This window comes from Lycium barbarum, chromosome 9 (genome assembly GCF_019175385.1).
Source record: "Lycium barbarum isolate Lr01 chromosome 9, ASM1917538v2, whole genome shotgun sequence".
Lineage (NCBI taxonomy): Eukaryota > Viridiplantae > Streptophyta > Magnoliopsida > Solanales > Solanaceae > Lycium > Lycium barbarum.
Window position 1 is genome coordinate 7,997,440 of NC_083345.1, and position 72,089 is coordinate 8,069,528.

A 72,089-nucleotide genomic window follows, 5' to 3' on the forward strand; every position below is an offset into this window, starting at 1 on the left:
TGCGTGAAGCCTACTTTAGTTTTTTTTTTTTTAAAGGGTTAGTTTGGTTCCAAAAGTTATTTTTTGGGTTAAAAAAGTTTCGGACTCAGGGAGTAATGACCAATTTGATAACAAAATTCTAAAGGGAAATAAAGAAAAAGGAGAAACCAAATTTGTCCACATCTAAATGCAAAGCTCTCCGTTGTTCCAACGAGTCTACTGCGGTGATGAAGTCGAGAAACGGTGAAACTTCTTTGGAACAAACGACATTAACATCGGCAGCTACTATACATATCAAACTGTAATCCAAAGTAGTTTTTTTGGAAAAAAAAAAAAAAATTGCCACGTATAGAATGGATCTAGGTCATTTGGTGGTATATTGACTTGTGAGACTTCCCAACCTCGGTTAGGTCTCCGTTTGCCTGCATTTTGCTTGTGGTAAAGGACATGGAAAAAAAGTTCCTTCATCGCACGTTCAAGTAATTACAACATCTAGTGTCTTCTGAAAGAACAGTGACGCAGTAATTAAATTAGGCACTAACCATGAAACCTAAAAGACCCCGAAAAGAAGAAAACAAAGAAAAAAAAAAAACTAACCAACACAAAAAATCAAGTTCCGAAATTATAGACTAAAATTCATGAAGAATTCATAAAGCGACTAGCAAGAGCTACTGATAAATAAGCTAAACTTTCTGAGAATTATATTAACATACTCTCAATAACCTTTAGGTGCATATTCTCTGCAAAAACTTTCTTCTGCCAGAGGTTGTCTTCAATATGATCAAACTTGTACGTTCGTGAAGGAAATGATGGTTAATTTGGCTTCCTCGTAGTAGGCCTTGCATATTGTATTCCTTTGTGGCCTTATAATAAATGGCATACATATACATATTACTCCTAATAGAGATTAATGATAATGAAGGATGTTTTTAATGAGAGTAACTGCAAAAAATGCTGGCTAATAGCTAAATTGCTGAATCGAGAAAGGGAAGATGAAAAGTTATTACGGAAATTAATGAGCCACTTTTGAATTTTTAATATATCACATAAATGAAAAAAATTAGAAAAATAGAAAAGAAAACTGAAAGAGGCTTTTTAACATATTTTAAATAAAAATGATCTAGAGAAAAAAGATAAATATACCATACTCCCTCCAGATAAAAAAGAGTGTTCACTTAGCCATTTGCACAGCCGCTAAGAAAATACTAACTTTTAGAAAAAAATAGGTAACTTGACTAAATTGCCCCTCATTAAATAAGTATTGAGATTTGATCACATACCACTTAATAAGGGCAAATCTGAAAAAAACAAAATTTATATTTTCTTGATTTGATAAGTAAATACTCTTTTTAATCCAGAGGGAGTACTATATAAGCTTTCTTTAGAATTTTAAACGTCATCAACCTTCGAGTTAATAGGAACAGACAATGTATCTATTTCCCTAAGGATTTATTTAACGGAAAAGGGCCAAAATTACCCCTGAACTTTGGAAAATAATTCATTCATACCCTTCGTTATACTTTGGGAAATAATTTTGGCCCAAAGTTGAGGGGTAATTTTGGCCCTTTTCCGTTTATTTAACCGTCTTGCATTCTGTACACCTTCCCAAAGCATCAAAGGCCTTATTAATAGCTGACCATATTAAATGGGTTCCACGTTTTTTTCTGTTTTTTTTTTCTTATCTACATTAGAATGCACGTATCTTTACATTTCTGTACAAAACGTGTTATTACAATAGTGTTTGAATGGAGCAAAATGCATGGTCATTCAATATTTGATGTACATTTTGTTAATTCAACTTTTGTTAACTTTTTGTTTCCCACTTTTAGAATAGTATATAGTATAGATTCTGTTGGTTGGACCAAAGGTGATGCACTTTAGCAAACTTAAGCGACTAAAGATGCTCAAGGTTATATTTAAAGGACTAAATAGACCTACTCATATGGGACAATTTTGGCCAAAAGCTCCATGTTCCAACATATATATCTCGAGTAGAAGGGTGCAAAATACAAACTGCATGCACACGAGTACAATTTATTTCAGATTTTTTTATGTACATGCATGCATAGATCGAAATCATCGAAGAGCTTTCATATGATACATGCATTCATCGTAGCTCAAACGTGTCGGCGGAGAGCATTAAGGAGAGATTGACCCAAGGCCATGGATGGACAGCAGTTGTTAATGCAGCAAACTTCATATTGTGGCTGACCATTGCAGAAGGGGCAGCTGTTGGAGCAGTACTCAGAGCACGACTCGGCATTCCCAGTGTAGCAACAAACTCCCATGATGAGTACTAGTAGTAGCACAACAACTAATGCATTGCTATTTTTCTTCATCATGGCTCCTTAATTTCTCTCTTTATATATGGTCTTTATAATTGTTTGTTGGAGGAGGTTATACTTGTTCTTCATATTTATAGACCAAAAAAACTGTATGTTTGCTTGATCATTAGGTCCAATAATAGAGTTTCCTGTTCATGTTTATGAATAGCTTAATTAAGGACAAATACTTGAATTAACGGAAAAAGGTCAAAAATACCCCTAAATTATGGTTGGTACATGTTTGGTCCACGTTCCCAGACAAGGAGTAGGTACCACATACTTAGGAGTTAGGAGTCCAAGCCAAAATAGGGGCGTTATCGAGGGGCCTGGCTGTCCCTCAGTCAGCATATATGTATCACCTCACACAATATTTCGCCGAACTTGGGTATGCTTATAGTATCAAAACTATTTAACGAGTTCCACATAAATCATTTAAACTTCCTAAAAAATATCTAATTAAGCGTAGAAGTAAAAATATGAATTTTTGAATACTGAAAAATGCCATTAAAAATAGGAAGAACGGTACCAAACAAAAGTTTTAAGATAGTGTAATTTTTGTCCTTGGGTAATAGCTTTTGTAGCAACCATCAATAATTCATTTCTCGAACGACTATGACAAATAATTCATTTCTCGAACGACTATGACAAATGTAAGTAAGCAAGAAAGACCGGCATGAGAATCCATCAACCATTTACTACAATAGTACAAGTAGAATAAAAATATAGAGGCATGGAATAAACGTGTTAGTAATTCACTGACCTTGTTGGTTGGTCCATGTTCGGTCCACGTTCCCATACAAGGAGTAGGTACCACATACACAGGAGTCCAAGCCAAAATAGGGGCGTTATCGAGGGGCCTGGCTGTCCCTATCAGTCAGTAAATGTTGGTCCAAGTTATGTCGTCTCAATAAATGAAGGAAAATTAAATGTCATAATTATTTCTAAAAGCTATTTATAAATTATAATTATCTTTTATAATAATTATATTTCGTAGCTACTATACATGAGGCGAGCTGTAGTTGGAGTGGTCATTGAGCATGTGCTTTGTCCTTGCGCGCCCAGGTTCGAATCCCGTTGGCCACATTCTTTTTTTGAGAAATTGCAATTTCGGTTGTATTTTCGTGTATTTCTTTGTATTTATATTTCAGATAGCAACCTTACAGCTGTACTTAAAAACACGGAAATACAGCCGAAATTGTAAAGGTAGCTAAGGTTTGTAAATTGCAAATTTGTAGTTATATATTGTTAAGAGCTTATAAAAGGTAGTTGTTTATGTAAGTTGCCCTTTAATATAACTATACGTGGATATGCATCAATTAAAGACGATCATTTTTCTGATCTAATAAAGTGTTATTTTTATGGGCTACATATAAATCTTTTGTTATAAGGTATGGATTTTATATGCGTAGAAACTAGTTAACTTTTCAGTTATAATTAGTGGGTTCATAACTGAAGAGTTGCACCTCTTTTGAAAGGTTACATTTAAAAAGTTATGTCTCTTCCGAAGAGGTGCCTCGCTGTTATAGATTAGTTGTGGTCTCTAAGTCTGTTACTAATTCTTTTCATTTTTGGCCCATTGAGAGAAGTGTCACAAAGAAAGTAACAAGACTTAGAAGATCATGACTTATTTTTATAATGGATAAAAGGTAAGTGTCCTTACTGTCCTTCTAAGAATTCATATTACTGTCTAATGATTTACTAGCGATCATGTGTTGTTAATTGAGTTTTCCAACATCCTATACTGGAGGGGAGCCAAATACGCATAAAATATATAGGGGTTCCAAAGTATCATGCCTTAAAATCTTGTCACATACATATATGAATCAGAAGAATACTGAATATTACTGTATGGCTAGTGAAGAAAGAAGGTAACCAAATTACTGATTGCAGATTGTGATTTCAGTTTTTCTTTGTGTCTTCAAATTTAGGGGAGCTCTTCCAGATTCCAAGCGTACTACCTCATAACAAAACGTCTCGTTACCCTCATAAGTTACCTTTTTAACTCAAATGTTTTCTTGAAGTCCTTATCAGAGCAATAGTAACCATAGTTAATATCATTGGTTAACAAAATGAAATCTGCTACATTTAATTATTTAACGTGTAACACGTCTGGAGTAGAATTGGAGGAAATGGAGAGATCTCTTACTGCATAGTTGCCAAATCCCTGCACTGTAACTTCATGCTAATTAAAAAAGGGTCAAAGAATCAAATTTACCCTCTAAGTATGATTTATAATTTAAATTTATCATCCGTCAAAGTTTGGGATCAAATTTGTCCTCCCCGTTAAGATATTTGATATGTTTGCCTTTTTATGGATGGACGTCCACATCACAAAAAAAAAAATAGCCACGTTGGATTCACATCAGATTTACGTAGGTAACTCGTACCCAACTCAATAAACCCATAACCTGACCCGTATTCCCATCCCATAAATATTTTTTCAACCCTAGATCATTTTTTTTTCTGCAATATACTGAAGGTAGAAATTGAATCATCTGAATCACAATACAAAAAAACAAAAATTAAAATAAAACATATAATACTAAAAATAAAATAAACATTATAAGGGTTGGGTATAGAGAGAGTAGTAATGAGAAGTAATAATTCCATCATTGAATTTCCAGTCAAATTGCTCACAAACCTGGAAAGGCAAATTGTCAAAAAATCAAATCATAACAAAATGGAAAAATTAGAGATTTGTAGTTGATAGAAAAATAATGAGAAGAAATCGTAACAGTTCCCTAAGATGTTTGTTTGGATTGAATGTTGTCAGAGAACCCATCGTCGGTAACGGAGATGGCAAAGTTCGTTAAGTGTGTGAGCAGTGAACTGTTGCACCGGTGAACTTGAAACAGTTTTGAATCGGAACTTCAAAGACTATTCGAGCAAAGGAGATGAATTTAAAAAAGAACAGGCCGCACAATGATAGGTGTTCTTTATATTTATCTAACAAAAGTACTTAGAGTCTGTTTGGATGGGCTTATGCCTATCCAAAAAAATAAGTTGGGGTAGTCTAATTTTTTTTTTTTTTTGGCTTATAAGTTGTTTTCAACTTATAAGCTGCTTTAGATAAGCTAAGTCAAATGGGTCCAAATATTTTTTTAAGCTTATTTTAAGTACAAAATGACTTTAAGCTGGCCAGACAAACACTCAAAAAAGCTGAAAACAACTTATAAGCAACTTATGAGCCAATCCAAACGGGCTCTTAGTATTTAGTACTTTGGGCTTTTGATGTTTATTCATGTTATGAAATCGAAGAAATGAGAGAGATCGAGAATGAACAGAACGCATTGCATTGTTTCTTTCACTGAATATAAAAGACTAATCACTATTTATAGAGAACTAAAGAAAATAAAATAAAATGAAATATGCAATTTTTCTTATAGATACTAAACTAAAAGAAAATAAATATTTTATATTTAATGTAGATCCTTAACTTAGAAAGAACATAAATATTTTAGTATATTCGTAAATGAAAAAAAAGTAAATATTACCATTAATGTAAATCATAACAGAGAAGGAAAGTAAATTTTAACAATTCAAGTTTCATTTTTTATGCATTTTCCGTTATTTGATTTGTTTAACCTCAACTTTTGCTTCTTATCTAGAAAGGGTTTGTAGTTATCGGTTAATTTTTGTGTGGTTATGTGTTGTATGTTGTGTTCTTGAGCCTTTTTCTGATTTTATATTATATATCATACGCATGTTTAAACACTTTCTTTTTTATGATTTTAAAGAGTTTGAATATATTGATATGGGATAAATGTGCAATGTACGAAAAATAATTCTTCTAAATATAAGAGGATCAAGTTCTTTAATATAGTGATTTAGTAACCTCATAAAAGTACAGACTACCATCAAGATTTGATGGACATTACTAAACTCGGATTTTTTTTGTTTGTATAAAACACCATGGCCCCTCTATCCCCTCACTTTCAATACTTATCTTTTCTCATATGGCTCTCTCGTTCATCAACATCTTCTTCTTATTGTTATTGATCACTCCTTTTGACCTTTCATTAGCAAAAAAATGTATATTTTCCACTAAGTATCAGGTACATGTTATCAACAAACTTCCTTCTAATTTTCCAAAACTGCAAATTCACTGCGCGTCGAAGAATAGAGAAATTGGGAACCAATTTCTTCCCGTAGATGGGGACTTAAGTTGGTCGTTTTGCGGGAAATTTTTGAATAATATTTTGTACTTCTGTCACTTTTGGTGGGGTTCAAAGGATACATCTATTCATGTGTTTGACAAACCAAACTATTGCATCAAAGATGGACAAAATTGAAATCTTTTGAATTATTGTAAATGGGAGGTGAGATCAGATGGTTTTTATTTGGAACAATATAATGCTGATAATGGAACATATTATATGGATCGCTATTTTGAGTGGTCTAATTAGGGAATATGATGTTTTGCTTGTGTTCTTGTTTATGTAAAGTGAGAAGGAAAAATAAGATTGAATTTTAGTGTTGCTTTCGTTCTTATTTATTCTTGTGTTTTTATTTTGGAAAAAAATTCAGATTTGCCCCTGTACTTTGCAAACAAATTATCTTTGCCCTCAATTAGAGGTTTGATTCATCCGTATTCCCTCCATTATAATTTTGATTCGAAATTTGTCCTTAATTATTAACCGACCAACATTATATATATAGCTAGGGAAAATGTCTAAATTAATTCTTATGGCTGGAAATTGCTCTTAATCACACGGACCAACATTTATCCTTATATAGAACAATGGAATACCACTCAAAAGTGGCAGATAGATGTTACAAATTCATTTCTTTATCAGATATAATGCAACTCATTTTTCATGGTGGAAATCAATTTTATGGCTTCACTTTTGGTACTTGACTCGATACATATAGGGATTATTAATTTTTTTGGATCCTTGTCATCGATTAGGATTAAAGATCCCCTCCATTGATGTTTGGTCCAGTTTTATTTAATGGTATTACCGATTTATTACATGTATCAATTTTATTATTTCATGGTTGAGATTTCTTTTGTAGTAGTTATCTAAAAATGATAAAAATAGTATTTAATACAAATTTAAATATGCAAACACTAACAGCGGCCGTCTATATCAACGAGCCTCACACCCAAATGCAACCCCCATGATTCATAGTACAGTCCAACAAATTTATTCTGACAAATTACAAATGTTTTGTTTTCTTTTGAAGTCGATATTTCTGATGTTTTCGAAAAGTAATATGACAAGTATAATTTGTTTCAGATCGACATAAAACTTAAATAATGAGATTCATATGAAGTTAAATGAATTTTAAAATAGGGATATATCTTATGATTACGAGTGTTCAAACCAAATCGTAAAAATAATACCAAATCGAAAACTGTAATCAAATCGATAAGAAAAAATTGGCTAGGATTGATTTGGTATCGAGTAATAAAAAATTGAACCAAACCAATATATAAATATATCATTTTTGTTATTTTTTTAAGATTTTATGTAGAGTTTTCCTTAAAAGCATGTCAAGAAATAATTCTCGTTGGATGTAATATTTAATAGAATTATACGATACATTCATTTCTATATATATTTTGAAGGTCAAACTCATCGGGACACTTGACAAGATATTTCACTTAGACACCTCAACTAATAGTCTGTTTGGCCAAACTTATAAAATCAACTTATTTTTAAAAGTACTTTTAAAAAAAAATAGTTTTCAAAAAAGCACTTTTAGCGAAAAGCAGTTTGTGTCTGGCCAATTAATTAAAAAAACACTTTTAAGCAGCAATTAGTGTTTAGCCAAACTTTTAAAAGGTGCTTCTATTTGTATTTTTCTCAAAATTATTTTTCAAAAAAGTGCTTTTGGGCAAAAACTGTTTTTTTAGCTTTTAAAAACTGTTTCTGCTACTCTCCAGAAGCACTTATTTTCTCTCAAAAGCTTGGCCAAACACCTCACTTTTTTTCAAATAAGCACTTATTAAAACAATAAATATTTTTAGGGAAAAAATAAATTTGATCAAACAGGCTATAATCCTTATATCTATTGAGCACTCAGATTACATGAAATTTGTTCCAATTAGACTCTTTTTACTGAGATGACATGATGAGTGTAATATACTCAAAATCAGGGCGTGAGAGGTTCACTTAAGCAATTTTTATTTTATTTTTCTCTTCTTCTTCCCCATTTTTCCATCCACTATCTCCCACCATTTCTGCAAACTTAAACTCCTTCCATGATGGTCAAATTTGGTCTCTTCAGTTGCAAATTGAAAGAAGATGGGTCATTCCAATCAAAGTTTCCTCTTCCATATCCCGATTTCTCTTCATCCCTTTAAGCCATTCCCACTAATTCAATTGAAAACAATATATCATCACCTTCGTTGCTTTACAGTATTCATCCATATGGACTACTGATTAGATTTCACAACGAGACTATTTTTGGATTTCCAAGAGTCAATCGCCTTAATATAGTTTCTTATTTATTGCTATTGTTTTTGCTTCTTCTCTTTGAGGATTGAATATCGGAGCAGCAAATTGAAGAAGAGATTTGGTATTTTTGTTTGTGAAATTCATAGAAGAGACTGGAGAAAAAAGGAATTATTACTAGGCTTCCACAGTTCCGGTCCAGTCTAATAGCCCATAGAAGATGGATAACAAATCAATGTCGCTTCAACGGCAGGTGAAAATTCTTGTCAATCGCAGGTGTCTCCCGATGGGTTTGACCTATTTTGAATAATACTTAATTTAACATGTATCATCACTCTTATATCAATCGTTGTTGACATGCGTCAATTTATTTATTCTTTCATGTTTATATTTCAAGATATATTAAACTTTTATATTTTCGTCGAGTTCGAGGCTAACCAAATAACTATTGTGTTCAATGTTATCTAGACTTATATTGATTTATCAAATCTTTATGAATCACTCCAAAAAATAAGATCCACATAGTATTCATGTGACCAAGAAAAACCGGAAAACCCGACAAAATCGAAACAACCAAACATATATACTCACAATCACTTTTATGTTTCAGTATCTTGACCTTAATAATTCAGATTAACTAAAAAATAAAATTGACATAAATCATATGGTAAATTATTTCTTGAAGCTTTTGTGATCAATCTCGAAAAAATTTGCCTGCAAAATGTATATAACATCTATACGTTAATAGATAAATGTGTATTAGCGCCAAGGTTTCTCCTGTGTTGATTTTGATGATAACAAATCAATATAAATTTTATTAACGGAGCATTTACTTAATTGTTGAAAATTCTTTTTTTATGCAGGTTTAGATGATGAAGGATTTTGTGAAGATCCAAACAAAAATAATGAAGGAAGATATTTCCAAGCTTAATGGAAGGAATAACTTTTGAAAGCTATGGAAGGAAGCTTGCCAAAATCTGGAAGGAAGATCTGCTACTTCAAGGGAAGAATATTACTCTGATTTTATGGAAAAAAATTCTACAAAAGGAAAACATCAAGATCAATATGTTATTTAGGAAAGGTCCAAATTTCATGGAGTATCAAGATATGCTAGAAGTTTCAAGTGTACAAAAGAGTTCACATTTTGAGTGATTAAAGTTTAAATTCAGATAGATATGATTATATTGGAATTAATAAAAATCTAGACCAAGGTCAAACGGAGAGGATCTTGATATTCTCTTGCACTTAAATAAGATCTCATATTTGTACAATCCAGAGAGAAAGAGTTCAGAGAAACTATTCGAGAGAATATTAGTTACTCTGGAAAGAAGATATCCTATGAAAGGAAAGATCTCTAGAGATGTTCAAATTTGAATATATTTGCTTCAAGTTTGGAAGGAAGGTGATGAATTTACTATAATTTTAAGGAAAGATTATTCCGAAGATTCCCTGAGTTACTATAAGCTTTGTTATGGGAATAAATTATATTTCTAAGACCTATTATGAAAAGGAAAGAATCTCAAATTATTACTGTATGATTGAGGATTCCCCAAGTGTTCCATAATTTATGGAAGTAAATGAAGAAGCATATTTGGAAAAGAAAATATGGAGTGTCTAGATGTTATGTAAATATATTCAAAACTGAAGTACACTTTATATTGGAAACGGTTAGACACTCCATTAATCTCACTTTAGAAAAGATGTGTCTCTTTGTTTGTCTAAAAAACTGAAGAAGATAAAGAGTTGCAATTAATTATATAACATATATCAAATTCATCTACAGAATAACAAATTATATTTGAATGGTCTTCTTGTTTCAATCTATTCATTCAAAGTATTGCTCTTTATCATAAATTAATTGTGGTGCTAATGGACAAATTGTCGTTATTCATGTCTATGTTCATAAAGGAATCATGACATTTATTTAGAGGCGTATAATATATTGGTATTCATCTCTCACGTAGATTTTATTCTTTACAAGAAATTGATTGATGAGTGCATAGTGGAGAATTTGTCAATGTTAATTGTGAGTATACCACAATAGTACTTGTTAATATTTGATTCTTGCCTTTCCATGCTTGATTTAAGGGGCCGTCCATGTATTTGGCTTTCAAATTAACTTGAATTCAATAAGAGGATCTCTTTGTGTTGATAGGACATCATATCATTCAACGCATTAAAAATTAAGTGGAAAGACTCAAAAAGTTGTTTGTAAAATTTGCTTTTAAGTCTTTTTCTTTACCTTTCTAACACATGATTGGCAAGTGAACTAAGATTTTTGAATGTGGAGACATCCAAAAAGAAAATAAATGAAAGGTTCTATTTAATTTCTATCAATTTTCCCTCTTCAAGACGTTGAATGGCAAGTTGTTCTATCAACACAAAGAACTCACAAGTAATTTGCTAGAACGATCACAAATTATGAACTATACTGCATTTATACTACCGCTTCAAGAAGCTCTTGTGTAATTTTATGGATGTTTCAATCGGTAATGGCCTAAAAAATTTGAACTTCCTTGTTTTATTTGAAAATTTAACAAAAGGAATTTTCAAAATCCTCTTTCATCACTTTACAAGAAAATAAGCTCAAGGTTTATGTATGACCTACAATACAATAATTTATATAGTCAAGCACCAAAAAATAAATTAATTAATAAATAAAAAAGAAAAATGAAAAATGTGAGTACAAACACGAAAAATGTAAGATTAATATATAAATTTAACTTTTCTATACAAAAATGACGACCCGAAATTAAGTTTCCAAGAAGAAAGGATTGCCTGTGGGTATATACATAACTGCTTCAGTAGCTCTTTTCCGCAATAACAAATTGACTAAAAATCTCTTCAGTCTTCCATTCTCATCAAAACTTTCATTCATTATTGCCTTGTATCTCGAAAAGCTATTTGTACTTGTTAAAAATTATAAATAAAAAATAATAATTCTCATTTTTTATTTAGCTTAATTTGTTATTTTCCTCTTCGAGTAATTAAATTTACTAAGTTAGACGAACATTCATTTGTGTAGGATTTTCATTATATAAGAGATTTAAGTCTTTAATTTTGAAAAACAAGAATAACAATAATGTATTTGTATAGAATTTACATAATATGGGGGTGGATTTGCAGTTGTTTCATATTGCAGGGGCATCTTAGTGTAATTTACTCTTTTTTTTTATTTTAAAACTATTGAAATCTTCCACTTGTAGCTTGTTTCATTTATCTATCAGATGCTGCATTCAGTACCAAGAAAAGCAGTAGGTGGGCGGTATGTACGCTTCCGGCGTTAATAAGAGATTTCAGCTTTCATAATAATCGAGTCGCCTAAGTTAGACTTACTAACATGAAATTGGATTACTCGTACCCAAAGCAACAGCGGACCAAGAAATGCTAAATTTATTCATTTCGACTATAGTTTTACAAACTTCGGGAAGCGAGAATGAGATGGTTTGGGCATGTGAAGAGGAGAGACACGGATGCCCCAGTGCGGAAGTGTGAGAGGTTGGCTATGGATGGTTTCAAAAGAGGTAGGAGTAGGCCGAAGAAGTATTGGGGAGAGGTGATTAGACATGATATGACGCAGTTATAGCTCACCGAGGACATGACCATAGATAGGAGGGTATGGAGGACTCAGATTAGGGTGGAGGACTAGTAGATAGTCTCGTTTATCCTTTCATATTAGTAATCGCATTATCGCGCTATAGTTTCTTGTGCTTTGATTTCCGCTATTATTTGTTATTTCCTGTACTTTGATTATCTTATTTTATGTGTGGTAGCTACTATCCCTTTGCAAACTACTTCATCATGACTTAATTGCTTTCGTTATTTTCATTTCAATATCACTTTGAATTTCTTGGTCTTATCTGACATTTTTTTTATGCTTTCTATTGAGCCGAGGGTCTTTCGGAAACAACTGTCCTACCTTGATAGGAGTAAGATCAATCAAAGGCTGCAAACTGGAGGGATTCCTTGAACATTTCTAGGATAGTTTCTGGTTATACTGAACCTGAAGAAATACCAGCAGTTTGCAGGTAAGTACTCTGCACCAGTCCTATGCTAGTTGAAATTTGTTAGGTAAAGATCAGAACTATTGAATTTAGTAAGATCAATTGTAGTTTTTTATGTTCTAGCTTTGCTCAAGTAGGATCTAAAATAAGTGACACTGAAATTCACGGAAAGGGTAAAATTATTTGGCATGCTAGATTAGAGTATCTTGAATCTTTAAAAAAAATTGTAACTTAGTAATCTCTGATATTTTCTTGATGTCCAGGAAACCATCCAATGAGTACTTAAATTATGTCATAATAAAACTAGGAGAAACTCTTGTTGACTTACTATCAGAAGCGCTCGGGCTAAAACCAGATCATTTAAAAGCCATGGAATGTGACAAAAGGACAAGGGTTGGTATGCCACTACTACCCAGCATGCCCACAGCCAGAGCTAACTCTTGGTGCCGATAAGCATACAGATCCATCTTTCTTCACCATCCTGCTTCAAGATCAAAATGGCGGCCTTTATGTCGTGCATAATAACCAATTTTTTGATGTTGAACCAATTGAACATGGTTTGGTTGTTAATATTGGTGACCTTCTACAGGTTTGCAACAAAATACACAACTATTTGTTCTGATTTATCTTCATGTAGTTACAAATCGTTACTCATCTGTGTCTGATTTTGTAACAGAACCTATCAAATGGCAAGTTTGTAAGTGTAAATCATAGAGTTGTAGCGAATAAAGTAGGACCAAGGATGTCAGCGGCATGCTTCTTTACTGGTGTTTCTGAACCTCCAAAGATGCTTGGTCCAATCAAAGAGCTCATATCAGAAGAAAACCCCCCACTATATAAGGAATTTCTTGTGAGCGATTACATCACTAAGTTTTTCTCCAAGCCACTTGATAAGTCTGGTCTTGATCTTTTCAGACTGCGAAGAGTGACCAGGCGCCAAATCGCGCAGCAGTGAACATCAGTATAATGTTTATGCAGAACAATGTCCAAGTTTATGGTTTGCTATACAATAATGCTTTAACAACGACTACTGTATTATCTAAGTACTTTTGGTAGATAAATATAAGAACACCTATCATATTGCAGCCTATTCTTTTTAACATTCATCTCCTTTGCTCTACTTCTACACTTAGTCATGAAGTTCAGAGGCACTCGCTTACATTTTCTGCTCTTTGTACCCAATGGTCCGCATCATCTATATGATGCAAGTATTGTTTCTTTCTTCAATCTGTTTTGTAAGATCCCTGAAGATGCCATCAGGGCAAGTGTTCTGCATTACCAACTAGCTACTGCCAATTGTCCAAGACATGAACATTTTTTTAACCTCATTATGCTGAAATATTTTGAAGAGAGAACCGTATAATTTCACTGTGTGATCGTAAGAAAGAGTTAATAGATAGGCCATGTCCCCACCTTTAAAGCCCGATATAACTTGTTCACAGAGAAGTAAAATGTTCACCATATGATGGTTTTTGGTCGAAGAAAATCATGCTAAATTCACAAGACTTCTAATAGTTATCGACTAGGGTCACATGATCATAAACAACTAGCTAGGAGCAGGAGGAGACAATGTGCTGAGGCAATGTTTTCTAGCACTAGTTCTCATTTCAACCTTGAACATTGCTTGACATTAAGCAATGATTACGATAAATGATAGGCATGGCTTGTGGTTCTTTTGGATGCAGGGGGTATCTGCCTACATGTTCTGCTGATTTACACAAGAAATTTCAGCATCCATTTATATATCTTGATTACTAATTAGCTCTCCTAATATCTTCAAATGTATAGTCTTGGTGACCGCCTGTAATGAGCCATGTGATGGATTCCCCTACAAATGCCAAAATAAGGCCTGTGATTTCAAACTACATCAAATTTGTGCTTCAATTCAAAGTGCAGTGATAACGTCCAAATCCACTCCTTAAAGAGAAAGTGTACACGATCGTCGCAATATAATTTACCCAACTATGAGTCGGGGTCGAATCCACAGGGAACAATATAAAGACCCGATTTAAACAAGTAAGGAATTATCACCAACTAAGCTAAGCCAAACACTTTTTCAATACTTGATTTTTGATTTAAAAACTAACAAACAAAACTAACCTAGAAAACAAGTAAAATGATCAATGGCCACAAGCATGGATACAAAGGAGATTACTCTCAAGTAACGATTCAATGTATTTCACGATTTTATAACTATGAGTGAGTTTATGCTAATTAGATAATGATCTCTAGAATCTCATCAAAAGTCTTTCGATCAAATCAATGAATTTCACTCTAAGCTTTCTCAAGCCTTAGAGTGTGATATTAAGCACAATAAATATAATCTCAAGTAACTTTCTTAGCTTTAGCTCAAGTTATTAGATAGGTTTTAAAGCCCCAAATTCTTGTTAATTAATCTTTTTCAACCTCAATCTGCCTCTCTCGAGATCAAATCGAAGTAAATGTGGGGGGGGGGGGGGGGGTGTCTTAGGGTTAGCAAATCCCTTAAGAAACATTAAGAACAAGATTAATTAAAACAACAAAGACCCACTTTAATAGAAATAAAAATCATTCAATACATAAGCATAACAAAAGATTTCATCCAACTTTGCAAATGAATATTTTCATAAACAAGATTAAAGTGATGAAATATAATTTTACACACTTAGATATATAATACAAAGCAAGGAATTGAAGAAATGAGTAAAGTATTAAGAAATTTCTTATCAAGATCTTTAAATCTTCAATCCCCAAGTGTGGATGCAAAACCCTAGCTCTCCAAGCTTGTAAATATGGCCAAAGATGAAAATAATATGCCCCAAGTCTCTATTTTGTAGCTCCCCAACTTTTTCAAGTCAAAATATGACAAAATAAACCCCCAAAGTTTCAATTTTGCAAATATGGCCCCTTTTTGCAGTTTTAGCCACTTTTTCACTTTCTTCAATTTGGTCTCTTTTTGACTTGTTTTTTTACTTGGTTTCTTCCAAAGCTCTTCTCAATCATATAAACCTATAAAATGGAAGTAAACAATATTAAATGCACTATTTTTTCAATCAAAATATAGCAACAATCTAAGATTAAAGCAGAAATAAGTTGGTAAAATACCAACTTATCATGCAGTTATTCTTAACAAAGTGTTTTCTTGAACTGCCTTACAACTTAAAGCTTATATTTAACTCTGCTCTAGTTTTTTTTTTATATATATATATATATATATATAATGTTGTGCGAAAAGGGAGCTTTGCAGCAACTCAAGTCTCCCTGTAACCTAAAGGTCACGGCCTCACAGGTGCGAGTCGGGTAATCAACTAATGATGTTTGTGGTCAGGGTAGACTGCCTACATCAAAACATCCTTGGGATGCGACCCTTCCCTAAACTTTGTGTCACACGCTATTGCTTTGTGCACCGAGCAACCTTTTTTCTTCTTCTTTTTTAATAAAGAAGCTTTGCTTAGTTGTATTTCTTGAGCATTTGTTTTTCTAAATCTTGGACAAACGCATGAAATGAAATAAGTGATGTGCAGTCTAATTTATCTAGCCGCATCAAAAGAAAAAGAGAAATCACAATTATATTCAGTGGACTAATTTAGGAGCAAGAGGAAAAAAACTAAAAGGGAAAATTTTCAATCCGATGTTTGTACCGGACTAATAAATGCAAGATATACAGGTTGTTTTATACAACTTTTATCCCCTTAACAATTGTAGTTGAGTAGATAAAAATTAAGAAAATTTCAAACATTAGAATAGAGCATTTTAAAATTTAGAAAAGTTTCATGACCAAAAAAAAAGCAAAAAAAAATAAAAAAAATGAATTTATAGCATACAACAACAACCGTGTCTCAGGCTCACACAACTTAGGATCGGCGATGTTAAATCATATAATTTTTTTTAATATTACTCAAAAAGTTTTCAAATTTTTTATATCATATCTTAGAGTTACATTAATTACACTTGGAGCAAGATTTTATGCAAATAATTTTTTTTTTCCAGGGAAGATAGAATATTTAAATTTATTAAGTTAGACAATGATTCCTTTGTTTAGGATTTCATTATTCATGGAACTAGTATACGTACCCGTGCGATCCGCGGATCATTTTAAAGAAAAAAGAGCGGAGAGAGATAGTAGAAACCAGGGGCGAATCCACACCATTGCGTGTGGGTTCGCGGGAACCTACAACTTTTATCCGAACCTTGTATTTATAATGTGAAACCCTTCAAATATATAAGGAATTTGAGCTGAGAACCCAGTAACAACAGATACTGCTAGCTGGGAACCCATAAGCTTCAAATTCTGGATCCACCTCTGGTAGAAACAGATGTATATATGCACCATGTGTGACATATTGCAGATTTTATATTCTCATCTTTTTGGATTGGTCTTATTACATATATTTTTTTATGGTATATGTAGCTGTTACTGCTTCATTACTGACCATTTCTTCAAATAGTATAGAGATCATATGTCTCTCTAATGAGGTAAAACAAATGTTAATGGCTGCAGAAATTGTTTGATTATTATGGACCATCTAAAGCTATTATTGATGGAGCAAATGTTGTCCTTTACGGGCAAAAATAAAATAAAAATACAGTAAGTATCGGTTGCCTTGTTAATGAAATATGATATCTTCATGACAGCCTTGTATCTTTATAAATTCAGCTTTTTTGCTTTCTCTCATTGATAATTTGCATTCAGGTCAATGCTGTTGTGGACCTTTTTCTCCAAAAAATATATTGTTAATCCTGCTCATTTCTATCCCTCAAATCCAACAAATGTATTCTTGAAGACACTAAATTTGTAATTTTTTATGTGCATTCCCAATTCAGTCTAGATACCTGTAAATTCAATTATTAGATAACCATTTTATAAGTTTTCTGGACAATAATCTTGCAAATTGGTTTGCTAATATCCAATTCAACAAAGACTATTGTCAATTTGATGACCCCCGTATTATTTTTAGACCAACATGTTTCTTCACTTCCATTCATCCAACATCCTCAGTTTCAAGGTGACAACATGCTAGCCGTTTAATAGAAATAAGGCATAATAGACTTCAAAATATCAATCGAAACACTAGTTTAATGAAGCATAAATTAGAGTATATCTAAAACATTGATCCCTATCAGAAACTTGGATATTATAGAGTACCATATTGTTTATAACCAAAAGAAATTTCCTAGGAACAAAATATAAAGAAAACCATAAACATGACTAAATAATGATTCTACAAGACCTGCACATACAATAACTTATGCAATTTTCTTCTTCTTCTTCAATACTCTCTTGATCTTCTTTCCGGCTAGTAGTGCATTTGGGTCATCATCACTACTGTTCTAGTATCTTATATATTTATCTTGGTAGGAGTATTTGCAACAGATATATCAGTGTTATCAGTGGAATCCTGCAAAATAACAATGCAAAGGTTAATAGAATCATCTTTACTCCATACCTATCGGTCCTCATTTTCTTCATTAAGATACGTTCAGGCTTATAATATTTATAAAATTTTAAGGATATTTTAATTATTTAATAAAAGAACAACTTATTAGAATTTGTTTTACCAAACACATCAATTTACTAACATGTTAGTATCTGCACAATTGCCTGAGAAAGTATTTTGAAGTACAATAATAGAAGATAAGTCCGAACTCAATTTCAACATTTCTATCAAAACTTGTGATTGCTTAATTATAATTATAATATCAATTGTTACACTTAAAACTTACCAGTTATTGCCAAAAGGGCTTTAAAGGCTTGAATGGTTATAAAAGTCTTCCAAACTGTAAAATTACGATTTTTTTTTTATCAATAGACAACAATCCATTTTGCTTCTATAGAGAGATTGATTTCTTTATATGTGTATATTTCAAATAGCATAAAGAAGAATAATATTTCAACAGGAAAACTTCGATTATTGAAGTTACTACTATATAAATAACTTAAATACATCACGTAATGATCTTAGAAGAACAATCTACATAGGTTACCAAGGATATCGTATGATTGTAAGTACATCTATTTTCTTGGTGCCAAAATTTACTCGTGGAGCTGAGCATACTGTACAACATTTTCAAATTAAATAAGAAATTAAACTGAAAATATAGAAGTCTAACAAAGATAAAGTAAGAGATTCCTTTAGAGCAAGTTAATCTTTAGGGATGCCTAAGTAAACCATATTCTGATCAAGAGCTTGCATATTATTATTTTTTCCTTTTAAGTGAGTTGTATTAAGATTTCTTATTATACGATTTGACTCCTCCTTTTTTGATACTCATGGAAGGAGGAAATGACATTTCTAAAAAAAAAAAAAAAGGAACAGAAGGAATGTTAGCCAACTTCAATTCGAAATCCAAATTCTCTTACATATATTTGAAAAGTAAAATATTAACATACATAGTCATCATTAAATACAACACAATCAAAGTACTAAATTTGATTCAAAATACATGCATATGATTCATGTAGAATATAGTATTAAAATAAAACATAATCTAACCGTTAAGAATAAAAATTTATCATAGTATCTCTGACTACCTTCGAATGCAACAATCTCTAGAAAGACCGACAAATGCTGCAAAATTTAGTAGTATTTGTTTTACCAAACACATCAATTTACTAACATGTTACTAGCCGCACAATTGCCTGAGAAAGTATTTGAAGTACAATAATAGAAGATAAGTTCAACTCAATTTCAACATTTGTATCCAAACATGTGATTGCTTATTTATAATTATAATATCAATTGTTACACTTAAATATTACCAGTTATTGCCAAAAGGGCTTTAAAGACTTGATTGGTTATAAAAAGTCTTTCAAATCGTAAAATTACAATTTTTTTTTATCAATAGACAACAATCCATTTTGCTACTATAAAGAGATTGATTTCTTTATATGCGTATATTTCAAATAGTATACAGAAGAAAATAAAATTTTAACGGAAAGGCTTCGATTATTGAAGTTACTACTATATAAATAACTTAAATTCCTGATGTAATAATCTTAGAAGAACAATCTACATAGGCATTTAAGCAAAATAGGTTTCAAAAAAAGTAATTTGCAATATATAGATGTATATGTTTCCTTAAAAACTTAGATATTTTAAAAACTTGTGATCAAGGACAACAAATACTTTTAACTGTAAAACATCAGTTGTAATTAATTTTAAATTAAAAAAACTAATGAAAACATGGGGTTACTCTTGGAAATGTTCTTTCTTTTTGAAAAATGTAAACAAAATTTACGTAATAAAGGTCTAAAATGTGATTCATGAAAAATATTTGCAAAATTCATTTCAAAATAATGTTTCCATGTACCTAGTTAAAGTTTATTATATTTTGAAAGTGATTGTGTCTTGATAATGATAAACTTTAACTATGAAAAATAATTATAAGTAATTCCAAATTCAAAAACTTAAACTGCTTAGGATAGTGGTTTGGATAAATACAAATTTAATAAAATAAAAAAAGGAGACAAAAACTTGTATTTTACTTGCTGCGAAGAAGAAGCCCAAAAAATGGTTTAGTATTCTTATATTTTTCTGAAAATAAAATTTACTACAAAAAGAAAATCCAAAAAACATCTTTTAATTTTTTTTCAACTTTTAAATTTTTTAACCTTGCGTACATGTGTGTGTTTGTGAGTTAGTGGGGGAAATGGGGTAAGTGACGCGCACTTGGGGTTAGTTTTCAAATCAAATTCAAATAATTTTTGTTGTAATTTGAGGTGGCAAAATGGGTAAAAAATATGGTTATCTGCCCGACCCAACCCATTTTAAATCGGTTGGATACCCAACTCATTTAAAATGGGTTCAATATGAGTCAACCCATATTATCCACTTAAAATATGAGTAAATTAATGGGTAAAATGGATAAAACCCACAACATATAGAGTGTGTTTGGTATGGAGGAATTGTTTTCCAATTTTCCCATGTTTGGTTGGTCAAAATGTTTTGGAAAATATTTTCTCTAGAAAAAGAAGTTCCGTAACCACCCCCTCCAACACCTCCCCCCACCCCACCACGTAACCACCCCTACACCCTCACCCCACTACTTAACCACCCCCTCCTACCCCCACCCCCACCAACCCCACTACCCCCATCCCTGTAACCACTTACCCCACCCCCTACCCCTATAACCACCTACCCTACCCCCACCCCTATAACCACCTACCCCACTCCCTACCCCTATCACTACCTACACCACCCCTACCCTTATTACTACCTGCCCCGCAACCCCTACCTCTCACCTCCCTACCACCACCCCCTATCTCTCAACTTTGCAAAACTAGGCATTTTGTGAAAATAGTAACTTTCAAAAATAGCAACTTTACAAAAGTAATCACATTACAAAAGTAGCCGCTTTTTCAAAATATTACTTGCAAAAAGTAGCTACTTTTCATAAATAGTCGTTTTGCAAAAGTAGTCACTTAAGAAAATAGTCACTTTTAGATAATAACCACTTTGTGAAAGTAGATACTTTTTAAAAATAGTCACTTTTTGAAAGTAGTCAATTTTCATAAATAGTCATTTTGTGAAAGTAGTTACTTTGTAGTTACTTTAAAAACTAACTACTTTGCAAAAGTAGCCATTTTTTAAAATAGCTTCTTTGTGAAAGTATTAAAATAACCATTTTTGCAATGTGCCATTTCTAAGATAGTGGTCACTTTTGTAAAGTAACCATTTTTTTTAAAGTGACACAAAAATGGCTACTTTTGTAAAGTGGCCATTTTTTTGAAAAATGACAAAAAAGTTGCTATTTTTGCAAATTGGCATTTTCGGTCATTTTGCAAGAAATATATTTTTGCAAAAATAACCATTTTTATGTCACTTTTCAAAAATGGTCCATTTACAAAAATAGTCATTTTTTGTGTCACTTTTAAAAAATGGCTAGTTTACAAACATAGTCACTTTTTGGGGTTGTCTTCAAAGTACAAAGTAGTCATATATGAAATAGACACTTTGAGAGGTCGAGTCATTGAAAAGTTTTGAAGTTTTATTCTTCCCACAAATGTTGAGGCGCAACTATGTACTAAGGATTGGATTTGTGGACAAAATGGTAATTTAATCTTCTCCATATTGGCTACATGAAGCCAACATCTTTGAAGTAGCTTTGGATAATATGGATAAGATGGATATCCATATTATCTGTCGGGTAACCCATTTTTAACCGTGTTAAATATGGGCGGGTCGGGTAGTTGATCCATTTTTTATCAACCCATTTTCGACCCGGCCCATATCCGACTCGACCCGCCCGTTTGCCACCCCTACTTGTGGCCATTGATTATTTTACTCGCTTTCTAGGTTAGTTTACATTTCCGCATTAGTTATAATTTTCTCAAAAAACCAAAATATTATCTATCGTTTGACTTTAGCTTAGTTGGTGAAAGTTCCTTACTTTCTTAATCGCCTAGCATATTGTTCCCTGTGGGATCGACCCCGACTCATAGTTGGGTAAATATATTGCATACGACAGTGTACACTTTCTCTTTGAGGAGTGTATTTGGACGTTATCAAGGGGGCAAGCATCAAATTCCCAACAGTGGAGAGACAATTCAGCTGGCAACTTTGCTAGTAATGCGCTTAATGATTCTGCGGAGTTGAAAAGTATGATGCAGAAAATGCTAATGAATCAGGACAGAACTGAGAGCACAATAAAGGGAATGTCTCAGGTTCAACTATCTCATTCAGCTTCCATTCAGAAGCTTGAATCGCAATTCAGAGATCTTTCCAGAGAAGTGCACACTCCTCAACGTGGACAACTACCAAGTGATACAGTTCCAAATCCAAAAGGTAGTGGGGTAAACTCTGTGGAGCATGTAGCTGCTATTAGCACCAGAAGTGGAAAAATACTTCAAGGTACTGATAAAAAGGTGGTTGATCTCGAGCCAATTGTTGAAGAAGAGGCACAACCTGATGTATCTGATGATATTGTGGAGGAAGAAACAGAGGAGGAAGTCCCTATTATAGCTGAAAAGGAGCAGAATCTTGATAATCTCAAGGCACAAGGAGAAAAACAGGAAAAGGGGAAGGCAAAACTTTCTGGCGCTCTACGCCCTTTGAGCCAATTGTTCAAATCTTCACCGCCTTTTCCTCAAAGGCTAGTGAGGAAAACAGAAGATGACAAGTGCTTGCGATTTTATGATTAACTCAAGCAGTTGACGATGAACATTCCTTTCATGGACGCTGTCCAAGAAATGCCTGGGTTTGCTAAGTATTTGAAGGATCTCTTAACAAAGAAGAAGAAGCCATTGAAACACGACACTGTGGGTATCACTCATCGCGTTAGTGCTATTCTTTCAAAGACCACAGTGCAAAAAAGGGAAGATCCTGGAGCATTTACCATTCCATGCACCATAGGGCAGCAGGATTTTGCCATGGCTTTGGGTGATAACAGGGCTAGCATAAATCTTATACCCCTTGAGATTTTTAAGAGATCAGGATTAGGGATGCCAAGGCCAACTACCATAAGGTTGCAGATGGCTAACAGATCGATAAAAAGGCCAGTGGGGGCAGTTGATGATGTTCTTGTTCAAATCGGGGAATTCCTACTGCCGGTAGATTTCGTGATTCTTGACTGTGCTATTGATCAAGAAATTACCATTATTCTGGGGAGACCTTTCTTTGCGACAGGGAGGGCTCTTATGGATTCCGAGAAGAATGAGATCAAGTTTCAGGTGAACGATGAGGAGGTGACTTTTCACGCCAGCAAAGGCATGAAATTACCTAGTCTTTATCAAAGTATTTCAGTCATTAATTCTGTTGATGTGGTGGATGAAGCGGTAGAATTCAAAATGGAGGAAGAATGCTTGGGTGAAGCATTATCGGCCATCTTGGTGAATTTTGATGCAAAAGAAATGGAGGGATATATTGAGACAGTGAATTCACTCACCGGTCTGGGGTCTTACTCTTATGAGACCAAGAAGTTATCTCTTGATTTAGAGAAACGAACAACTCCTCCAGCAAAACCATCAATTATTGAGCCACCGAAGTTGGAACTCAAGCAACTTCCTTCCCATCTTAAATATGTGTTTCTTGGAGCAAATGCCACCCTCTCAGTTATTGTGTCATCACTTCTGAATGAGGGCCAAACTCAAAGACTCATCGCAGTCTTGAAGAAACATTTAAGAGCTTTGGGTTGGACTATTACAGACATTCGGGGGATTCCCTCCGGAATTTGTGAGCACCGAATTCAGTTAGAGGAGGAAAGTTCACCAAGTGTTGAGCATCAGAGAAGATTAAATTCACCGATGTTAGAGGTGGTAAAGAAAGAGATTATTAAGTGGCTAGATGCTGGGGTGGTTTACCCGATTGCCAACAGTCCATGGGTAAGTCCAGTCCAGTGTGTGCCAAAGAAAGGGGGCATCACTGTTGTCCCTAACTCTAAAAATGAGTTGATTCCGACAAGAACTGTCACCGGTTGAAGAGTGTGTATGGACTACCGGAAGCTGAACACTGCATCTTGTAAGGATCACTTCCCTATGCCTTTTATTGATCAAATGCTTGATCGGCTAGCTGGAAGGTCTTATTATTGTTTCTTGGATGGGTACTCAGGGTACAACCAAATCAACATTGCATTGGAAGACCAAGAAAAGACTACTTTCACTTGTCCCTATGGGACATTCGCTTTTAGTCGGATGCCATTTGGTCTTTGCAATGCCCCAGCTACTTTCCAACTATGCATGATGTCGATATTCTCTGACATGGTTGAACACTTTCTTGAAGTCTTTATGGATGACTTCTCTGTGGTAGGAGATTCATTCGCTGAATGTTTAGACCATCTTGATCAGTTGCTGCAAAGGTGTGAGGAGACAAACCTCGTTCTCAACTGGGAAAAGTGTCATTTCATGGTAAAGGAGGGAATTGTCCTTGGCCATAAGATTTCCGAAAGAGGGATTGAGGTTGACTAAGCCAAAATCGATGTGATTTAAAAACTCCCTCCACCCATCTAGGTAAAAAGGGTTCAGAGTTTCCTGGGGCACGCCGGATTCTATAGAAGATTTATCAAAGACTTCTCCAAAATTGCAAATCCAATGTGCAAACTCTTAGAAAAGGAGTCGAAATTCAATTTTGATGAGAAGTTCATAAAGGCTTTCGACGAGTTGAAGTTAAAATTAACCTCAGCCCCTATTGTTGTGTCCCCGGATTGGTCGTTGCCCTTTGAATTAATGTGTGATGCCAGTGGTCTTGCAATTCGCGCTGTGCTTGGTCAGCGGCTCAACAAAATATTGCACCCAATTTATTATGCCAGCAAAACGCTAAATGGAGCTCAACTGAACTATACCGTAACGGAGCAGGAACTACTTGCTATTGTTTATGCTTTTGAAAAGTTCCGGGCTTATTTATTGGGTGCCAAGGTAGTGGTTCACACTGACCATGCTGCCCTGAGGTACTTAGTGGCTAAAAAGAATGCTAAGCCTCGGTTGATGAGATGGGTGTTGTTGCTACAAGAATTTGACTTCGAAGTCAAAGACCAAAAAGGGTCAGAAAATCAAGTAGCTGACCATCTCTCCAGACTTGAAGCTCCAGGGAGACCGAATGATGTGTTGAATATTGATGACACTTTCCCGGATGAAAGAGTCTTGGCAATATCAAATGATGTGGCACCATGGTATGCCAATATTGCCAATTATTTGGTAACTGGCATTGTTCCTGAAGATTTGAAGGCATATCAAAAGAAGAAATTCTTGAGAGATTGCCGATAGTATTATTGGGATGAGCCTTACTTATTCAGGACTTGTGCAAACAATATGATCAGAAGATGTGTGGCTGAATCTGAGGTGATGGATATTTTGAAGGCATGTCATGATTCTCCGGTTGGTGGGCATCACAGTGGAAATAGAACTGCAACCAAGGTGCTAGAGTGTGGCTACTATTGGCCAGCCATCTATCGTGATGCGAATATGTTGGCACATTCTTGTGATAAATGCCAACGCCAGGGCACAATAGGTCGGAAGCATGAAACACCGATGAATTTTATGCTTGAGGTGGAGCTCTTTGATGTGTGGGACATTGATTTTATAGGGCCCTTTGTGAGCTCATATGGCCTGAAATATATTCTTGTTGCAGTGGATTATGTCTCCAAGTGGGTGGAGGCGATGGCCTTGCCTAACAATGATGGTAGGAGAGTCAATGCCTTTCTAAAAAAGAACATCTTTTACTAGATTTGGCACTCCTAGAGCTATTATTAGTGATGGTGGTTCTCATTTCTGCAACAAACCATTCGCTGACCTTCTTGAAAAATATGGCGTGCATCACAGGGCTGCCACTCCATATCATCCTCAGACGAGTGGTCAGGTTGAAGTCTCAAACAGAGAGATAAAAAGCATCTTGGCAAAGACGGTCAATGTGAATCGCACTGACTGGTCCAAAGAGTTGGATGATGCTCTATGGGCATATCGCATGGCGTTTAAAACGCCTATCGGGACTTCACCGTATAAGTTGGTATTTGGGAAGGCATGTCATTTTCCTATTGAACTTGAGCATAAGGCCCTTTGGGCATTGAAAAAGCTGAACATGGATTGGCATGAAGAAGCAAAGCTGAGGTTGTTTCAAATCAACGAGATGGATGAATTTAGGTACAATGCCTATGAAAGTGCAACATTGTACAAGGAAAAGATGAAATACTATCATGACTTGAAGATCCTCAAAAGGGATTTTCAGCCAAAGGACTTGGTCTTGTTGTACAATTCACACCTAAAGTTCTTTCAGGGCAAGCTAAAGTCTCGATGGTCCAGTCCTTTTGAAATCGCAAATGTTTCCCCAAATGGAAGTGTCATTGAGGTGAAAACCGAGGATGGCACTCGGACTTTTAAAGTGAATGCACAAAGAGTGAAGCATTACCATTGGTGTATTGATGATGGTAAGGTGGTTGATAGGTATCGTTTGAAACACGGTTCCTGAACTCGAAATTGAGGTATCACGTCGAGCTGTGACGTTAAACCAAGCGCTTCTTGGGAGGAAACCCATGTGCATTTTCGAAATATATTTTTATTCAGTTGATTTTTGTTGTTGTGTTGTTTTAACGTTTGTTGATGTGTTGAGGAACCTAAGTGTTGAATCCAGAAATTTTCAGGACAGCAGTTACACAACACACTCGACGAAACGTCGATCTGATCAACGAGACGTCGAATGCATCGTCAAGTGAATCGCATGAAAGATTGGTCACTGGAAATAATGGTAAATCAACGACAGGTTTTACGCTTCGTCGAATAGATCGACTGGCGTTCTTCTCTCTTTTTCATATATATTAAAAAAAAAAGTAAGGGGGTGTTCACTCGACGGAGCGTCGAATTAATCGACGCTCCGTCCTTTTTACCATGACGGTTCAGAAACGTGGGTTTATAGCCCAAGTCCGTTCCACTGCTTCAAAATTTTTTATATAACGTCTCTTTTTCTCTCTCTCTCTCTCCCTCTCTCTCTCGCTCTCTCCACCTCTCCCCTTCTCCATAACCGTTACCCCACCCATTCCCCCCTTTCCTTCACCACCCCACAACCGCCACTTCCCCCCTGCCCTACTACTTTGTCCCTCTGTGTGTGTGCTTCTTCGGGTGTTTTTCCATTCTAAAGGGCTGAAATCATACTCATTCTATTGTTAGGTATGTGACTTAATGGATTGTGTGCTCCCTTGTGTTGTTTGTTTTTGCATTCCATGGCTTGTGCTGCATATTTTTTATTGTTTTCATTGTTTTTGCATTATTTTGTTTTCGCCTGGGATGCTCATGTTTTTTTTGCTAGGGGTGGTTTGTTGGTTTGTTTGTGGTTGATTGGGTCATTGATCTTTAGCCGAGTCGGAGGGCATTACGACAAACACACCTCATTCATGAGATTGTTGTTGTTTTGCCTACCAACTGTTCGATGAAATGCCAAAGTATGGCATTGTGTGTCACGATGGCTTGGAGGGCATTACAACCGTTGAGTTGTTTTGCCCGCAAAGTGTTTTCCCTAGTCTAACCTAAGCCAACATGGGGTGAAGTCTGAGTAACCCCAAAATACGTGACGATTTGCACCTCGGCCAAAGAAGTGTAAAGAATCTGTAGTTTTAGCATGCGAAAACATTCGACGCTCAGTTCGACGGCCCGTCGATTCAATCGACAGACAGTCCTACTCAACGTCGAATGAGCCTTATCAAAAGTTCTTAACAAAAACAACGTCGACGGTGGATTCGACGACCCGTCGAATCGATCGACGGGGCGTCTTTTGCACTGTCTTTCAGTTGAAATTTCCAGTGGCTAATAAGAGATCGACGGCCCGTCGAATCGATCGACGGGGCGTCTTTCTCACCGTCTTTTAGTCGAAATTTCCAATGGCTAACAAGAGATTGATGATGAGATCGATGGCTTGTCGATCAATTCGACGGGAACTTCGATGCTCTGTCGATCTGTTCGACGACTCTTGTAGCACATCGACGGCCCACTGGCAGTTTTAACATTATCACATGTCTTGTACTTTTGTTTGATTCTGTGATGTTTCTATGGGTGTCTTAACAATGAAGTGTGTTCTTTTCTCAAGTATGCCTCCAAAGAATCCATTAAAGCGGGGTGGTGGTCCCAGAAAAGGCCGGGGTCGGGGTCAAAGAACCCTTACTCTTAGGGATGAACCCTCTAACTATGAACGTCAAGCGGTAGTCCCAACGACTAGATCGAGGACACAGACCACCACGCCCCAAGCAGAGTCACCCACTTTACTCTCCTCTCAGTCTACAGAGAGGACTTCATTCTCCACATCCGTTGATTGTAGCGATGCAACAACAGAACAACCAACCGCTCACTACAAAAAAATGCTTAAATTGCGGCGGTCTAATAGCGGGGGTCAGCTACAACCCCCGCAAATTTCATTAAATAGCGGGGGTTTACATGTCCGTCACCAATAAAAGAAACTAGCGGGGGTTTGGAACCTCCACCATCTGGGAAAAAAATAGCGCGAACTTTTCCCTCACTTTTTTTTTGGCTTGGCTCTTTTTTCTCTGAAACAAAAGTAAAAAAAAACCCTCACTTCTTTTCTCAAAACCCTCTGTGTCTCAAACCTCCCTCTCTCACTAGTTTTTATTCCACAGGGATTGAAGGCATTGCTCTCTCAGAATACTCCTCTTTCCTCGTTTCTTCTTATAAAAATTTGACAAGTGAAGGTTTAAAAGTGTGCTGATTAAATAGAAGGTTGAAAGTGCAGAATTAAGTTGTGATTCATCATGAGCGTAAGCTGAAGTTTTTGATCTCAAAGGTAAATTTTTGCTCAAAATTATCAATATTCTCAACATTCTACAAACAAAAGGGCACGCAACTTTTAGCTCAAATTTCTCAAAATTGATTTTTTTGTGTGAATTTTTCTAATGTAGATCTTTTCCACATAATTTGTAGATTTTTTCCTTGAAGGGCCCAGTTCTTTAGCAAGGAAAGAATTTCTTCCTCAATCAACAGGTATCTCTTCAATTATTTCTACAAATGGGTCTTTCATCTTTCCCATTTTTGGGTTTATGTAATCTGCAATTATTTTTACAAATGGGTCCCCTTGAACGTGTTTGATTATTTGTGTCAATGAGTTGAATTTTCATACTACAGTATTAATGTGTTGATTTTGAAATGTAAGTTTAATTATTTCAAGAAAAAAACCAGTTTTTTGGGTTATTTATGTTTGAATGAGTTAAAATTTTATTAGTGTGATGAATTTGAAATGTAAGTTGTTTTTGCTTCATGTCTGAATGACTTTTGGTAAATGGTTGTGGTTCGTCCTTCTTGATATCTTTTTCAGTATATATTTCTTGCTCTTTAGTGTAATTCAAAAAGTAAATTTAGTTTTTAAACTGCAATTAATCCATATGAAAATGCGATTAGTTAATGAATATGATGATGAAATTAGGGTTAATGAATATGATGATGAAATTAGTGACGATTAGAAAATAGGATGATGGTTTTGATAGAGTTGCTAAGAGGAGTGGGAGAAATACAGAGGTTGAAAACTACAGAGGTGTGAAGAAACGTGACACCGAGTATGGCAAGGACTTCGCTGAGATTGCAGAAACGTGTGTCACATTGAATGTGTTTGATTGTTTGTATCAATGAATGAAATCTCTAGTACAGGATTAGTGTGATGACTTTGCAATGTTAGTTGGTAATCTTCATAAAATGATTGAAAGTTCTACCATAATAAGAAACAATCCAGATTTGCTTTTATGTTTGATGTTTTTACCATGTATTCAGCGGTTACATTCTGAAGCTTGGTGCACAATTATTATTAACAGCGGTTACACCATGTTTTTGCAATCATTTGTCGTATGAAATGTTAGTCACAAATTTGAGTTTGGCTCAACTATGAGCATACACATCACTGCCATTTCCTGAAGCGGAGTTCATACAAAATTTATAAGGAAGCTAGAAGATACCATTTGGATAAAGATATATATATACATTAAATTCTATACTCTCTTGCTTTCATCTAACAAAACTGAAAGCGGTTTGATGATGTTAGTCGTTTGTTGAAATAGTTTTAGTTGTAAGTCGAATATTGTATTTAGCGGTTTGATGATGTTGGTTAGCATTTACACATTAGGAGAATAAGATAGATTAAAATAGGTAGAATAATTGCAAGTATTTATTTAATTTGCTGATTTGTCTCAAATCTTTCAGTACTTCGTGAAAACCTCAGTAATTGTTTCTTAAGGTGTTTGGTTATGTATGTTCTCTGTTAGAATTCACTATTTTTTCATTTTCTATTATGTTCACTTATGCTAATAGGCAACTCATTTTCTTTCTCATGAATTCTTATAGGTGATATTGTTGCACACTAATCTAATATTTTTAATGGATAAATCTTGGATTGGAATGCCAAGGAACACACCAGAGTATGTGATTGGTTTGAATCAATTTCTGAATTTTGCATTTAACAATGCAGCTATAGGAGATAAAATAAAATGTCCATGTCCTAAATGTGGTTCTAGGAAGTGGCAGACCAGAAAAATAGTGTTTAATCATTTGATTGACAAGCCGTTCCCTAAAACCTATGTCACTTGGTTTATGCACGGGGAAATGAATGTATTGCATAATTCCAGAAATAGAGAGGTCACTCAATATGTATCACCCACTGAAAATCCTGTAGAATTATTGATTAATGAAGCATTTGGGGGCTTAAGGCATGAGGGTGTTGATGTAGGTCCGTCACAAGTGGTGGGAGAAGAAGAAATGTTACATGATATGCCTGCTTCAAATAACAAAGATTTGTTTGAGTTGCTTGGAGATGGACGTCAAGAATTGTATGAAGGGTCTAAGTACTCAAAGTTGGAATTTTTATTAAAGCTTTATCACATAAAGTGTTTGTCTGGGTTAAGTGACAAGGGAATGACTATGATACTAGATCTACTCAAAGATGCATTTAAATTTGCAAAGATTCCTAATTCTTTTTATGAGGCCAAGAAAACCATCAAGAAGTTGTGTCTTGATTATATCAAGATAGATGTTTGTCCAAATGATTGCATGTTGTACTGGGAAGATGATGTTAATGCAGAAACATGCAAGTATTGTCACACTTCTAGATGGAAGCCCGAGAATGAGAGCAATAAAGATTATGCACCTACTACAAGTAAGAAACAAAAGAAGAAAAGAAAAAAGCCTGCAAAAATTTTGCGCTACTTTCCATTAAAACCAAGATTACAAAGATTATTCATGTGCTCTAAGATTGCTGAGCATATGAGCTGGCATGCGGAGGATAGTAACAAAGATGGAACCATAAGACATCCTAGAGATGGTGAGGCATGGAAGAGGTTTAATACAACTTTTCCTGAATTTGCTTCTGATCCTCGAAATGTTCGATTAGGTCTAGCTAGTGATGGTTTCAATCCTTTTGGGACAATGAGTACTAATTATAGCATTTGGCCTGTGGTTTTGGTTCCATATAACCTTCCTCCTTGGTTGTGTATGAAACAACCAAATTTCATCCTCTCAATGATCATTCCAGGTCCACGTACGGCAGGGAATAACATAGATGTATACCTACAACCTCTTATTAAGGAGTTGAATGAGTTATGGAGGGAAGGTGTAGACACTTTTGATTCATCAAAGGATGAAATGTTTAGAATGCGAGCAGCTCTTATGTGGATAGTCAGTGATTTTCCTGGACTTGATATCTTATCTGGTTGGAACACACATACTGGTCTTGCGTGCCCCTCTTGTAATTTTGACGCAGAACCTTGTCGACTTCGTCATAGTAGAAAGTGGTGCTTTATTGGCCATCGTCGGTTTTTGGGAAGAAATCATAAATTTAGACTGATGAGGCATCGTTTTGATGGGAATGTCGAAGAGAGGACCCCTCCGAAGAAGTTATCAGGGTCAGACATCTTGCAACAAGTGAAAGATATCAGTGTCACATTTGGAAGACAAGCAGAATTGAGTGGTAAAAGGAAACGAAATGGGAAAGGGGGTGTTGGAGAAGGTGCAACTCAATAATGGAGAAAAAAAAGCATATTCTTCGATCTTCCATATTGGGAGTTTAACTCGTTGCGCCATAATTTAGATGTTATGCATATTGAAAAAAATGTGTTTGACAATATTATATACTCTTTGCTAAATGATAAAGAAAAATCAAAGGATCATGTTAAGGCTCGAAGAGATCTACAAGATATGGGTATAAGGCATGATCTTTGGCCGGATGAGAATGATGAATGTAGGCTTGGTGCATTTACAATTCCAAAGGAAAAGAAAGTGACCTTCCTCAAGACTTTAAAGAATATCTCTGTGCCAGATGGTTATTCAAGTAATATATCTCGTTGTGTTTATTTGGATCAGAAAAGGGTCTTTGGACTAAAAAGTCATGATTTTCACATCCTTATGGAACAATTGTTACCTATAGCAATTCGCAATGTGCTTCCAAACCAGGTTTTTGCCACTTTGGTAGAGCTTTCCTCCTTTTTTAGGCATCTTTGTTGGAAAAGCTTAACCCTCGCAGACCTTGAAAAGCTGCAAAATCGAATTGTGGAAACTTTGTGCCATCTAGAGATGTTGTTCCCTCCATCATTTTTTACTGTAATGGTTCATCTAACTATTCATCTAGTGGATGAAGTAATACAAGGTGGCCCGGTGCATTATCGATGGATGTATTTTGTTGAAAGGTAAAATATTTCTTATTCAAAATATTTTAATCGATCTTGTAATAGTATTTCAATGTAAATGCTTCTTCTAACACCTTATTATTTTGGTTATAGATTGTTAGGTCATTTAAAGTCCCTTGTAGGGAACAGATCACAACCAGAAGGTTCCATAGCTGAAGGCTACATAGTTGAAGAAGCTCTAACTTTTTGTTCTCGTTATTTTGAGGGAATTGAGTCAAGGTTAAATCGACCTAAACGTGTAAATGATGAACCAAATTGTAATGAGGCTTCTGAAAAGTCATCTATGTTCCCCCAACAAGGTAAACCTGTTGGAGGCTCCACAACAGAACCATTGGCTTTTTTGGAGAAAACACAAGCTCCTCGATATGTGTTACTTAATTGCGCAACAGTGAAGCCATTTGTTGAGTAAGAAATTTAAATTGATTAGATTTATAAGAAACATTTAGAATAATTGTATTTAAATTGATTCATATAACACCTTTGTAGTGAATTTAGACATCACATCAGAAGAAGTAGAGGCCGAAAACTTTCACCAACAGAGGTAGAGAGGAGAGTTAGTAAAGAGTTCCCTGATTGGTTTCCTAAGAGAGTAAGTGAATATTATTAGAATGTTTCCTGATTGGTTTCATAAGCTTTCTTGTATCAATTTATATTTCTAACAGAAATGTGTTGTCTATTTAGATAATGAATCCGGATATAGCAGACACTATCTCCGATGATATGAAGTTCTTAGCACAAGGTCCGGCACAAGATGCAAGAAGATTCAGTGCTTATAACATTAATGGATTCAAATTTCGGACTTTGTCTAGAGAACAAGGATTAAAAACTCAAAATAGCGGAGTCTTTCTTGTCTCTGACACTTCTTGTGTTGCATCTAGTGCAGATAGGTATGCAAGACAAGCAGACCTGCCATATTACGGGAGGTTGGAAGATATTATTGAGCTTAATTACTATGGCCGATTCAGGGTTGTTCTCTTCAAATGTCAGTGGGCTGACACTACTCGAAACAGAGGGTTCAAATCAGATGTTTGGAAGTTTAATTGTGTCAACTTCTCTAAATTGATTCACACTGGTGATCGTGAGGATGACGATCCATATATTGAAGCATCACAAGCAAATATGGTTTATTATGTTGATGATGAAACTGATAAAGGATGGAGTGTGGCAGTACATCTAAAGCCAAGAGATTTGTTTGACATGGGAGAGGTTGATGAAGAGGAAATATACGAGAATGAACCATATCGACAACAAGAATTTGGACAATTTTTTGATGTTGATTACGAGAATATCCAAATTGCAATAGAGGAGCATATGACTGAATAGATATATCATTACTTTTTTAGTTCCCTTCGTCACCTTTTTTTCCCGCTTGATTAGGAAAGTTTCGTTAGTGTTTTTTCTAGAACTTACTATCTTTTGGTTAATAAAGTTATCTTTATTCTTTATGGAATTTTTGAGTTGCTTGTTACTTGGGTTCTGCACAGGATTTAGAAAGTGTTTGACCAGCTGTTATATTGTGGATCTTACTATGTTCAAACATTTCTTTGAAAGTTCACTTTTTAACCATATTGGTTTCTTATTTTGATCTAGCTCAATTGCTATGGTGCACCTTTTTGATATAATTCTTGATCTTTCTCATTTATTACTATTTTCGGGAGCTATATTCAATCTTGACGTTTTGCTGTGGATCTGCTTACTAACTTCATTGCTTCCTGCTGTAGGATTTCTTATTGAATTGTAGATATGCCAAGGTTCAAGCGTTTGCAGAAGAAGCAAAATTCAGTTCAGTCAGTATCTCAACCAGTTGCTGAATCAGGACCTTCTTTTCTTCAATCAACGCCATGCCTGCCAACGCATCCGACCATGTCAGTTCGGGCAACAACACATCTGGCCCCATCATTTCAGCCTACATCGCAGGCGACTCCAAAACCTCAGCCGGTATCACAACCGTCTCGATCAGTTCACTCAATATCCCATCCCGCTCCGATGGATCAGGAAGCACCACAGCCGGCTTCAGCAGTTCACCCAGCATCACAGCCATCTCGGTCAGTTCACTCGACATCAAATTTGGCTTCGACAGATCAGGACTCACCACAGCCAGCTCTGTCAGTTCACTCGACATCACATTTGGCTTCGACAGATCAGGACTCACCACAGCCAGCTCCAACAGTTCAGGCCGCATCCAAAAAACGTTCTAGGTCGCATTGGATTGTAGACGCAATAGGTAAATACTTTTGACTATCAATACATATTCAACAGTCCCTTCTAAGTTGTTGTTCATCTCTTTCATGGCTTCAACTGATCTGTGTTCTTATTATAGATTCAGAAGAAAATATCAGGAAACTTAAAGTGAAAGTTAATGAAGTGATCAATTTAACGTGTGAAGAACGTATTGTGGTTGATTTTGATTACTTGGATGAACCATTTGGAGATGGGCGCGGCCTTCTTTCACGCTTTTGTGGAATTTTGGCGTGTGACTGCTCTTTATTTCCAATCAACTTTGAGAAATGGTTAAGTTTACCTATTTCATACTTCAACCGCGTCTTCGATCAAATTATAAAGGTATAAGCTCTATATTATTACAACTATATCACTGTTTCTTTTTTGGTGAGAAGCACAACTATATCAAATTATAAAGGTATAAGCTAACCAATGTTTTATTCTTGAAGCCCAAGTTCTTCTTTAGGACAACCGAGTCAGTTGCAATGGGACATATCTATAAATCTATTGGAAAGAAGTGGGCTGCAAATAAAAATAACTTGTGGAGGACACATGAAGACCTGCTTAAAAGTAAAACTGAGATTATTGAAAGTGTGCCGGATGGGATTCCACGTGATCAATGGATTTCTTTTGTTGATTACCAATATAAAGATTCAACAAAGGTACTTATGTAACTGCTTATACTACTCTTTCTAATTATATAATTATTTGTTTTTCTAATTGAGTTTCAAGTATATTTTTATAAGGCAATGCGTTTAAGAAATGCTGAAAATCGAAAGAAACAGACTATACCACACACAGGCGGCTCCAAAGCGAATGCTACGAGAAGGGCTGAAATGGTGAGTAAATTAACTTACTATGTAATTATTTTTATGTAGTAAATAATTCTTATTTGATTTTTATCTACAGATGGCTTAGACTGGACAAAGGCCTGGACGAGCACAAATATACCTTGCTACTCATAAGAATCAAGATGGAGTATATGTTAATGAAGCAGCAAAAGAAATATGCGTAAGTTTCCTTAGAATTCCATATCTTTGCTTTGTATCCTAAGTCCAAGTAATCAAGTTAAAGTTTTTCCATCTTATGGGATAAAAATTAATGAGCTCACATATTCTCCTTCATATTTAAAAGCCATGTCTCTTAAGTTCTGTCTTCTTTAATTTCAGGCATTCCTATTGGTTTATTTGTGACAACGAGTTTTGTATGTGTAGGAAAAAATTGAGTTAGCTTTAAGCCAAAGCACCATAGACGAGTCTCAAATTTCGCGAAATGATGCCGTCGGCAAGGTGCTAGGAGAAGAGCACTCTGGGAGGGTGAGGTGCTTGGGATTAGGACCTATCCCCAGTAAAGTTTTTAAACAAGCAAGACCTCGTTTCAGTGGTATAAGTGCTTCAATCAGTGAAGGTTCATGTTCGTCCCAATGTCAACAGAACCATAAGCAAATGATGAATGCTCAGGAAAAAATGATGAATGCTTTCAAGGCATATATGATAATGAAAGAAGGGACGATACCAGAACAGTTTGCGGGGTTCTTTGCTTCTTCTTCGGCGGTTTCTCCTACAACAGTAAGTAAAGTTCTTCATTTATTTTTCATTTAATTGGTCTGAAATTTTTTGGATTTGATTTCTCTTTCAAAAATGACGAGACTGCTGTTGCTGTTGCTGTTACTGTATGTTTGTTTATTTTGTGTCCGGAAAAACAGTATCGGCATTCAGATGATCCAATTGTAATATGATGGTCCTTTCCTATCCACTGTTGGGATGTATGATTCAACTGTGTACAATCCTTTCTCAATGCCTGCTTAAGGAAATCCAGTTTTTAGTGATTAAAAAAAAAAAAGGGATACTTCTCTTTGTGTCAATGAAGTCTGGTTTGTTGTGTAATAAATTGAAGCTGCATAAGAAACAAGCAAACAGAGAGTAAAATTTTAGAATTTTGGTAATTTAGTATTCGGTACGGTATTCAGGTGTAAAATTTCAGAAATATGGTATTCAGTTTCGGGTTCGGTACGAGATATTAATACCGTTTGGTATTTATCGAATACCGAATTATTTATTTAATAAAGTTCCATCCCTAATTGTAAAGCAAAATACTTAAGCATCTTGAGACGAAACCAAGGCTCACAAGCTTTGACACCCAAATGGATTAAAAGAACACTTGAGCAAGTGGTGCAGTATTTAGAAGATGATAGAAATGGTCATTTGTATGGGAAACATGTAGTTGCTGCTATTAAGAGAGTAAGGAGTCTTTAAGGTAAAGCTGAAGGGTCATATGCCATGAGAGAAGTGATCGGGAGTTTTGTTACTAAGCTTAGTTTTAGAGAAATGTGTGTTGTGCTTAAAGAACAGAGGGGTTGGAGACAAGTTAGAGATTTTTTTGCTTGGATGAAATTACAGGTGAGTTTGTTATTGGTGCTTTAAACTTTTACATTAAGCTAGATAAACCCCAGTTACATCATACTTGATATTGGTGTTATGATTGGATAAGAGTGTGAAAATTTTCAGTATATCTGATGGTAGTTTTGAATTTTGAGAGGCTTGTGCAGCTTTCATGTGCTATATCTGTTGTTAATTTGTCTCCTTTTAACACGATTGCATTTTTCAATATATTATATGATGGAATTTGAATGTTTAAGGTGTTAATTTGACAGCTATCATTTTTGCTTGTGCTCGTGGTCTGATTGATTAATGCTCAGATGGTGCATATGCTTGGCCATTATGTCTCGTTAACCCCTTATTAATGTGCTTGTTCTCTTTTACTTAGTCTCTTACAGTGATCTAGTAAGGTGTTTTTCACTGGATTAGTTCAAGCCCAGATTCTCCTCTCGTTTCGGTTCTTCATAAGGTGTTTCATTTGGAAAAGAATCAGAATGCTGCTGATGATTATCATGGAGCCTTTCTTGTATTGCTGCTAGCTATCTGCTTCTTACATTAGTGGAGCTGAGATCTTTGAAGTTATTTGTCTAGTACCTGTGCTTGAATGAATGAGCTTGTATATTATGCTATATGCTTGAATATTTTAAAGTTTGTAGCTTTATTCTCTACTATGTTTTATTTTCTACTGTATGAGCAGTTGGATTTCCAAATCAAACTTGAATAAAAAGTTGTGGTGTTATCAGGATAGTAGCTAACTCTATTTCTATGTTTTTCATTATGCAGCCAAGTGATGCGGCTAGTGGATCCCTTTCGCCCATGGATGCACGAAGATCATTCGGTGATAGTAATCCTAGTGACAACCGTTGATTTCATTGTATTGTTTGGTAGGAACGGATGTTAGAACGCTGGAGTGAATGTATTGTGTTTAAATTTAGTTTTTGAGTGATCTGATAATGCTACTTAAATTTTTAGTTTAAAAAACTAATGGTACTTTATGATAACATTTGTGATTTTACGATATGTTATCGATATCTCTTAAAGTTTTAACGTTTTTTTGCTTTGATTATGATTTCCAGCTTAATTAGTGATTTTGTGATCGATAATATATAAATTAAAAAATTCAATGAATTGCTGGGGGATATGAGATTGCCAGGACCTTTAAATATAAGCTAATTTAAAAAATATATATATATGTATTGCGGAGGTTCTAAACCGCCGCAATCTGTAATTGAGAATTATTTTTTAAAAGATTAAATTTTAAAATTACGGGGGTCAACTGTCGTAAAATAACCGCCGCAAATTAGTTCTGGCGGTCAGCAAAAAACCGCCGCTAATTGATTGCGACAGCTGTTATTGTGGGGGGTTTTGGCAACTGCCGCAACAACACAGTGCGGGGGCTTTAAACCGCCGCAAACCTTAAAAATAACCCCCGCAATTTAAGCGTTTTTTTGTAGTGGCTCCTGAGCGAAATTCAGATGAGGAGCAAGAGCGGCTGCGGCTGCAAAAGATGGAGATAGCTGCAATCCGCTTCCCCCATGAAGGGTGCCGAAAGTACTATGTAAAAGGGGCCACTACAGTCAGCGGGGGTAATCTGAGGAGAAACATTTAGGAAGATGAACAAATCAGTATGAGCGGCTTAGAGAGCTACCCTCGGATTACTGATCTCATCCAGCACTATCATCTTGAGGCATTCATACAGCCTCCAGGGGATTATTGCCTGACCATGGTTCGGGAATTCTATGCTACTTACAGAGTAATGCTCGAGCAGCGGCACAAGAACAAGAAAGGTTTGAAAGCCGCCCCTCCATTAGACACAGTGTATGTTCGGGGTGTCCATGTTGACATCTTTGCCCGCACAATCAACAGGTTTTATTTTGGTGATGACTTCATGGCACCGACCACAATGGAATATGATGATAAATTTGAAAGAAGGGCTAAGCAATTTGTATGGGAATGGTTTGCGATGGTGATGGCTAGAGGGCCGGCGGACCAGACCCCATGGGTGAGAAACTTGGCCGCCAAAATCCATTAGGCAGATATCAGCTTGGAAGCTAAATTTTGGTGGAATTTCATCATATATCGGGTTCTGCCCACGGGAGCAGATAACATAGTCACGTCGAACAGAGCAGTGGTTGTGGCTGCTATGCTAACCAGGTACCCAATGAACTTGGGTGATCTGATCAGTAGAGCCATTCGGGCACCCGTACCACAGGAGACGACAACCTTGATATTCCCGTGCCTTATCACGCAGTTATGTAGGTTTGCCTAGGTGAGGCACATTGATACATTTGCAGCTACTCTCCCCACAACAAAGGTGAGTGATATCACCCGGACTAGGGATGAGACCCTCCGTACATCTCAGGCCACCAGTGCTTCTTTGCTAGATCTCATGGGTGAGCAGGCTGAGCATGTCATTGATTCAGTCTCTCAGGGCACAGTTGATATAGGCACGGAAGGATTGTCCACAACAGAGGCCTCCACACCATCTGTAACTGATGCTACCCCTTCTACAGAGGCACTACCTCAGCCTGCTGTTCCATCTGCATCTCCTATTCCTCTGACAGCCGCAGCATCAGCTTCCGAGGATCTCTTTGTCCTCAACAGAGCCGACTTCAGAGAGTTTGCAATCAAGGCAGAGCGTGCTGATCAGCAGGTGACCCGGATATTACAGCAGTTGGGTAGGTTTGTCCGGAAAGAGATTGCACCGGAGTTGGAGCCTCTTCAGGAGGCTATGGAGAGGCATCATGCTAGAGTCAATGCACGACTTGACAGTTTAGAGATGCGGATACTCACTATTGAGAAGAAGAGTGAGTCTGGTACTTCGGGAGATTTTGAAGACCGAGCTTGACCAGCTCCGAGCTGAGATTGTGGCCCTTCGGACGAGAGAGCAGGTTATTGTGGAAGACCCGACACCACCTGCACCAGTTGCCAGCATTTTCGATTTGATCCGAGTAGTTGACTTGGTGACTGAGGATGAGCCTAAGGAGAGTCGCAAAAGAAAGAGGCCTGTCACATTGGCTGATGATGAGGATGAAGAAGAGGACAATGAGGATGAAGACCTTGAGCTTCGGGAGGGTATTCGGCGGTCGCGCCTGTTGACACCCAATTTTGTCCCTCTTTTATTTAATTTACTCGGGTTTCTGAATTTACTAATGATCTAAATTCTTTATTTTTTCACAATATTTTATTGCTACTACTATTAATATCACTACTTTTATTTTCAACATTACAAGTATTACTTTACCACAAATTTGAAATGATTCGTCATTATTTCATTTTTTTTAGGGTTTGGACTCGTTAAATTAATTACAAGACAACACTTTGTAAAATATTTATTTTTTTACATACTAATTATTTATTGTCTTTACATTATATTTTACCAGTTAATAAATTAGAAGCTCAAAAAATAATTAAATAGAGGAGGAAGGACTAACAATCTTCAGCCAAATTGATGGCTTAAAATACAAATACAATGTTATTCCCCTACTCAAATAATCAGCCCACATTATTTCCCTACCAGCCCATTACCTAAATCTACCCGGTCTAGCCCAACAATTTTTACCCGACCCGGTCCAATTCCCCCCTAAACCTTGTTGCACCCCATTTTTTACCAAAGGCTAAACAAAGCACAACTTATGGAGCTCTGAAATAATTAATTATGTACAGAGTCGCCACCTAGCATTTAAGGTATACTAGGGTACCTATAAATTATTAATATATGCAGCTTAACATGGTCTACGAAAATAAGTGAGATTCTAGGTAAGGGCTCAAATTATTCCGAAGAGAAGGTGTTAGGCATCCTTCAGAATCCACAAATGTGGTTCCCGGCTGGACCAATTTAACTATTCGAGGGATGTGTAAAAGACTTGATTATTACTTACAAAAATTAGTAGAATTTAGACTAAAGAATAACTAATATGACTATTCACATAAATAATCGTGCAATATGTATTTTTTACATATGTGATATAATAATTACCTTTTAAAAAAAAAGGTTATGTGCAACTTAGAAACTTGGGTATGTGACAAAGGTATAAAAAGAAAATGGATATGAAATTATTTTGCACTCGAAGTGAGTTAACTAATTTAACTAGATAAGTATGTACGCCTAATCAATTAATTATGAGAGTACATTCTAAAGCCTAAATATTGAGGCAAATCACCCTATTTATTCACTTAAGTGTGCTAAGCTATTGAATTAAAACTCTAGCGAAACATGATAACTATCAGAATATTAACTACAAAAATAATAACTGTCTAATATTAATTTATCTAAAACACATAAAATTTAAATCACCTAAGCAGATCATAAATAAATACCACAAGCCTACACCCTAAAAAGTAAAGTTTCACTATATTTTATGCTTGCATAATTTAAGAATGTAAAAAAATAATATATATATAAACAAAGAATTTAAGAAGCTATTTGAACTTCTTTGAGTGTCATCTTCCAAAAAATAACTTCAGATACCTGCATGAGACTTAATAAAAAATGTTAGTAAGAAAATAAATAATTATCAGATGAATTAAAGAAATAATGAATAAACTTAAAATAAAAACCCGTCTTTGTACATGGAAGGCCTTGGAAATCGACGGAAATTTCTTCATCGGCCAATTGTCAATTTTGATAGTTTTACATAAATTACATAAACACAACAAATTGAAAACTACGAGTTCAGCATCAGATGTTACAGTTTGCTTTAAAAGAAATTCAAAGGTTAACTATAGAATAAGCAAAGATAATAAGAAATGTCTTACAGACCAACCCATTGGGGTCACCATCTTATAAGTTATATCCAACTAAAAAATATAAATGAAAACAACCAACGAGCTGTAGCTGTATGGTACCATATCACTATCCCTTCTACTTGACTCATAAACTAAGCATCACTATCATCACCTTGATTTTTCTCTTCATCATCTTCATCCCCAACCTCAGGGTCATCCCCTTCTTCCTCATCACTCATGGTATTTATTACATCGGTGATTATAGCCTTCACCTCCGCTTTCCTATGCATCAAATCTACATTGAAATGGCTACCTAGTTGTCGGATGATATCAGATAAAATTGCAGAATTAAAATCCACTTCTTTCAGTATATTTACAACTGCTGCATGAATTTCTTCATTGCTGGGCTCTGCCTTGACCTTCTTGTTGCTTTTTATTCTTTTCCAATTTTTGTATCTTAGGTGATGCTAGCCAAGCAGCACCAGAAGCACCTCTTTTGGAAGCTGTGCTTGAAGACATTTTGGTAGATTTAGTCGAACTTTTGGGGGATTTAGCAGGGTTATCCTTTTTCACAGACTTGGGCTTCTCTTTTTTCTTTAGAACAAGATCTGAAAAATGTTTTATGTTATGTGTAGAAGGTTGTGTAGTGTGTGTAAGTGAAGATGAAGGGGGGAACGAAGGGCGGTAGTTTAGCGCGTCGCCGGAGCTCCGAGCTCTGGCGGAGAGGCGGCGGCGGCTGTGGAAAAAAAAATGAGAGGAGGGAAAATGTTTAGGGTTTGTTTTGTTGGAAAAGAGAGCCACAAATCTGAAAAATTTAGGTATGGAGAATAATGAGGGGGATAAAAAAATCTGAGAAGTGCAAGTGTGTATAAATATGTGTTGGATCTCATCATTAAATTAACCCCCCTTTTTTTTATAATATAAACAAACACCCCTTTTTATGCCCAAAAATAATGAAGTCATACCCCTTTGTCCCCAACCCATCATCTCAAAATGTTCACTTTTTAAAAAAAAAATGACGAGACCTTGATTTGATTGAATTTTGCTCTGCGTTTAAAAATTAATTGCTCTGATTTTCTTTGCATCGTCAGGCTACACAAAAAAAAATATAATTAATTAATACATATATAAATAATAACGTAAGTATAAAATATAAATATTAATATGCAAGATATGAAAAATGTATTGCTACAAAATTAAGAAACAATTATTAATTGCACAAAAAATGGTAGTATTACGCTGTACATGTGCAAAATAATGATTCTTGAAAAAATGACAATAAATTGAGAAAATTCCTGAAATAAGGATAATCATTAATAAATTGTTGAAAAAATGTAAAAATATGTAAAAAATGTATTTCGTGCTCTTTAACGAATCAGGGCCCCCCAAAACGTTAATTTTAAGCACGTCGAGCCAAAATTAGGTGTCAACAACTTGTCCCTCTTCGACCGGAGACGATGAAAGAGTTTTCGGACGAAGACGTTGACATGTAGCCTATTTTGGCTCGACAAAGAATTGTTAAAAGGATATGTACGGAGAAAAAGGCCAGACGTTGGTTGAGCTTTGACAATACTCTCAGTCTGTAGGTAGGGTTGCAATGAAAAGAAAAATGATAAAACGGGAAGGATTGTTCAGGGCTGAAAAAAATGTTCGCATACCCACGTCATCGCTTCCAAAATTGCCCCAGTATCGAGCTACGAGATGCTGGGGGGTGCAAGATTGTATACTTGCTGGGGAAAGAATGATTCTCGCCCTGATGTGACCGAACTCTGCATAGAGCTTCCTACATATCTCGTCAATCACGAGAATCAAGTCAATGTAGTTCGAAAGGTGACAACTAATGGACGTTTTTTTTTTTTGCAATGAAACGTGATAATGCAATGCATGTGCAGTGTGTTTGCGAGCATTCGCAAAGTAATGATGCAATGTATGTGCAGTGCATTTGCGAGCATTCGCAAAGTAATGATGCAATGTATGTGCAGTGCATTTGCGAGCATTCGCAAAGTAATGATGCAGTGTATGTGCAGTGCACCTGCGAGCATACGCAGGGCATTTAAAACAAACAAATGGAGGTACGGTGCAATGCGTCTGCGAGTATACGCAGGGGCATTTGAAAACAATAAAACAATGCAGGTGCAGTGCAATGCGGCTGCGAGCATACGCAGGGGCATTAAGAAAATAATAATAAAACAAGGCAGATGCGGTGCGATGTCTTATGCAGAAATTTTCAAAGGGCGGTGCGCGGCCCGTGCAACATATAAAAGGCGGTGCTCAGCCTTCTGCAGAAATTACAAAAGGGCGGTGCGCAGCCTAATGCAGAAAATTGAAAGGGCGGTGCGCAGCCCAGGCAACATATGAAAGGCGGTGCTCAGCCTTATGCAGAAATTACAAAGGGCGGTGCATGGCCCATGTAACATATGAAAGCGATGCAAAGGGCGGTGCGCGGCCCATGCATCATATGAAAGGCGGTGCTCAGCCTTATGCAGAAATTACAAAGGGCGGTGCATAGCCCATGTAACATATGAAAGCGATGCAAAGGGCGGTGCTCAGCCTTATGCAGAAATTACAAAGGGCGGTGCATGGCCCATGTAACATATGAAAGCGATGCAAAGGGCGGTGCGCAGCCCATGCATCATATGAAAGGCGGTGCTCAGCCTTATGCAGAAATTAAAAAGGGCGGTGCATGGCCCATGTAACATATGAAAGCGATGCAAAGGGCGGTGCGCAGCCCATGCATCATATGAAAGGCGGTGCTCAGCCTTATGCAGCAATTACAAAGGGCGGTGCATGGCCCATGTAACATATGAAAGCGATGCAAAGGGCGGTGCGCAGCCCATGCATCATATGAAAGGCGGTGCTCAGCCTTATGCAGAAATTACAAAGGGCGGTGCATGGCCCATGTAACATATGAAAGCGATGCGAAGGGCGGTGCGCAGCCCGTGCATCGTATGAAAGGCGGTGCTCAGCCTTATGCAGAAATTAAAAGGGCAGTGCATGACCCATGTAACATATGAAAGGCGGTGAACAACCTTATGCAGAAATTTAAATGGGCGGTGCGCAGCCCATACAACATGAAAGGCGGTGCTCAGCCTTATGCAAAAATTACAAAGGGCGGTGCATGGCCCATGTAATATATGAAAGCGATGCAAAGGGCGGTGCGCAGCCCATGCATCATATGAAAGGCGGTGCACAGCCTTATGCAGAAATTTAAAAGGGCGGTGCATGGCGCAGGCAGTAATAAAAGGCGGTGAGCAATGCAGGTGCAATGCAATGCGGCTGCGAGCATACGCAGAGGCATTTGAAAGTGATAAAGCAATGCTGGTGTGGAGGGTAACGCCTTTGCTTCGGCGCGAATGAAGTGCAGAAGGTAAGGTCCTTGGGCCATGAAATGGTGCCTTTAGGCGATGAGAATGATGCCTTTAGACTATGACGCCCTCGATGTCCTGTTGTGGGGCTGGACGAGCCAATGCAGTGTCCTACTGTGGGGCCGGATGAGCCCGTGCCTTTTCTCTCAAAATGTGCTATTGGTGGAATTTTTGAGGGCCCCCTCAAAAATTCTGTCCCAGTTTAAACAAACAAAAATTCGCATACTTCCAGCGGAAAGTGATGTGCACTTGCTCTTTTTTTTTTTTAAGCTACTCAAAAATGTTCTCCCAATTTCATGCTTCAGCGGAGAAATACGAGGATCTTTCATGGTAAGACCAGATGTCGATACCTCGTAGAGTTAGTAACAACACAACAACATTGAACTATATTTACTGTGCAACGATAAAAAACAAAATTAAGAAGAAAAAAAATAACAAAATCACGAAAGCAAAATCCAGCAAATTTTTTTTTTTTTTTAATAATAACAATGATTGATATAACATGCCCCGACTTCAGTTGGTACCAAAAATTAGTATTGTGCATAAGAATTCACCATTATTTATCGTCCAACAAACCAAGATCGACTTATTGGTAATTCCTATAGCTTCAAGTGGTACCTCAGACATACCTAAAGATCGACAAGATTGGTTCATTTTGCTTCAAACAAGGATTATGAACTATACCTATCCTCATGTTTCAAGTGCCCTCACCAGAAAGAAAGTCCATTTTCACACATATTCAGTATTTTTGAACTTTGAGACATCTAGAGAAGTACACTCAAACTCAGAAAGATGTTCAATGCTTGCAATTGTAATACCATAAGCTTGGCCGTCATGTAAGTATCCACTAATGAGAGAAACCTTAGCATAGAATCACGTAGGGCTTGTTATGGTGTTGTAATGTAGGCTTGGGAAAAGGGTAGGATATTATTTGGGTAAGGAGTGACTAATCCTTCCCTAAGCGTTGCACTATGTCTGTGCTTAGTATTTGTGTGCTCTGACGCTGATCTACTTTGTTTTATTGTCCCTTTCTTTTGTACTTGTGCGACCTCTTTGGCAAGTTAAAGCCCTTTTTTTTTTTTTTTTTTTTTTTTTTTTGAGTTTAGGGTTGCATGCCCGAGACTCTGTGGGGATTAAGAGAATTGACCTGGGTTGTATGCCCGAGGTCTTGATACTAATTCCGGATTGTATGCCTGAGTGTGAAAAATAAAAAGGAATAACGGGTTGTATGTCCGAGATCCCGAATGACTGAGGTTTTTTTTTTTTTTTTTTGTGTTTTTGTGGGCTCCTTCTTGCTTTGGAGGTCGTTCTTAGCCTTTGTTTTTCTAGGACGGTCGAATCTTTTTTTTTTTTTTTTTTTTTGGAAACTTCAGCTCCGATCTCTATTCGCAGTTGCATGTTTTTTAGTACGCTCAGGGAGGTTGGGCCAAGAGAGAGATAGTGCATGTAAGCACTCAGAAATGGTATAGGCTTATGATGTGGTAGTCAAAGAAAAGGCTTTTAGGCTCAAAGGGGGAATGCTAGGGATAATGTCATTTGGTAGGCTAGAAAGGCTCAAACGGATCAAAGAAGGCCTACGATCCTTTTCTATGCTGAGTGTTACTCATAATTTCGCCTCAACAGACATTCAGGCCAAGTTCTAGATCACAATGCAATGCAATTGAACGCTATCTAAAGCTCACCACACAATGCACATGAAACAATGAGGTTGGTTTTGTTCTTGTCTCACAAGCATGCAAGAGAATTTTTCAAGTGTCACTTAAAGTGTGAATGAGAGGTACCAAAAGAATCTATAGTTTACCACGAAGTCAGTCCTCTCCATCATATTGATTGTTACTTGTTTCTTTCCTATGCACATTCCTAACTGTGTTGGTACCAACCAAGTCAAAGATATGAATCTAAAAAAAATATTTTTGTATTTTTGTATTTTTTTTAATAGGGGTACCGAACCCGAGAAGGGTTGCCTACGTATCTCATCTTAGATGAGAATCAGGTGCGCGTAGTTCGTTGAAATAGGATAGAAAGAAATAAAATATTTTGTGATTTTTTTTTTCAAAATAAAGGATTTTTTTTGTGATTTTTTTTTGAATAATAATACCGAACCCAAAAGGGCTGCCTACGTGTCTCATCAAAGAAGAGAATCAGGTGTGCGTAGTTCTTGCAGATAGGATAGAAAGAAATAAAATATTTTTGTGATTTTTCAAAATAAAGGATTTTTTTTTGTGATTTTTCGAATAATGAATAATGAATACCGAACCCAAAAGGGCTGCCTACGTATTTCATCAAAGAAGAGAATCAGGTGTGCGTAGTTCTTGCAGATAGGATAGAAAGAAATAAAATATTTTTGTGATTTTTCAAAATAAAGGATTTTTTTTTGTGATTTTTCGAATAATGAATAATGAATACCGAACCCAAAAGGGCTGCCTACGTATCTCATCAAAGAAGAGAATCAGGTGTGCGTAGTTCTTGCAGATAAGATAGAAAGAAAGAAATAAAATATTTTTGTGATTTTTCAAAAATAAAGTTTTTTATTTTTTTTATGATTTTTTGAATAATGAATACCGAACCCAAAAGGGCTGCCTACGTATCTCATCAAAGAAGAGAATCAGGTGTGCGTAGTTCTTGCAGATAGGGTATAAAATGCATGATTGAAGAAAAATATTTTACAAAATGCAGGGTTCAACACAAGTCAACTAAAATAGTTAGATAAAGTGCTAAGGTAGTACAAAGCAAATAACAACAATATTTATTTAAAAACAAAAACATGTAACAAATAAAGAATATGTGAAAAAAATAAAAAGAATGTTCGAAATAAAGGATAAAATTCAACCTAGCTAAAACAACTGCAAAATGGAATGTACAGTAACCTAGGAATTCTAAGAGTTGGTTTTCCTATGACACAAGGCTCCCCCAAGCGGACAACTTGGGAGTGGAAAGTCCGTGGCCGTCGACTGCACCGCCGATCGACTAAATCCACAAGATCGATCCAACTAAAAGGGTAATTTAGTAGTGCACGGCCGCGAACCGCGAAACCGCTTTAAGTGTGTGAATTTGTGTGAATTTTCCAGGAGTGGAGGAAATATGAACGAAATTCCATTTTATATAAACCGATAACACATATGAATATTAATATAAAACCACAAAAAGATAGAAATTAAAAAAAACAGTAAAAGCAAGATGCATAATTTACAATAAAGTAAAAAATGGATATGGTAAATAAAACTTGTTAGTAAAATAAAGGCAATAATACAGTGTATGAAATTAAAAACAGATATGTACGTAAACAAATAAGGAAACAAGGGAAAGGATATACATGACGAATAAATACAGGCAAGTAAAATAATAAACAAAGACTCAAATAAAGATAACATACCTCGAATAACAAATTGAGTCCATATGGTTAGAACCTAAGTGTCCCCAGCAGAGTCGCCATGTTGTTGCACCCCATTTTTTACCAAAGGCTAAACAAAGCACAACTTATGGAGCTCTGAAATAATTAATTATGTACAGAGTCGCCACCTAGCATTTAAGGTATACTAGGGTACCTATAAATTATTAATATATGCAGCTTAACATGGTCTACGAAAATAAGTGAGATTCTAGGTAAGGGCTCAAATTATTCCGAAGGGAAGGTGTTAGGCATCCTTCAGAATCCACAAATGTGGTTCCCGGCTGGACCAATTTAACTATTCGAGGGATGTGTAAAAGACTTGATTATTACTTACAAAAATTAGTAGAATTTAGAATAAAGAATAACTAATATGACTATTCACATAAATAATCGTGCAATATGTATTTTTTACATATGTGATATAATAATTACCTTTTAAAAAAAAAAAGGTTATGTGCAACTTAGAAACTTGGGTATGTGACAAAGGTATAAAAAGAAAATGGATATGAAATTATTTTGCACTCGAAGTGAGTTAACTAATTTAACTAGATAAGTATGTACGCCTAATCAATTAATTATGAGAGTACATTCTAAAGCCTAAATATTGAGGCAAATCACCCTATTTATTCACTTAAGTGTGCTAAGCTATTGAATTAAAACTCTAGCGAAACATGATAACTATCAGAATATTAACTACAAAAATAATAACTGTCTAATATTAATTTATCTAAAACACATAAAATTTAAATCACCTAAGCAGATCATAAATAAATACCACTAGCCTACACCCTAAAAAGTAAAGTTTCACTATATTTTATGCTTGCATAATTTAAGAATGTAAAAAAATAATATATATATAAACAAAGAATTTAAGAAGCTATTTGAACTTCTTTGAGTGTCATCTTCCAAAAAATAACTTCAGATACCTGCATGAGACTTAATAAAAAATGTTAGTAAGAAAATAAATAATTATCAGATGAATTAAAGAAATAATGAATAAACTTAAAATAAAAACCCGTCTTTGTACATGGAAGGCCTTGGAAATCGACGGAAATTTCTTCATCGGCCAATTGTCAATTTTGATAGTTTTACATAAATTACATAAACACAACAAATTGAAAACTACGAGTTCAGCATCAGATGTTACAGTTTGCTTTAAAAGAAATTCAAAGGTTAACTATAGAATAAGCAAAGATAATAAGAAATGTCTTACAGACCAACCCATTGGGGTCACCATCTTATAAGTTATATCCAACTAAAAAATATAAATGAAAACAACCAACGAGCTGTAGCTGTATGGTACCATATCACTATCCCTTCTACTTGACTCATAAACTAAGCATCACTATCATCACCTTGATTTTTCTCTTCATCATCTTCATCCCCAGCCTCAGGGTCATCCCCTTCTTCCTCATCACTCATGGTATTTATTACATCGGTGATTATAGCCTTCACCTCCGCTTTCCTATGCATCAAATCTACATCGAAATGGCTACCTAGTTGTCGGATGATATCAGATAAAATTGCAGAATTAAAATCCACTTCTTTCAGTATATTTACAACTGCTGCATGAATTTCTTCATTGCTGGGCTCTGCCTTGACCTTCTTGTTGCTTTTTATTCTTTTCCAATTTTTGTATCTTAGGTGATGCTAGCGAAGCAGCACCAGAAGCACCTCTTTTGGAAGCTGTGCTTGAAGACATTTTGGTAGATTTAGTCGAACTTTTGGGGGATTTAGCAGGGTTATCCTTTTTCACAGACTTGGGCTTCTCTTTTTTCTTTAGAACAAGATCTGAAAAATGTTTTATGTTATGTGTAGAAGGTTGTGTAGTGTGTGTAAGTGAAGATGAAGGGGGGAACGAAGGGGGGTAGTTTAGCGCGTCGCCGGAGCTCCGAGCTCTGGCGGAGAGGCGGCGGCGGCTGTGGAAAAAAAAATGAGAGGAGGGAAAATGTTTAGGGTTTCTTTTGTTGGAAAAGAGAGCCACAAATCTGAAAAATTTAGGTATGGAGAATAATGAGGGGGATAAAAAAATCTGAGAAGTGCAAGTGTGTATAAATATGTGTTGGATCTCATCATTAAATTAACCCCCCTTTTTTTTATAATATAAACAAACACCCCTTTTTATGCCCAAAAATAATGAAGTCATACCCCTTTGTCCCCAACCCATCATCTCAAAATGTTCACTTTTTTTAAAAAAAAATGACGAGACCTTGATTTGATTGAATTTTGCTCTGCGTTTAAAAATTAATTGCTCTGATTTTCTTTGCATCGTCAGGCTACACAAAAAAAAAATATAATTAATTAATACATATATAAATAATAACGTAAGTATAAAATATAAATATTAATATGCAAGATATGAAAAATGTATTGCTACAAAATTAAGAAACAATTATTAATTGCACAAAAAATGGTAGTATTACGCTGTACATGTGCAAAATAATGATTCTTGAAAAAATGACAATAAATTGAGAAAATTCCTGAAATAAGGATAATCATTAATAAATTGTTGAAAAAATGTAAAAATATGTAAAAAATGTATTTCGTGCTCTTTAACGAATCAGGGCCCCCCAAAACGTTAATTTTAAGCACGTCGAGCCAAAATTAGGTGTCAACAAACCTAACCCCTTCCTATTTCTCTTTCTTTTCTTTTCTTTCTCCGCCTCCTCTGTCCTCTCTCTCTTTTCCCTCTCCCTTTGCCCTAATTTCTCCTCCATCTCACCCGCCTCCCTTTCTCCTTCCTTCATCGTCATCTCCATTCTCCCACGCTCACGTTCTCCCTCTGCACTTCCATATCTCCTTGTCCCCCCACGCCTTCGTCTCTCTCCTCACGTTCTCCCCACACCCACGCCTCTGCCATCATTCCCTGACACTTCCACCACGCCTGTTCCCCGCTTCCTCTCTCTCATACGCTCCTCTTCACTCTCAACTCTATAAATAATGAAGAATTACTCAGTTGAAAGGGGGACTGGACATTGTTTAGAACAAAGAGGACTTGATTTAGCAAGAAACCGACAATCAAAAAGGAACAAGGATCTGGAACCAAAGATTCCCTACAAAACACAATTTTGAATCATCAAAGATAGCATTATTCGAAAAAAAAAAGAACAGCCAATAATCACTTTTCTTGGTTGGAAACTTTTGTTATTTTAATCGGGTTCTTCGAGTTCGAGTTCGTCGCGTTCGAGTGTAGATTCGAAGCCTCGACATCCCGTTCACTGCGCGCAAAAAAGGTAAACTTCGACACATTTATCGCTTGTAGTCTTTAATTTCTACTTTGGTTAAGAATTTAATTTATTCTACCATCTTTAGTAGTTATATATTTTCTTTGTGGTTGTATCGTTTGTTTGATGTTTGGGAGTTGTTAGGATAGGATATTAATCGCTAAAATGGAATTCGAAAGATGTGTGTTGTAGTTGGATGATTAGAATGAATTTCCGGGATTTAGGACATATTTAAAACCGCATATACATAGGATATACAGTGGGTTATCAAGATAAGAAGAAGATATACATTCGATATACATTTGGTATACACACCACTGCGAGTATATCTTAGGTATATTACGTATATGATTAGAACAGACCAGCATTGTCTCTCTTTTACTCTATTTGTGCAAATAATATACCCTATCATGAATGTAATCCGCTTAGATTTAAATACGATAAAATGATTATACAACATGTCGGTATTGGTTGTTGAAATCTGTTTGGTTCCAAGTCTGAATTCTGTGTTTAGTTTCCTTAACAAGTCGTGTATTAAATCTTGTTCCATTTCCAGTTGGTTAGGTTAAGTTCAGTACCTTAGTAGTATTATGCAGGCTACTGTTTTCTTCTAGTTAATTTAGTCTTGATTGGGCAGTTAATGATATCTATCTGTTCCTATCTTAGTTTGGTTTAATTTTCGGCTTGACGCACGATAGTATCTCTATGTTTAAGTTTCAGTTTGGTCTATCTGAAGCTATGTTTGTATAAAGTTTAGACTTCTGAGTTGAGAATGATGGTTGGTCCAGACCGTTGGCATGTTCTTTAAGAGTGCTGTTTAAACTATGTAGCTGATATTGTTAATTAGATGTTGGTTTTAATGTCTAAACATCTCAGAATATGTTCCTTTAAATGGGTAAAAGTATTCAAAGTTAGTTCTGCCCCCTTTTTAAAATTATTCTGCACTTTGTCGAGATTAATTAGTGAACACTTGAAGTTCTGCTATGTGATTGAAATATGAACATTCCCTTGTTAGTGTGTGAATTTTATCTCCTCCCTTTTAAAATCACTAGTGCTAGTAACTCTTTTCTAGCACTTACAAATACTGAAGTCTATGGTTTAGTGGTGAGGAAGAAGAGGAAAACTAAAGTGGGGGTTCAAGAGGGTCCCTTGAATGGTCCATTACTTTGTTTTCACTTTCCACTTTACCAAACACTTTAGTTATGGGAATACCTTTGTTAAAAGGTATATATAGTAATGAATCTGGGAGTTTAATGGTGCAAATTGTTGTTCTTCAGTGTATTATTTGGTACACTTTGATGTTTTTTTTGTTTGAGTATAGAGGTGCTAAAATGCTTATTGCTGAACATTAAGCGGTTTTCCTTAAAGTTGGTTAAGGCAGTTTTAGGCACCTGATGACTATATATTTACATAGAATATTTATGCTCTGCCGATTTGTTTGGGTTTGTGTTTTATATGTTTTAACATTATCCATTGATCGTATACTAATCCTTTTCTTTTTCTTTTTTTATGCATGACATCTCGCATACGAGTCCGAGCGACTTGTCATCTCCTCCCGCATTTGGCTTCAGGCAAAGCCCAACGAAATCTTCTCGAGTCAGTCCCCCGCAGCGAAAAAATAAAATTCTGGGCCGAGGCCCATAGCAGTGGCATCGAACAGCAGCAGCCCAAAATGGGCTGAGCCCATTTAAATCATTTACTCCCCTATTTTATTTTGTTTTGTGCATTTAATTGGTAATTGTATGACTGATACTTTTACGTGTTTATTTGCTTAGATTAAGTAAACCTTAGCGAAATTAGTGGGGTTTGGGTTTTAGTAATGAGTAGTTAATTTAAGGAAAATCAACTATTAATTCCATAAGTTTCAACTACTTATAATATCTATACTGTCATTTTCTATTATTAGAATAATTTATTTTAGAATGGCATGACTACATACTTTGAGAATCAAGATTCGTTCATACTATTTTAGAAGTTTAAAACGTTACTAATTTTACATTAACGTTAGCTTATTCTGGAAAAAAAAAAAAAAGAGCCAAACTAGTTCAACGGATAACTGTTCCACTTTAGTTCTTTTCCAACACTTCAAAACACATTTTGTTTAAAACAGTCTTTGCATAATATACATTGAATTAATAGTCATTCTATAAAACCTTTAAAATTTTATTAAATAACTTTTAAATTTGTTGGTCATTTTCTCCAAATACATATAAACATTACACATCTCGTTTCTTTTAATAACTAAACTCTTTTATGCAACTATTACTTTTCTACAAGTTTTATTTTGAATAACATTCTATTTTTATTTATAACTTTAGCAATACTTACAAAGCTATTTTCTTTTTACAACATTTACACTTAGCCTAACTAATTATAAGTCTGGTCGGTCAACCATTGTTAATGGGTCTTAAAGGATGCCTAATACCTTCCCTTTAGACTAATTGAACCCTTACCTAGAATCTTAAGTTTCGCAGACCTTAAACAGCGCTAACTTTAGAAAAATAACTTTAATAAACTTTAGGTGTCCTAATTCACCATAAATAATTAGGTGGCGACTCCTTAACATAAACAAAAACAGGAATCACCAATATGTTGTACTTCTAATTTAACCCGGTTAAAATGGGGTATAACAGCTTGGCGACTCTGCTAGGGACTGCCTAGGTTCTAACCATAACAGACTTAGTTTAAATAGGCTTTGTGTGCTTATTTTAATTACTTTATTTATTTGTTAACTGTTTTTACATGCTATTAATTGTTTGTTTGATATAAACTGTTTGTTTGATAATAACTGCTTATGTGTTACTTGCTTTGATAAAACTGTCAGTCCGTTCATATTTCTTCCACTCCTGGAAAAATCACACATATTCACACACTTAAAACGGCTTCGCGGTTCGCGCCCGTGCACTACTAAATTACCCCTTTAGTTGGATTGATCTTGTGGATTTAGTCGATCGGCGGTGCAGTCGACGGCCACGGACTTTCCACTCCCAAGTTGTCCGCTTGGGGGAACCTTGCGTCATAGGAAACCAACTCTTAGTCAGCCTACGATAGAGCTAAACCAACACCTTTATTAGGAGCATACATTTCATAACCTAGGAGGCTTAATACCCTTGGTGTATTAAAGCCCATTAGATGCCTTTACCCAAACGTCCAAGCGGGTTCATGACCCCAAGTGACACCAATCATACTTTATGTGCATGTTTGAAGGATAATTGTGCCTAAATATTGACTATTTGCTCTAATTAATTAAACTTTAGGAGGGAGGGAATGACTAATGTTTCTATGACAGGTATGGATTTGCATTGGAGTACAACAAATGACGAAGACCAAAGACATCACAAAATGGAGCTAGACGTTGCATCTACTTTACTTAGATTAGGAAATATTTTATATTTTACTCATGTAATAAATATTACACTACTTTTGTACTTTATTTGGGAAATAGAATTTGTTTAATTAATCAAAGCAACGGGATGACGTATTATGGCACACTTTACCCTTCAAACAAACGTTAGGCCTACCTCTGGCATAAAGAGGTCACATGCATATTAGGACGCGTTATTATTGTTTGATATAATCGTTTATATTTGTTTGACAACTTGTTGGACTTTATTTGACGAATTATTTGCTACATGACTTACTTGACTCTACATGATCATGACTTTACCTAGATATGTTCATGAGACTAACATCATTTACACTTTATGTTTCTTTTATTTTATTCCCCAAAAGTTGATTCGTGTTGACACTCGAGCTGGCTGACCATCCTTACCTCACAAGGTCAAAGACATCATCATTACCGCGACGTAGTTGGGCTATTCAAGGAAAAGAAATTATTATGTCTGATCTAGCCGCATCTATTTCAACTGGTTTGGAAAACATCGTGATCTCTAGTGATCCCCCCGAGACTTCCGAACACAGAACTAATATTCAACATGATGAACATATCGCCCGCCTGACTCAAGAAATTGAGAATCTACGTGGAGAACTAAATCGGGTTAGGGACTTGACCAATTTATCCCTCACACTCCAAAGTCCACCCCCTGAACCTAGAAATACTGCACCAAACCCGCCTCGTTTCCCATCACTCGAATCTCCAGTTCCTGAGCATTTTCCTCCACAAAACAATGCACCTACCAACAACTTACCTTCGATCACCCCCGCAAATCAACCAAATCCATCATCCGCCTATACTCCCCCACAAAGTCAACCACCCACTTACACTAACTATACTCCTCCACAAAATCAACCACCCACCTATACTACCTATGCTACTCCTAATCCACCACCCGTCAACCCACCAAGTCAATCGCTAGTTCACACTCCCTATGTTACTTTGCCCACCAACACTAATCCACCACCTACAACTACTCCTCTAAACCCACCAAATCAACCACCTACAAACACCACTTATAACACACCACCTCCAGTCCAAAACACCCCCACCGTCCAAACTTATCCAACCCAGCATCTACAAGGGGCACATTTTGTCACTCCAAATACACAGTATGTGCCTCCGGTATATGCAGCAGAAACACAAGCCTTTACCAACCCAGTAACGGTCAGGTTCCAACCCGAGGTGGATCAATACGAGAAAATGAAAAAAGATGCAAAAGCAGGGGCAGATAACGTATTGCTAAAAGAGATCCACAGTCTCAAAGAAGCGATGAGAAACCTTCAAGTCGCCAGGGAAAGAAAAAGTGTAGAATACGAAGATCTGTGTGTTCAGCCTGACGTCGATTTGCCCGTAGGCTACAAGCCGCCGAAATTTGATACATTCAATGGAACAGGCGATCCTCATACACATTTAAGGGCTTATTGCGACAAAATGGTTGGAGTAGGAAGAGACCAGAACATAAGGATGAAGCTATTCATAAGAAGCTTATCTGGTGAGGCTCTTACTTGGTATACACAACAGGACGTCCGTAAATGGCGTGATTGGAGTGACATGGCACAAGACTTTATGGACAGATTCAGTTTTAACACCGATATCACGCCTGATAGAGTTTACATGACTAAGTTAACCAAGAAGTCAACTGAGACGTTCCGCGAGTATGCGTTACGTTGGAGGTCAGAAGCGGCCAGGGTTCAACCTCCGATGAATGATAGAGAAATGACTGCTACCTTCATTGAATGCCAGGCTGGCGTATTTTATGAGAAAATGATAGGTATGATGGGACAGAAATTCACAGAAGTTGTCCGAATGGGAGAAGCCTTAGAAGAAGGAATCAGATCGGGGAAAATTCAGGATCTTATTGCTTTACAAGCAATAAACAAAGCTATTCAATCCGGTTCTATCGGCGGGGTTAAAAAGAAGAAAGAAGATGTCGCTGCAGTCATGAATATCCAAGGGCATAAGCCGAGCCAAGCCATTACATACTTTAACCACCCACCACAACCTTTCTACCCTTACCACTACCCTGAACCCTACCAAGCTCCACCATCTCCTTACCCTGTCTACAACGCCCAAGAAAATTACTACCAACCTCGAGCACTTCCATATCAAAACCCACGTCCACATCAATCCGTTCAAGCTCCAACTTAGCAAAATCGACCACACACTACACCTAAAGCCCGCCCAAACCATGACATCAAAAATACCCGTAAGTACACTCAGATCGCTGAACCCTTGGCTCAGTTATTCGAAAGACTGAAAGCTGCAGATCTGATACGACCGGTTGAAGGGAAAATTCCCGATCCTATTCCAAGATGGTTTGATGGTTCCAAGCGTTGTGCATACCATTCTGGAGTTGCTGGGCACGACACTGAGGATTGCTTTGGTCTTAAAAACAGAATCGAAGCCTTGATCAAGGAAGGAGCGATCCAGCTCGCTGAAGCTAAGCCCAATGTGGTCCACAATCCTTTACCTACTCACGAAGAGGCCAAGATTTGAAAGAATCCAGTGTGTCAATTGGAAATGTGGGAAGGGGACATGTCATCAACTTTTGTCGCTCCCGTAGGAACAATCCAAAGACAAACACATATGAAGATTACTACTACAACTACTCACAATACCGAGACATCGACCATATGGGGTGTCGAACTATGAGAGACTCTGAAGAATTAGACTCGTACTCCATCCCTGATTCGCCGCGAGTCTTGGTAGCGTGAACATGTAGTGAACTTGTTTTTTTTAAATTGAGGCTTGAATCGTACCCAAACTTTTGTTTGTTTTGCTTCATCTTTTCGAAGCTTAAATTGCAAAAAAAACTATGAATGCATTTCTGATTTTCCTTAATCATCCATTATTGTTATTTTCTACTTTATTTATCAAAACTGCCAACTCTACGATTGTGACATAAAATGAACGATGAATAACATAGTCTCGAGAAAATAATAAAGAATAAAACAAGATTCCAGATGAAAGAGACCTAAATAGCCGATAGACAATGACACAAGCGTCAAGGCTATCAGTCAAGAAGAAATCAAGGACGACATTAGGTTAGACAACCTAGTTTGCAACCTTTCCTTTAATACACGTATGAACTACGTTCCGACCTGATTCCCGAGGTGGGATACGTAGGCAGCCCATATAGGGTTCGGTTGTATTATAATAGAAAATTCAAAAAATCCTTATACAAGGAGAACTACATATAGCCTGATTCCCTCAGCGGGATTCATAGACTATCAACATACAGGTCCGTCACACCTAGATAAAAATCCAACAAATCTTTTACCATTTGTATAACAGAACTACGCTAACCTGATTCCCTTGGTGGGATACGTAGGCAATCCAAATCGGGTTCGGTCCCTTTATCAGAAAATTTCAAACCATTTCTATGTACCTTATGAACTACGTTCTGACCTGATTCCTTTGGAGGGATACGTAGGCAACCTATATAAGGTTCGGTCACACCATAACATAGGTTTAGTACGCCCTGCTGAATCAAAACTGGGGCATATTTTGAAAGATTAGAGTTAGATATCGACAAGATTAAGGCTACCAGACAGGAAGTATTACTTTAGAAGTGTCACAATTTGGAGTTGGCAGAAATATTTTACAACTTGCATACATATATTTACATATATATCTTTCCTTAAATACATATATTTCACAACTTATATACATATAGTACATTTCCTTATACATATACTTACATACCTACATTTTAAATGAAATACTTTCTTGCAATTGTTTTGCTACTGTTCACCTACCGAAGCTTGAACGGAGATCACAAGATCCAAACAAACAGGACAAATGGAGAACCAACAACGTCAAGCTTCGAGTCAACACGAATCAACTTCCCCCTCCCAAACTAAGAATTTTTCTTTGAGTGCAGGAATTAAAAATCACGAGATCAACAACCAAGTCTATCAATCGTGGCAGAAAAGCATCCTTTGGCCCATTATGGCCTCGCCTTAAAAAGCCAAGTGACTTTATTTCTAACTTTATCTTTAATTTTATTTTATCACAACAACTTTATGACTTTATTAACAAATACACTTGTTTTGTAGGTTGCCGAGATTAAAGACGAATTAAATCGGGATTACACAAAAGACGTCATAAATTTGGCTTGTCACAGTCTCATCAACATCATTAGCTAACTGGCTATGCTTACTTTACTCCATACTTTATCATCCACTTTACTTATTTCATTTACCTGTATCCTGAACTTTACAGAGTTTGCATTAAATCTCCAAAGACAACTGGAGACATCATCCTGAACTTTACAGGATTTACATCAAGTTTCCGAAAACAACCGGAAATATTATCCTGAACTTTACAGGGTTTGCATTAAATCTCCGAAAACAACCGGAGATATCATTTACATTTTATCCTGAACTTTACAGGATTGCATCGAGTTTCCGAAAACAACCAGAAACATTATCCTGAACTATACAGGGTGTGCATCATTAAATCTCCGAAAACAACCGGAGATATCATTTATATTTTATCCTGAACTTTACAGGATTGCATCAAGTTTCCGAAAACAACCGGAAACATTATCCTGAACTTTACAAGGTTTGCATCAAGTCTCCGAAAACAACCGGAGACATTATCCTGAACTTTACAGGGTTTGCACCAAGTCTCCGAAAACAACCGGAGGCATTATCCTGAACTATACAGGGTTTGCATCATTAAATCTCCGAAAACAACCGGAGACATCATTTGCATTTTATCCTGAACTTTATGGGATTGCATCAAGTCTCCAAGGACAACTGGAGACATCATTTACAAACTGTAACGACTTTATCCAAAACTTTGCAGGGATTATTATTAAGTCTCCGAAGACAACCGGGGGCATCATTCGGCTATACAGCCTCTATGCATAAGCCAGACGGCTACACTATCACTCTACTCTGCCAATTACTTTATCATTTACTTTACCAACTTTAACAACTTTATCCTGAACTTTGCAGGGATTATCATCAAGTCTCCGAAGACAACCGGGGCATCATTCGGCTATACAGCCTCACATGCATAAGCCAGACGGCTACACTATGACTTTACTCTCTACTTTATCATTCACTTTACCAACTCTAACGATTTTACCTTGAACTTTATAAGAATTATCATTAAGCCTCCGAAGACAATCGGAGATATATCATCAAGTCTCCGAAGACAACCGGAGATATATCATCGAGTCCCCGAAGACAACCGGAGACATCACATGGCTACACAGCCTCACCTGCATAAGCCAAACGGCTACACACTTACTTTACTCTATACTTTATCGCTTTATTTCATCATCTACTTTACCTACTTTAACGACTTTACCTTAAATTTCGCAGATATCATTTATCATCGAGTCCCGGAAGACAGCCGGAGGCCTCATTAGCATTTAAAGTCTTCAAATACAACTGGAGATATTCAGCATAAATATCGCGCATTCATTCAAGTCCTGGAAGACAACCAGAGACAACATTTGGCCACACTGCCTCATTATAAGCCGCACGGCTTCGTCTTATTCTCACACTCATATTTACTATTATTTTACACTCTTTATAAGTTTTACACTGTTAACTTTACCCCAGACTTTATTACTATTTTTTTACATGAATTTCAGAAAGTACAATCTACATATAGCGACATAGCGCAACGTGGAACTCTATCTTACGCAGTGAACTGGGGCAAACACGCTAAAGAGGAGTATCAAACTCACAAGCAAGGTTCACGGATCTACTCTCGAACTCGACTCCGCCTACGTCCACAAACATGTGATGCGTAGGTTATCCAAAATTTCCTTTCATATCCACCGCTAAAACTCTATTTCAATCAAATCTTTTCACAATCTCATATTCCTTTCTACACCCCCAGCGTCTCCATAACTCAACACTGGGGCATTTTTGGAGAATTTACATCGTGGCTAGTAGAGTCCTACTTAAAGGTGTGTTGCGCGCCACATTTATAACTAGGAGGCTATAAGCATATGTTCCATTCTTGAACGTTCTCGTCACCTGTCTGCAACCCCCGCAAGATTATGAATCCACAAAAACTTTCGAACTACGCATGACCTTAGTGCAGCCCTAGATATGTAAATAACTCGAAGCTGAGATTCGGCCATGATCTTCCATAATTCCTTCAGTCCTCATAATATTTTCCATCAATTTTCCAAAATCGTACTTTCTTATACATTTATATTTGTTGGTCGGAATAAAACTGGCTACTACGTCAACTTCTTCGCCCGAAGATTCTTACATCATCTCCAATCGAAGAGGGGCATCTGTTGACACCCAATTTTGTCCCTCTTTTTTTTAATTTACTCGGGTTTCTGAATTTACTAATGATCTAAATTCTTTATTTTTTCACAATATTTTATTGCTACTACTATTAATATCACTACTTTAATTTTCAACATTACAAGTATTACTTTACCACAAATTTGAAATGATTCGTCATTATTTCATTTTTTTAGGGTTTGGACTCGTTAAATTAATTACAAGACAACACTTTGTAAAATATTTATTTTTTTACATAATATATATTTTACCAGTTATTAAATTAGAAGCTCAAAAAATAATTAAATAGAGGAGGAAGGACTAACAATCTTCAGCCAAATTAATGGCTTAAAATACAAATACAATGTCATTCCCCCACTCAAATAATCAGCCCACATTATTTCCCTACCAGCCCATTACCTAAATCTACCCGGTCCAGCCTAACAATTTTTACCCGACCTGGTCCAATTCCCCCCTAAACCTAACCCCTTCCTCTTTCTCTTTCTTTTCTTTTCTTTCTCCGCCTCCTCTGTCCTCTCTCTCTTTTCCCTCTCCCTTTGCCCTAATTTATCCTCCATCTCACTCGCCTCCCTTTCTCCTTCCTTCATCGTCATCTCCATTCTCCCACGCCCACTTTCTCCCTCTGCACTTCCACATCTCCTTGTCCCCCCACGCCTTCGTCTCTCTCCTCACGTTCTCCCCACACCCACGCCTCTGCCATCTTTCCCTGACACTTCCACCACGCCTGTTCCCCGCTTCCTCTCTCTCATACGCTCCTCTTCGCTCTCAACTCTATAAATAATGAAGAATTACTCAATTGAAAGGGGGACAGGACATTGTTTAGAACAAAGAGGACTTGATTTAGCAAGAAACCGACAATCAAAAAGGAACAAGGATCTGGAACCAAAGATTCCCTACAAAACACAATTTTGAATCATCAAAGATAGCATTATTCGAAAAAAAAGAACAGCCAATAATCACTTTTCTTGGTTGGAAACTTTTGTTACTTTAATCGGGTTCTTCGAGTTCGAGTTCGTCGCGTTCGAGTGTAGATTCGAAGCCTTGACATCCCGTTCACTGCGCGCAAAAAAGATAAACTTCGACACATTTATCGCTTGTAGTCTTTAATTTCTACTTTGGTTAAGAATTTAATTTATTCTACCATCTTTAGTAGTTATATATTTTCTTTGTGGTTGTATCATTTGTTTGATGTTTGGGAGTTGTTAGGATAGGATATTAATCGCTAAAATGGAATTCGAAAGATGTCTGTTGTAGTTGGATGATTAGAATGAATTTCCAGGATTTAGGACATATTTAAAACCGCATATACATAGGATATACAGTGGGTTATCAAGATAAGAAGAAGATATACATTCGATATACATTTGGTATACACACCACTGCGAGTATATCTTAGGTATATTACGTATATGATTAGAATAGGCCAGCATTGTCTCTCTTTTACTCTATTTGTTCAAATAATATACCCTATCATGAATGTAATCCGCTTAGATTTAAATACGATAAAATGATTATACAACATGTCGGTATTGGTTGTTGAAATCTGTTTGGTTCCAAGTCCGAATTCTGTGTTTAGTTTCCTTAACAAGTCGTGTATTAAATCTTGTTCCATTTCCAGTTGGTTAGGTTAAGTTCAGTACCTTAGTAGTATTATGCAGGCTACTGTTTTCTTCTAGTTAATTTAGTCTTGATTGGGCAGTTAATGATATCTATCTGTTCCTATCTTAGTTTGGTTTAATTTTCGGCTTGACGCATGATAGTATCTCTATGTTTGAGTTTCAGTTTGGTCTATCTGAAGCTATGTTTGTATAAAGTTTAGACTTCTGAGTTGAGAATGATGGTTGGTCCAGACCGTTGGCAAGTTCTTTAAGAGTGCTGTTTAAACTATGTAGCTGATATTGTTAATTAGATATTGGTTTTAATGTCTAAACATCTCAGAATATGTTCCTTTAAATGGGTAAAAGTATTCAAAGTTAGTTCTGCCCCCTTTTTAAAATTATTCTGCACTTTGTCGAGATTAATTAGTGAACACTTGAAGTTCTGCTATGTGATTGAAATATGAACATTCCCTTGTTAGTGTGTGAATTTTATCTCCTCCCTTTTAAAATCACTAGTGCTAGTAACTCTTTTCTAGCACTTACAAATACTGAAGTCTATGGTTTAGTGGTGAGGAAGAAGAGGAAAACTAAAGTGGGGGTTTGTTCTTGAACTCATTTTTTTTTTGTTTAATCTTGAAATCACTAAATTAGTTGCTTTAGAGAAGTAAAAATGGGTTCTTGAAGTTTAGTTTGGATCTTTTGTGTTCTTGCAAAACCCCATGTGAGTTTTGTGATCAAAAAATCCATTTTTTTTCATCTCTACTTTGTTCAGTGAATCTTTTAAGAGAAAAATGATATCACTTTCAGACCTTTATCATGTTCTAACTGCTGTAGTTCCACTATATGTAGTTATGATCTTAGCTTATGGTTCAGTAAAATGGTAGAAAATATTCATCCCTGACCAATGTTCTGGTATTAACAGATTTGTTGCTCTTTTTGTTGTTCCATTGTTGTCTTTTCATTTCATTGCTTCAAACAATCCATATGCAATGAAACTACAGGTTTATAGCTGCTGATACACTTCAAAAATCATAGTCCTGTTTGTGTTAGCCATTTGGTCAAGAATTAGTTCAAGAGGGTCCCTTGAATGGTCCATTACTTTGTTTTCACTTTCCACTTTACCAAACACTTTAGTTATGGGAATACCTTTGTTAAAAGGTATATATAGTAATGAATCAGGGAGTTTAATGGTGCAAATTGTTGTTCTTCAGTGTATTATTTGGTACACTTTGATGTTTTTTTTGTTTGAGTATAGAGGTGCTAAAATGCTTATTGCTGAACATTAAGCGGTTTTCCTTAAAGTTGGTTAAGGCAGTTTTAGGCACCTGATGACTATATATTTACATAGAATATTTATGCTCTGCCAATTTGTTTGGGTTTGTGTTTTATATGTTTTAACATTATCCATTGATCGTATACTAATCCTTTTCTTTTTCTTTTTTTATGCATGACATCTCGCATACGAGTCCGAGCGACTTGTCATCTCCTCCCGCATTTGGCTTCAAGCAAAGCCCAACGAAATCTTCTCGAGTCAGTACCCCGCAGCGAAAAAATAAAATTCTGGGCCGAGGCCCATAGCAGTGGCAGCGAAGAGCAGCAACCCAAAATGGGCTGAGCCCATTTAAATCATTTACTCCCCTATTTTATTTTATTTTGTGCATTTAATTGGTAATTGTATGACTGATACTTTTACGTGTTTATTTGCTTAGATTAAGTAAACCTTAGCGAAATTAGTGGGGTTTGGGTTTTAGTAATGAGTAGTTAATTTAAGGAAAATCAACTATTAATTCCATAAGTTTCAACTACTTATAATATCTATACTGTCATTTTCTATTATTAGAATAATTTATTTTAGAATGGCATGACTACATACTTTGAGAATCAAGATTCGTTCTTACTATTTTAGAAGTTTAAAACGTTACTAATTTTACATTAACGTTAGCTTATTCTGAAAAAAAAAAAAAGAGGCAAACTAGTTCAACGGATAACTGTTCCACTTTAGTTCTTTTCCAACACTTCAAAACACATTTTGTTTAAAACAGTCTTTGCATAATATACATTGAATTAATAGTCATTCTATAAAACCTTTAAAATTTTATTAAATAACTTTTAAATTTGTTGGTCATTTTCTCCAAATACATATAAACATTACACATCTCGTTTCTTTTAATAACTAAACTCTTTTATGCAACTATTACTTTTCTACAAGTTTTATTTTGAATAACATTCTATTTTTATTTATAACTTTAGCAATACTTACAAAGCTAATTTCTTTTTACAACATTTACACTTAGCCTAACTAATTATAAGTCCGGTCGGTCAACCATTGTTAATGGGTCTTAAAGGATGCCTAATACCTTCCCTTTAGACTAATTGAACCCTTACCTAGAATCTTAAGTTTCGCAGACCTTAAACAGAGCTAACTTTAGAAAAATAACTTTAATAAACTTTAGGTGTCCTAATTCACCATAAATAATTAGGTGGCGACTCCTTAACATAAACAAAAACAGGAATCACCAATATGTTGTACTTCTAATTTAACCCGGTTAAAATGGGGTATAACAGCGCCTGGACACGAGGTTCACCGGCGCATCTTCCAGCACTAGTGCTATCCCAGCACCAGTCAGGCCGATCACGATAGCTCCTCAGGACTTGCAGCCGCAGAGCCAGTCAGCTCCATCGCTTCAGTCCACTGAACCAGCAGCAGAGAGGGCCCCCATTCAGACTGCTGCGGAGGAGACACCTCAGCAGCAACAACAGGATTAGAGTATTTCAGGTCGGCACCACCACCATGGGGTGATGGTATGACTTTTTTATGCATTGGGGACAATGCATCCTATTTTTGCTGGGGGTGGGGTAACCTGATGTACTTTGTAGTATTTATATTTGTTAAATTTTAATTAAAGTAATTGTGACTTTCATGGTTGTTGCATTTTGAACTTATGGCATGAATTTTGGATGAAAAGGATATTTATGATGTGTTTTATGGATTGATTTGAAATTGACCCCTCCGAAATTTTTTTGCGTATCTCAGGTTGTAATGAATTGACATGTATGGTTCTTTCTGTGACATCATAGATATTAGAGTGTGGATGAATTGAGTGTTCAAATCCTTATGCCATTGTGAGTGTGAGAACTTCTTGTGTTCATTGTTAGCATATGTGGATCCAGAACTTGCCTGGTAGGTCGTGCCATATTGCTTAGGATAGTCGGTTGTGAAGTGATCATAGGCTTTCCTTCTGAATAGTCACGTCAGCCTTAAAAAGCCCAAAACCTGTTCTATATGAATATCACTAGTTCCCACGTTGAGCCTTTGGCTTTTTCTCTTGATTAGTTGTAACAAACCTTTTCCCCATTTCATGAATTCATTCCATCTTTGCACCCATTCCCTCCTTGACACTACTAGAGAAAAGAGGCAAATCGCCTAAGCTGGGGGTGGTATATGTGTGAAGTAAAGGCCAAGAGCCTAAAGCTGGGGGTGTGTGAGTTGCATAGTCGAGAACTTGATGTGATAGCGAATTAAATTTGAGAAAGGTTTATAAAAAAAAAGATCATATATATATGTATATATATATATATATATATATATATATATATATATATATATATAGTTTTATAACAATAATAATATTGTCTCATAAAAAGATTGTAAATTCTGGTAAGAGTAAAATCACATCTTAGTCATGAGTTGAAGAATGAATAGATTGGGCATGAAAAAAAAAGGGGTAAAAATTTGTAGTGTCGAGGAGGATGAGTCACTAATTCCCAAATGAGTATCCTACCCATCCCCGAGCCTACATTACAACCCAAGAACAAGTCCTATAGTGATCACAATTGAACCATCCGAAAGTGTTAGGCATTGAAATTAAAGGCAAGAATATGGTATCTGCACTTGTGAATCATGAACTTATTTGTGAGCGCGAGTGCTTTCTATTCTCATCCATCCTTGTCCCGATTCTTATTATAAAATTGTGCGTAGGACATTCTCTAATCTAAGTGAGGGCATAATGGTGAATACTCGCACGCATAAATGCTTTTAATAATGTGATGTCATCGATTGAAGCGTCAGGGTCAATTCTAATAAGTTTGTTTTGAAAGAACCCTGTTTGGGAATGAGAAAAAAAGGGAGTTGATTTGAAAAATGCACATGCCGGTAGCGATGAGCAAGCACCATTGTAGTCACTTCTACTTTATTTTTAGCATAGTTGCAATTTTATTTTGTGGTTGTTTTGTCTACTTGCTTAAGGACAAGCAAAGATCCTAAGTTGGGGGTGTTGATGTGCCACGGATTTGTGGCACGTTCGACGCCTTTTTACTATGAATTTTGGTTGTTTTCAAGTAAGTCTGGTTCTCGTTAATATGTTTCGTTGTGTTTTAGGAAAACAATGGCCCAAAAGAAAAAAGCAAAGAACAATAGAAAAACTGACCAGAAATGAAGAATCGACGTTCCGTCGATCAGCCGACGAACCGTCCTTTGAAGCGTCGATAAGCTCGATTTTCCAGTGATGACAAAGTTGAAGACGACAAAGGACGGAGGCATCGACGAAGCGTTGAATTGATCGACGCTTCGTCGTTTGTGTCGTCAAGCAGGATCTCTCAACAAGAGGAGAAAAAGACGGAATACTCGACGGAGCGTCGAACTGGTCGACGGCACCGTCGAATGGAACACATTGCTGAAGGTACAAAAGACGGAGAAATTGATGGATCGTCAAACGATCGACGGTCCGTCAATCTTGCCATCGGGGGCAATTTTGTCAGTTTCTACTGTGCGTTTTTGGAGCCTATTTAAAGAACATTTTAGGTTTTTTTTTGGTATTCAGATTTTATTGTAACCACATTAAAAGTTCCATTGGTGGGTGAGCATTGAATACTCCCCTTTTGAAGCTTAGTGAAGACAACAAGATTCCATTTTCCATCATCTTTATTACACTTTGTAAGCTTTATGTCTCATTTATTGCTTACTACTTTTGGGTCCACAACTTTGATTAAAGAAACTACTCACACATTATGGTCTCAAAAGTAGTAAGCAATAAATGAGACATAAAGCTTACAAAGTGTAATAAAGATGATGGAAAATGGAATCTCGTTGTCTTCACTAAGCTCCAAAAGGGGAGTATTCAATGCTCACCCACCAATGGAACTTTTAATGTGGTTACAATAAAATCTGAATCTATATATATATAAAAGGAGAGGTACAAGCAATGTGGTTAAGCCAAGTGGCAAGCTAATAACAAGCCACTTGGCAATTTTAAGACAAACTTTAATTGGCTATGTAATAAAATTGAATTTGCAATCAATATAAAGGTTTTTTAAATGATAAACAATCTTTATCTATATCGTATATTTTGAATCTAATGACATTTATCTAAAAAGATTGAAGTCAACGGATGATCAGTAGTATTTTAAATTGTTTCTCTATCAATATTTACATTCTTTTTTAATTAATTAGAGATAGGATAAGTATTTACATTTAAATGTTTGTTGAGCTTCAAGCTAGATAAAAGATAGAAATCTTGAATGAGAGATAATAGGATAAGTATATCATGCATGATATCAATAATTTTCATTTAAAAACTAAAGGAACTGAGACCTCACGATTGAAAAGTTCTACATGAACTCAAACATTTTATTCTTTGCTATATTTATGCTTTTACATTAAACTCTATCAGCTATTTCCACAGCCACATATCACTTTGTACTTTGCAGAGGTAATTTAATTTCTTTCTTTACATAACTTCTCTCTCAAATATTTATTCTATGTATCATTTCTTGCTTAGTCTTTCAAGAAAACATAAAGATTATGTTGTTATTGTGATCCTTAATAGTAAGTTCTATTGGCCATTGATGCACGTATGATGTGTGAGTTTTTTAGAGGTAATTTAAATTCATTCATGTATATTATTTTTGATACTTTTTTTGCTTCTCGATTCCATTTTTATTAAAGTAGAAGAATTCTTCTAATATATACATGCTCCATATGTTTCTATGTTTGATGTAAGTAGCACCAGGAGATTATATATATATATATATATATATATATATATATATATATACACACACACACACACACACACACGATATTAGAAGAGTGAATTGAATATAATGCTTGGATCGACATGCCTGTTTTTGGTGATTAAATTTCAACCTAAGGGTATTTGTGTCATTTCGATTTTAGATTTTCAAGGGGTAAAATCATTAAAATTACGCGGTTTTTGCTTTTGTATAAACTGCTATGGAAAGTCTTAAGCTATGTTCTCTATTTTCGATCTTCTGTTCATATAATTACTTTTATGTTTGCATCAAATTCCATATCATTTTTTAAGGCAAAAGAAATTGGTTTTATTTTGACAGAAGAAAATTATGTTTTGGCTTATATAATAGATGTTACTTATCTTTTAATCATGACATATTTATTTACACTTATTTCATTGTTTTGCCGTGAACTTGATGATTGACATAATTATATATTTCTCAAAAAATTATTGTTACAGAAGGAAATTTTTTAAAGCAAGGTAACAATGCAGCAAGTTCGTAGTGTATTGCGTGATGTTTGTGCGGGAGGTATGTCAAAATAAAATGTGTACATTCTATTAGTTTATGCAACTACATTTACCCTACAGTACATTCCTCTTTTACTATACCGGTAACACGAAGCTAGCTTATTTCTATCATTAAAACAAGAAGCCTACTGTAAAGTGGTAATCAATTTTTATACGAGTATTAATAATTAAAATATAAATGTCATTGCTAAATTTGTTCATTGTATAACTTATTGAATCTGCAGCATACATTAGGTATGTCTGATTGATATTTTGTTGATATCATTTATAATGTTGGTCAGTTATTGGAAGGAGTCCTTCCTTCTAAGGTGCAAATGAATCAGATAATTTTTAATTAATAAGGTTGGTTTGGACAAATATAATAAAAGATAACATGTCTAACTGACTAATCCCATTTCTAGGGGTGTTCACGGTTTGGTTAAAAACCGATCCAAACAGAAAATAAAAAACAAACCGATTAAATAAACCGATATTTACTTGGGTTAGGTTTGGTTTGGTTTTGAAATTTTAAAAACCGATAATATTTGGTTTGGTTTTGGTTATACTAAAAGCAAACAGAAGAAAAAAACCAAACCGACAGATTTTATACATAATTTTATATATATATATATATATATTGATTTTTTATAAATACTTTTGAATAATTTATATAATTTTTAAGAATTTTTTTATCTCTAATAAGCTAATGAACTTTATACCTTAAGCCGATTTTAAAAAAGAAATCCATAAACTCAAACTCATTTATTCAAGAAAATAACTATATGAGATTTACCTAGATTTATTTTTTGTATTTATTATAAATTTTATTCACTTAATTGAAATCATAAATCCTAAGACATTTTCTCCATAATGCAAGAAACTATAGCTACCGCAATTAAAGGGTAATAACAGATTATAAGTTGGAAAGGGATAGAAAACTCTCTCCTAATTGTAGGAAAAATATCATGAAAGAGAGAAATACCGTTAATGTTCTTAAAAAACGAAAAACCGACCCAAACCGACCTCAACCAAACTGACGGATATGTATTATATTTGATTTGGTTTTGTTTTAATAATTTTAAAAACCGATTATATTGGTTTGGTTTTGGTTTTAACCCAAAACCGACCCATTTCTTTTCATCCTTATGGCTGTTTTGTTTTTGAAAGAAAATCTTTTTCAACATACTTATTTTTCTAATTTGAAAGTTGTATCTTTCCTTATAGTTTCTTAAATATTCTTCCATTTAAGATAAGAAAACTCAATTGCATGTAATACAAAATAATAATTGAAAATATCAGTAGATTTCATGATAAGATAAGAAAATAACTTCTGTATTTATACTTTGGTTGAATTCAAAGTTACACTTCAGTTTTAAATATGATATAATTTTGACTATAGGTAGAAATGTTAAATGGAGAAAACTAATTAAATACAAGAGAAAGAATGTGCAAAGAAATTCGGGGGGGGGGGGGGGGGGGGGTTCATAATATAAGAAATTGAAGAGTTGTGAACAATGAAATATTTACATATAGATTTGGTTATTTGGGGGTTGGGGGTAATCTTCATTGAGTAACAAAATAATAGTTTTGAAATTTTAAGGCAATATGATCTAATATGAGTAAATCCAAAATTTGAAATAACTAGAAATAATATTTTAGTGGTATATTAGTGATAAAGAAAAATAGAAGAGCTAGAATGGGTTATTGCTCATACTCTAACTCAAAATGTTTGTCTTACTTTTAAAAGGTAACCTCCCAAAGTATAAGACTTATTAGAATTTAAAATAAGAATATTTGGAATTATATTATAAAAAAATAAATTATAGCTAAGACTTCATAACGGAAGATTTAAAATATAAAATATTGAATATAATATGTAGAAAACTAATTAAATACGAGAGAAAGAATGTACAAAGAGGGGGGGGGGGGGGGTATATTTATACTTGGAATTAATTTTAAGAATATAATGAAGTAATTGGATAATACACAAAATATTATTCATAATTTAAGAAATTGAAGAGTTGTGAACAATGAAATATTTTCATATAGATTTGGTTATTTGGGGGTTGGGGGTAATTTTCAGTGACTAACAAAATAATAGTTTTGAAGTAAATCAAAAACTGAAATAATTAGAAATAATATTTAAGTGATATATTCGTGATAAAGAAAAATATAAGAGCTAGAATGGGT

At 35.7% G+C, this 72,089-nt stretch overlaps 5 protein-coding genes, 1 long non-coding RNA gene and 1 pseudogene across 6 annotated transcripts in view; 6 read left to right on the forward strand and 1 right to left on the reverse strand.

Annotated features, from left to right (window-relative positions):
- Window positions 1-8,340: 8,340 nt before the first annotated feature.
- Window positions 8,341-10,308, forward strand: LOC132610016 (uncharacterized). The gene is made up of 2 exons (XR_009570983.1): window positions 8,341-8,957; window positions 9,568-10,308. It is a non-coding gene; the product is annotated as an uncharacterized LOC132610016 (long non-coding RNA).
- A 1,901-nt stretch (window positions 10,309-12,209) lies between these two features.
- Window positions 12,210-13,793, forward strand: LOC132611599 (deacetoxyvindoline 4-hydroxylase-like; annotated as a pseudogene).
- A 16,682-nt stretch (window positions 13,794-30,475) lies between these two features.
- LOC132611600 (uncharacterized) lies at window positions 30,476-32,113 on the forward strand. The gene has a single exon (XM_060326006.1). It carries the CDS (start codon window positions 30,476-30,478, stop codon window positions 32,111-32,113), a length of 1,638 nt encoding a protein of 545 aa, XP_060181989.1.
- Window positions 32,114-32,185: 72 nt separating this feature from the next.
- On the forward strand, window positions 32,186-34,098 carry LOC132611601 (uncharacterized). Its single transcript, XM_060326008.1, has 4 exons — window positions 32,186-32,775; window positions 32,869-33,180; window positions 33,262-33,364; window positions 33,457-34,098. The coding sequence occupies exons 1-4, from the start codon at window positions 32,186-32,188 to the stop codon at window positions 34,096-34,098; spliced, it is 1,647 nt and encodes a 548-aa protein (XP_060181991.1).
- Window positions 34,099-34,470: 372 nt separating this feature from the next.
- Window positions 34,471-38,393, forward strand: LOC132610274 (uncharacterized). Its single transcript, XM_060324586.1, has 7 exons — window positions 34,471-34,999; window positions 35,096-35,337; window positions 35,445-35,657; window positions 35,742-35,834; window positions 35,905-36,006; window positions 36,210-36,563; window positions 38,157-38,393. The coding sequence occupies exons 1-5, from the start codon at window positions 34,519-34,521 to the stop codon at window positions 35,911-35,913; spliced, it is 1,038 nt and encodes a 345-aa protein (XP_060180569.1). The 5' UTR covers window positions 34,471-34,518; the 3' UTR covers window positions 35,914-36,006; window positions 36,210-36,563; window positions 38,157-38,393.
- Window positions 38,394-42,253: 3,860 nt separating this feature from the next.
- LOC132611602 (DEK domain-containing chromatin-associated protein 2-like) lies at window positions 42,254-51,610 on the reverse strand. Its single transcript, XM_060326009.1, has 5 exons — window positions 51,478-51,610; window positions 50,460-50,648; window positions 50,213-50,353; window positions 42,521-42,709; window positions 42,254-42,414 (listed from the first exon to the last, which is right to left on the reverse strand). Exons 1-5 carry the CDS (start codon window positions 51,608-51,610, stop codon window positions 42,254-42,256), a joined length of 813 nt encoding a protein of 270 aa, XP_060181992.1.
- Window positions 51,611-69,878: 18,268 nt separating this feature from the next.
- The window catches only part of LOC132611603 (uncharacterized), a 16,279-nt gene continuing 14,068 nt past the window's right edge, over window positions 69,879-72,089 (forward strand). Inside the window, exon 1 of the mRNA XM_060326010.1 lies at window positions 69,879-69,921. Coding sequence (XP_060181993.1) covers window positions 69,879-69,921 — 43 coding nt within the window. The remainder of the gene's footprint in view (window positions 69,922-72,089) is intronic.

Coding starts and splice junctions, on each gene's coding strand:
- LOC132611600 (XM_060326006.1), top strand. CDS start 30,476: ATGGATAAATCTTGGATTGGAATGCCAAGGAACACACCAGAGTATGTG.
- LOC132611602 (XM_060326009.1), bottom strand. CDS start 51,610: ATGACGATGAAGGAAGGAGAAAGGGAGGCGGGTGAGATGGAGGAGAAA. Junction 50,649..51,477: donor GAGAAATAGGAAGGGGTTAG/GTTTGTTGACAC, acceptor AACATTTTTCAG/ATCTTGTTCTAAAGAAAAAA. Junction 42,415..42,520: donor GAATAAAAAGCAACAAGAAG/GTCAAGGCAGAG, acceptor TCCGACAACTAG/GTAGCCATTTCAATGTAGAT.
- LOC132610274 (XM_060324586.1), top strand. CDS start 34,519: ATGCCAAGGTTCAAGCGTTTGCAGAAGAAGCAAAATTCAGTTCAGTCA. Junction 35,000..35,095: donor TTGGATTGTAGACGCAATAG/GTAAATACTTTT, acceptor TTCTTATTATAG/ATTCAGAAGAAAATATCAGG. Junction 35,658..35,741: donor AATATAAAGATTCAACAAAG/GTACTTATGTAA, acceptor TATTTTTATAAG/GCAATGCGTTTAAGAAATGC.
- LOC132611601 (XM_060326008.1), top strand. CDS start 32,186: ATGCATATTGAAAAAAATGTGTTTGACAATATTATATACTCTTTGCTA. Junction 32,776..32,868: donor TGGATGTATTTTGTTGAAAG/GTAAAATATTTC, acceptor TTTTGGTTATAG/ATTGTTAGGTCATTTAAAGT. Junction 33,181..33,261: donor ACAGTGAAGCCATTTGTTGA/GTAAGAAATTTA, acceptor ACACCTTTGTAG/TGAATTTAGACATCACATCA.